At 37.5% G+C, this 71,866-nt stretch overlaps 3 protein-coding genes, 1 non-coding gene and 1 pseudogene across 9 annotated transcripts; 3 read left to right on the top strand and 2 right to left on the bottom strand.

Moving 5' to 3' along the window:
* The first annotated feature begins 5,041 nt into the window (after nt 1-5,041).
* On the top strand, nt 5,042-5,149 carry LOC112766751 (small nucleolar RNA R71). The gene has a single exon (XR_003184537.1). It is a non-coding gene; the product is annotated as a small nucleolar RNA R71 (small nucleolar RNA).
* A 20,837-nt stretch (nt 5,150-25,986) lies between these two features.
* Nucleotides 25,987-31,978, top strand: LOC112726057 (dihydrolipoyl dehydrogenase, mitochondrial-like; annotated as a pseudogene).
* Nucleotides 31,979-48,244: 16,266 nt separating this feature from the next.
* On the top strand, nt 48,245-53,007 carry LOC112745544 (small ribosomal subunit protein bS1c). 3 transcript variants are annotated; one of them, XM_025794876.2, is made up of 8 exons: nt 48,245-48,687; nt 49,898-50,226; nt 50,922-51,197; nt 51,355-51,435; nt 51,771-52,052; nt 52,150-52,260; nt 52,462-52,548; nt 52,730-53,007. In XM_025794876.2, the coding sequence occupies exons 2-8, from the start codon at nt 49,936-49,938 to the stop codon at nt 52,835-52,837; spliced, it is 1,236 nt and encodes a 411-aa protein (XP_025650661.1). In that variant the 5' UTR covers nt 48,245-48,687; nt 49,898-49,935; the 3' UTR covers nt 52,838-53,007. The 3 variants fall into 3 exon arrangements, with proteins under 3 accessions (XP_025650661.1, XP_025650662.1, XP_025650660.1); XM_025794877.3 differs by having other exon boundaries at nt 48,263-48,687; nt 49,903-50,226; XM_025794875.3 differs by having other exon boundaries at nt 48,266-48,687; nt 49,842-50,226.
* Nucleotides 53,008-57,847: 4,840 nt separating this feature from the next.
* Nucleotides 57,848-65,097, bottom strand: LOC112745580 (protein DETOXIFICATION 42). Of its 4 annotated transcripts, none has more exons than XR_011872926.1 (13): nt 64,704-65,097; nt 63,916-64,037; nt 63,407-63,612; nt 63,112-63,294; nt 62,538-62,673; nt 62,081-62,177; nt 61,816-61,916; nt 61,017-61,180; nt 60,379-60,450; nt 59,973-60,089; nt 59,753-59,838; nt 58,696-58,817; nt 57,848-58,141 (listed from the first exon to the last, which is right to left on the bottom strand). XR_011872926.1 is itself a non-coding variant. In XM_025794878.3 (13 exons), exons 1-13 carry the CDS (start codon nt 64,733-64,735, stop codon nt 58,081-58,083), a joined length of 1,509 nt encoding a protein of 502 aa, XP_025650663.1. In that variant the 5' UTR covers nt 64,736-65,097; the 3' UTR covers nt 57,848-58,080. The 4 variants fall into 4 exon arrangements, 2 of the variants coding, with proteins under 2 accessions (XP_025650663.1, XP_025650664.1); XR_011872927.1 differs by having other exon boundaries at nt 63,112-63,290; nt 63,403-63,612; XM_025794878.3 differs by having other exon boundaries at nt 59,753-59,848.
* A 4,676-nt stretch (nt 65,098-69,773) lies between these two features.
* LOC140177044 (uncharacterized) lies at nt 69,774-70,245 on the bottom strand. The gene is made up of 2 exons (XM_072209309.1): nt 70,057-70,245; nt 69,774-69,968 (listed from the first exon to the last, which is right to left on the bottom strand). The coding sequence occupies exons 1-2, from the start codon at nt 70,243-70,245 to the stop codon at nt 69,774-69,776; spliced, it is 384 nt and encodes a 127-aa protein (XP_072065410.1).
* Between the last annotated feature and the right edge of the window lie 1,621 nt (nt 70,246-71,866).

Consider the following 71,866-nt stretch of genomic DNA (forward strand, 5'->3'; position numbering starts at 1 on the left):
GCCAGCTTTTATGCCAGTTTGGGCGTTTAACTCCCGTTTGGGTGCCAGTTCCAGCGTTTAACGCTGGGATTTCTGAGGGTGACTTTGAACACCGGTTTGGGCCATCAAATCTTGAGCAAAGTATGGACTATCATATATTTCTGGAAAGCCCAAGATGTCTACTTTCCAACGCCGTTGAGAGCGCGCCAATTGGGCTTCTGTAGCTCCAGAAAATCCACTTCGAGTGCAGGGAGGTCAGAATCCAACAGCATCTGCAGTCCTTTTTAGTCTCTGAATCAGATTTTTGCTCAGGTCCCTCAATTTCAGCCAGAAAATACCTGAAATCACAGAAAAACACACAAACTCATAGTAAAGTCCAGAAAAGTGAATTTTAACTAAAAACTAATAAAAATATACTAAAAACTAACTAGATCATACTAAAAACACACTAAAAACAATGCCAAAAAGCATACAAATTATCCGCTCATCACAACACCAAACTTAAATTGTTGCTTGTCCTCAAGCAACTGAAAATCAAATAAGATAAAAAGAAGAGAATATGCAATGAATTCCAAAAAATCTATGAAGATCAGTATTAATTAGATGAGCGGGGCTTTTAGCTTTTTGCCTCTGAATAGTTTTGGCATCTCACTCTATCCTTTGAAATTCAGAATGATTGGCTTCTTTAGGAACTTAGAATCCAGATAGTGTTAATGATTCTCCTAGTAAGATATGATGATTCTTGAACATAGCTACTTTTTGAGTCTTGGCCGTGGCCCAAAGCACTCTGTCTTCCAGTATTACCACCGGATACATACATGCCACAGACACATAATTGGGTGAACCTTTTCAGATTGTGACTCAGCTTTGCTAAAGTCCCCAACTAGAGGTGTCCAGGGTTCTTAAGCACACTCTTATTGCCTTGGATCACAACTTTATTTCCTTCTTTTCTTTCTTTTCTCTTTCTTTTTCTCTCTTTTTTTTTCGTTTTTTTTTCATTGCTTCAAGAATCATTTTAATGATTTTTCAGATCCTCAGTAACATGTCTCCTTTTTCATCATTCTTTCAAGAGCCAACATTCATGAACCACAAATTCAAGATACATATGCACTGTTTAAGCATACATTCAGAAAACAAAAATATTGCCACCACATCAAAATAATTAAACTGTTATAAAATTCAAAATTCATGCAATTCTTTCCTTTTCAATTAAAGCACGTTTTTATTCAAGAAAGGTGATGGATTCATAGGACATTCATAACTTTAAGGCATAGACACTGAGACACTAATGATCACAAGACACAGACATAGATAAACATAAGCACTAAAATTCGAAAAACAGAAGAATAAAGAACAAGGAAATCAAGGAACGGGTCCACCTTAGTGATGGCGGCTCTTCCTTCCTCTTGAAGATCCTATGGAGTGCTTGAGCTCCTCAATGTCTCTTCCTTGTCTTTGCTGCTCCTCTCTCATGATTCTTTGATCTTCTCTAATTTCATGGAGGATGATGGAGTGTTCTTGATGCTCCATCCTTAGTTGTCCCATGTTGGAACTCAATTCTCCTAGGGAGGTGTTTAATTGCTCCCAATAGTTTTGTGGAGGAAAGTGCATCCCTTGAGGAATCTCAGGGATCTCATGATGAGTGGGGTCTCTTGTGTGCTCCATCCTCTTCTTAGTGATGGGCTTGTCCTCATCAATAGGGATGTCTCCCTCTATGTCAACTCCAACTGAATAACAGAGGTGACAAATGAGATGAGGGAAGGCTAACCTTGCCAAGGTAGAGGACTTGTCCGCCACCTTATAGAGTTCTTGGGCTATAACCTCATGAACTTCTATTTCTTCTCCAATCATGATGCTATGGATCATGATAGCCCGGTCTATGGTAACTTCGGACCGGTTGCTAGTGGGAATGATTGAGCGTTGTATAAACTCCAACCATCCTCTAGCCACGGGTTTGAGGTCATGCCTTCTCAATTGAACCGGCTTTCCTCTTGAATCTCTCTTCCATTGGGCGCCCTCTTCACATATGACTGTGAGGACTTGGTCCAACCTTTGATCAAAGTTGACCCTTCTAGTGTAGGGATGTTCATCTCCTTGCATCATGGGCAAGTTGAACGCCACCCTCACACTTTCCGGACTAAAATCCAAGTATTTCCCCCGAACCATAGTAAGATAATTCTTTGGATCCGGGTTCACACTTTGATCATGGTTCTTGGTGATCCATGCATTGGCATAGAACTCTTGAACCATCAAGATTCCGACTTTGTTGAATGGGGTTGGTAAGAACTTCCCAACCTCTTCTTCGGATCTCATGTCGGATCTCCGGATATTCACCCTTTTTGAGTGAAAAAGGGACCTCGGGGATCACCTTCTTCAAGGCCACAACTTCGTAGAAGTGGTCTTGATGCACCCTTGAGATGAATCTTTCCATCTCCCATGACTCGGAGGTGGAAGCTTTTGCCTTCCCTTTCCTCTTTCTAGAGGTTTCTCCGGCCTTGGATGCCATAAATGGTTATGGAAAAACAAAAAGCAATGCTTTTACCACACCAAACTTAAAAGGTTTGCTCGTCCTCGAGCAAAAGAAGAAAGAAGAGAGTAGAAGAAGAAGAAATGAGGGGAAAGGGAATGGCTTTTATTTTCGGCTAAGAAGGGGAGAAGTGGTGTGTATGTTGTGTGAAAATGAAGGAGTGAAGGAGGGTTTATATAGGAGAAGGAGAAGGGTAGGGTTCGGCCATTTGAGGGTGGGTTTGGGTGGGAAAGTGGTTTGAATTTGAATGGTGAGGTAGGTGGGGTTTTATGAAGGATGGGTGTGAGTGGTGAAGAGAAAGATGGGATTTGATAGGTGAAGGGTTTTTGGGGAAGAGGTGTTGAGGTGATTGGTGAATGGGTGAAGAAGAGAGAGAGAGTGGTAGGGTAGGTGGGGATCTTGTGGGGTCCACAGATCCTGAGGTGTCAAGAAAAAGTCATCCCTGCACCATATGGCATTCAAAATCACGTTTTGAGCTATTTCTGGCGTTAAACGCCAGGCTGGTGCCCATTTCTGTCGTTTAACGCCAGCTTCTTGCCCTTTTCTGGCGTTTAACGCCAGTCTGGTGCCCCTTTCTGGCGTTAAACGCCCAGAATGGTGCCAGACTGGGTGTTAAACGCCCAACAGCTAACCTCACTGGCGTTTAAACGCCAGTGGGTGCGTCCTCCAGGGTGTGCTATTTTTCTTCCTGTTTTTCATTCTGTTTTTGCTTTTTTCATTGATTTTGTGACTTCTTATGATCATCAACCTACAAAAAAGAGAAAATAACTAAAATATAACATTGGGTTGCCTCCCAACAAGCGCTTCTTTAATGTCAGTAGCTTGACAGAGGACTCTCATGGAGCCTCACAGATATTCAGAGCCATGTTGGAACCTCCCAACACCAAACTTAGAGTTTGAATGTGGGGGTTCAACACCAAACTTAGAGTTTGGTTGTGGCTTCCCAACACCAAACTTAGAGTTTGACTGTGGGGGCTCTGTTTGTCTCTGATTTGAGAGAAGCTCTTCATGCTTCCTCTCCATGATGACAGAGGGATATCCTTGAGCCTTAAACATAAGGGATTCTTCATTCACTTGAATGATCAACTCTCCTCTATCAACATCAATCACAGCCTTTGCTGTGGCTAGGAAGGGTCTGCCAAGGATGATGGATTCATCCATGCACTTCCCAGTCTCTAGGAATATGAAATCAGTAAGGATGTAATGGTCTTCAACCTTAACCAGAACATCCTCTACAAGTCCATGGGCTTGTTTTCTTGAATTGTCTGCCATCTCCAGTGAGATTTTTGCAGCTTGCACCTCAGAGATCCCTAACTTCTCCGTTACAGAGAGAGGCATGAGGTTTACACTTGACCCTAAGTCACACAAGGCCTTCTTGAAGGTCATGGTGCCTATGGTACAAGGTATTGAAAACTTCCCAGGATCCTGTCTCTTTTGAGGCAGTTTCTGCCTAGACAAGTCATCCAGTTCTTTGGTGAGCAAAGGGGGTTCATCCTCCCAAGTCTCATTTCCAAATAACTTGTCATTTAGCTTCATGATTGCTCCAAGGTATTTAGCAACTTGCTCTTCAGTGACATACTCATCCTCTTCAGAGGAAGAATACTCATCAGAGCTCATGGATGGTAGAAGTAAGTCCAATGGAATCTCTATGGTCTCAAGTTGAGCCTCAGAGTCCCATGGTTCCTCATTGGGGAACTCATTGGAGGTCAGTGGACGTCCATTGAGGTCTTCCTCAGTGTTGTTCACTGCCTCTCCTTCCTCCCAAAATTCGGCCATGTTGATGGCCTTGGACTCTCCTTTTGGATTTTCTTCTGTATTGCTTAGGAGAGTACTAGGAGGGAGTTCAGTAATTTTCTTGCTCAGCTGACCCACTTGTCCTTCCAAATTTCTAATGGAGGACCTTGTTTCAGTCATGAAACTTTGAGTGGTTTTGATTAGATCAGAGACCATGGTTGCTAAGTCAGAGTTATTCTGCTTAGAACTCTCTGTCTGTTGCTGAGAAGATGATGGAAAAGGTTTGCTATTGCTAAACCTGTTTCTTCCACCATTATTATTATTGAAACCTTGTTGAGGTCTCTGTTGATCCTTCCATGAAAGATTTGGATGATTCCTCCATGAAGGATTGTAGGTGTTTCCATAGGGTTCTCCCATGTAATTCACCTCTTCTATTGAAGGGTTCTCAGGATCATAAGCTTCTTCCTCAGATGAAGCCTCCTTAGTACTGCTTGGTGCATTTTGCATTCCAGACAGACTTTGAGAAATCATATTGACTTGTTGAGTCAATATTTTATTCTGAGCCAATATGGCATTCAGAGTGTCAATCTCAAGAATTCCTTTCTTCTGACTAGTCCCATTGTTCACAGGATTTCTTTCAGAAGTGTACATGAATTGGTTATTTGCAACCATTTCAATCAGTTCTTGAGCTTCAGTAGGCGTCTTCTTCAGATGAAGAGATCCTCCTGCAGAGCTATCCAGAGACATCTTGGATAGTTCAGAGAGACCATCATAGAAAATACCTATGATGCTCCATTCAGAAAGCATATCAGAAGGACACTTTCTGATTAATTGTTTGTATCTTTCCCAAGCTTCATAGAGGGATTCTCCTTCCTTCTGTCTGAAGGTTTGGACTTCCACTCTAAGCTTACTCAATTTTTGAGGTGGAAAGAACTTTGCCAAGAAGGCATTGACTAGCTTTTCCCAAGAGTCCAGGCTTTCTTTAGGTTGAGAATCCAACCATGTCCTAGCTCTGTCTCTTACAGCAAAAGGGAATAGCATAAGTCTGTAGACCTCAGGGTCAACCCCATTAGTCTTGACAGTGTCACAGATTTGCAAGAACTCAGCTAAGAACTGATGAGGATCTTCCAGTGGAAGTCCATGGAACTTGCAATTCTGTTTCATTAGAGAAACTAATTGAGGCTTAAGCTCAAAGTTGTTTGCTCCAATGGCAGGGATAGAGATGCCTCTCCCATAGAAATTGGGAGTAGGTACAGTAAAGTCACCCAGCACCTTCCTTGCATTGTTGGCATTGTTGTTTTCGGCTGCCATGTGTTCTTCTTCTTTGGAGAATTCGGTCAGGTCCTCTAAAGAGAGTTGTGCTTTGGCTTCTCTTAGCTTTCTCTTCAAGGTCCTTTCAGGTTCAGGATCAGCCTCAACAAGAATGCCTTTGTCTTTGCTCCTGCCCATATGAGAGAGAAGAGAACAAGAAATGTGGAATCCTCTATGTCACAGTATAGAGATTCTTTGAAATGTCAGAGGAAAAGAAGAGTAGAAGACAGAAGTAGAAAATTCGAACTTATCAAAGGGGATGGAGTTCGAATTTTGCATTAAGGAATAGTGTTAGTCCATAAATAGAAGGATGTGAGAAGAAGGGAAGTGATTTTCGAAAATTAAGTAAAAATTTTGAAAACATTTTTGAAAAACATTACTTAATTTTCGAAAATGAAAGTGGGAAAGAAACAAAGTGATTTTTGAAAAAGATTTTGAAATTAGAAATCAAAAAGATTTGATTGAAGACTATTTTGAAAAAGATGTGGTTAAGAAAATATGATTGGTTTTAAAAAGATGTGATTGAGAAGATATGATTTGAAAAACATTTTGAAAAAAAAGAATTGATTTTGAAAATTAAAAACTTGACTAACAAGAAAAGATATGATTCAAACATTAAACCTTTCTCAACAGAAAAGGCAACATACTTGAAATGTTGAATCAAATCATTAATTGGTAGCAAGTATCTTTGAAAAAAGAAAGAAATTAAATTTGAAAGAGATTTGATTGAAAAGATATGATTTGAAAAAGTTTTGATTTTGAAAAACTTTGAAAACTGAAAAAAAATTGCATTGAAAAACAGAATCTTCCCCCTTGTGCCATCCTGGCGTTAAACGCCCAGAATGGTGCACATTCTGGCGTTTAACGCCCAAAACTATACCCTTTTGGGCGTTAAACGCCCAACCAGGTACCCTGGCTGGCGTTTAAACGCCAGTCTGTCCTTCTTCACTGGGCGTTTTGAACGCCCAGCTTTTTCTGTGTAATTCCTCTGCTGTATGTTCTGAATCTTCAATTCTCTGTATTATTGACTTGAGAAGACACAAATTAAAAATATTTTTGGGTTTTTAATAATAAGGAAAAGTCAAAATGCAACAAGAATCAAATAACAATGCATGCAAGACACCAAACTTAGCAGTTTGTATACTACTGACACTTACAAAATGAAAATGCATATGAGACACACAAAACACTCAAGTCAATTGAATTCAAAGATCAGAGCACGAAAATTATCAAGAATTACTTGAAGATCCTTAAGACACATGAATGAATGCATGCAGTTGACACCAAACTTAAGATGAGACTAGTGTCTCAACAAGAAACATAGAATATTTTTTTGTTTTTATGATTTTCTTAATTTTTTTTGTGTTTTTCGAAAATTAAGTGGAAAAAGGTATCAAAATTCTCAATGAGAATTCCAGGAATCAGTGCAATGCTAGTCTAAGACTCCGGTCCAGGAATTAGACATGGCTTCACAGCCAGCCAAGCTTTCAAAGAAAGCTTCGGTCCAAAACACTAGACATGGCCAAAGGCCAGCCAAGCCTTAGCAGATCACTGCTCCAAAAGCAAGATTGATAATGATCAACACGCTCTTGTGATGATAAGTTGAAACCTCGGTCCAATGAGATTAGACATGGCTTCTCAGCCAGCCAGACTTCAACAAATCATCATGAAACTCTAGAATTCATTTTCAAGAATTTCGAAAAAAATAAATACCTAATCTAAGCAACAAGATGAACCGTCAGTTGTCCAAACTGAACAATCCTTGGCACTGATGTTACCAAAAGCTTGCTCAAAACTTGAACAATCCCCGGCAACGGCGCCAAAAACTTGGTGCGCGAAATTGTGAACAATACTTTTCACAACTCTCATAATCCCCGGTCATGAACCCCAAAGACTTGGTGTTCAATACCATGGCATTACACAACTTCGCACAACTAACCAGCAAGTGCACTGGGTCGTCCAAGTAATAAACCTTACGCGAGTAAGGGTCGATCCCACGGAGATTGTTAGTATGAAGCAAGCTATGGTCATCTTGTAAATCTTAGTCAGGCAAACTCAAATGGATATGTTGATGAACGAAAATAAACAATAAGATAAAGATAGAGGTACTTATGTAATTCATTGGTAGGAACTTCAGATAAGCGCATGAAGATGCCTTCCCTTCCGTCTCTCTGCTTTCCTATTGTCTTCATCCAATCCTTCTTACTCCTTTCCATGGCAAGCTTGTGTAGGGTTTCACCGTTGTCAATGGCTACCTCCCATCCTCTCAGTGAAAACGATTGCATATGCTCTGTCACAGCACGCGGAATTCATCTGTCGGTTCTCGGTCAGGCCGGAATAGAATCCATCGATTCTTTTGCGTCTGTCACTAACGCCCCGCCTGCTAGGAGTTTGAAGCACGTCACAGTCATTCAATCATTGAATCCTACTCAGAATACCACAGACAAGGTTAGACCTTCCGGATTCTCTTGAATGCCGCCATCAGTTCCAGCCTATACCACGAAGATTCCGATTAAAGAATCCAAGAGATATTCACCCAATCGAAGGTAGAACAGAGGTGGTTGTCAGTCACATGTTCATAAGTGAGAATGATGATGAGTGTCACGGATCATCACATTCATCAAGTTGAAGAACAAGTGATATCTTAGAACAAGAACAAGCGGAATTGAATGGAAGAACAATAGTAGTTGCATTAATACTCGAGGTACAGCAGAGCTCCACACCTTAATCTATGGTGTGTAGAAACTCCACCGTTGAAAATACATAAGAACAAGGTCTAGGCATGGCCGAATGGCCAGCCTCCCAAAGAGGGTTCAATCATAAAAACATGATCAAAAGCTCCCTAATACAATAGTAAAAGGTCCTACTTATAGAAAACTAGTAGCCTAAGGTTTACAGAGATGAGTAAATGACATAAAAATCCACTCCCGGGCCCACTTGGTGTGTGCTTGGGCTGAGCAATGAAGCATTTTCATGCAGAGACTTCTCTTGGAGTTAAACGCCAGCTTTTATGCCAGTTTGGGCGTTTAACTCCCGTTTGGGTGCCAGTTCCAGCGTTTAACGCTGGGATTTCTGAGTGTGACTTTGAACGCCGGTTTGGGCCATCAAATCTTGGGCAAAGTATGGACTATCATATATTGCTGGAAAGCCCAGGATGTCTACTTTCCAACGCCGTTGAGAGCGCGCCAATTGGGCTTCTGTAGCTCCAGAAAATCCACTTCGAGTGCAGGGAGGTCAGAATCCAACAGCATCTGCAGTCCTTTTTAGTCTCTGAATCAGATTTTTGCTCAGGTCCCTCAATTTCAGCCAGAAAATACCTGAAATCACAGAAAAACACACAAACTCATAGTAAAGTCCAGAAAAGTGAATTTTAACTAAAAACTAATAAAAATATACTAAAAACTAACTAGATCATACTAAAAACACACTAAAAACAATGCCAAAAAGCATACAAATTATCCACTCATCAAGAGACGATATTCATGTTAGCTACCGAATGTGTTAGTTTCTAGCAAGATAACCGACGCGTGAGCTCATGGGCAGTAGGATAGGCATGCTTCATACTGCATTTGTTTGCAATTATTTGGGTGTGCATAATTAATTTGGTTTGCCTAATTGATAATCCGTGTAACTGCTAATTGTACTATTTGTCATAATTATTTTCTATGTGTGATTGTTTCTTTGTCTGTTTGATTGTTCATGATTGTGACTCATTGGTTTAGAGTGAGATGGCTTGTAAGTGAATATATATGGGGTCAGAGACAGAGATTTGATATTATTTTGGGCCGAAGGCCGAGATTCGACATTGTTGCGGGTTTTGGGTCAGAGACCATGACTGGTTGGCCGGAGGCCGTAATTTGGTAAGTTGATAAAGGTTGATATGCACATTGACTTGTGATGGTTTGTTTGTTGATTGATTTTGCTTGGGCTGGAGGCCGTGATTGATTATATGATGGGCCAAAGGCCATAATTGATTTATGTTTAAGGTTTAGTAAAGTATGAAAAATTAAACTAGTTCAGCATAGACTTAATATACCTATGCTTGGAACAGGTTGGTCATTCATGCATTTTAAATATCTTTTAAGATTTTATAATGAAAATATGAATTTCAGTTTTGAATAAATAACTATTGGTTTCTGAAAAAATTCATAAGACGAGCGATAATCAATGCGGTTAAAATCCATTCTTTTCCTTATGCATATCTTCTTATGACAATTCTGCAACTCCTCTGATGGGACCATATGGTTAAGTTCTCACCCTTTACAGACTTCTCTTTTCAAGATGGATGAGGTAGCTCATGAAGTTTCCTTCTGTGCATCTGGTTGTATATATAGTTATAGTTTTTCTCTTGCTTCTGTTATTGTTATTTACATCTTTGTAAAGAGGGATAGGAGTTGTGATTCTTGTGAGATAACTTTGAATACATACATATATATATATATATATGCTTGTATAATTAATATGATTTTAGATATAATAGTGTTATGATGATTTGTATGTATGTGCGAGAAAAAGAAAAAGTATTTTCGGATTTCAAATAAAAGTTTATACGGTTTCTAGTAAAGGCTCCTATCTCTCAATAAGAATTACTTTGTTGATAGTATAGTCCCAAACCAACAATTGACCCTAATCAAAGTTGAAATAAAGATTGTCACAAAACAAATCAAATAATCAGGAGTTTTAAATCTCTAGTCGTTCTCCCACAGAATTGTAGTGAGGTGTCTATATCATTGGCTATAAGAAATCGGGGGTGAGTTAGAAATTGACACAAAATTAAATAACAAGATAGTAAATGACAATTAGCTAATAAATGAAAGGAGATTCAAATGCTAAAAAAGATCTTGACAAGGGTTGAGAGTCAAGGTTTTCTATCCTAGTCATTGACCACAAACATGACAATTATGAAGAGTTAATCCCATTTAGTCAACCCTAACATCGAAGGTAAGTCAAATAGGCATAATTGATCTTAATTCACAAATCCTAGCTAACTCACAAATTAGCTTAGTGAAAGACTAGCGTTAGTGGAAACAAAATCAACTAACAACCCTAAATCACCAATCAATATTGGACATCAATGACTTAAGGTCACCTAAATCTTCAATTCCAAGGCAAGAGTGTGAAAAACTATTCAATAACTAAAATAGGCATTTTATCAAACACTTGGAATGCATAAAAAAAGTATGGTAAATTGCATGAATAAAAAAATCTATAACTACCAATTGCAAGAAAACAATAATAAAAACTCAATTAAGCAATAATAAACATGAAAACATCAAATTGCATTAAAGAAAATTGGAAATTAAACAAGAGAGTCATAAACCAAAATTGACAAAATAAAGGAACTAACAATTAAAACTAAACAAATTAAGATGCTACAATAAGAAAATGCCAAGAAAACTAAACTAAAATAAGATTAAAACCTAAATCTAAGGAGAAATTAAACTAAGAAACCCTAAATTTTAGAGAGAAGTTGGAACTTTTCTTCTCTAAAATTGTCCTAAAACATAGTAAAAACCTATACTATGATTACTTGGTTCCCCCTTCAATCCTTGGATCAATAGCATCAGAAATGAGTTGGATTGGACCCAAAAAAACCCTGAAATTGCGACCCATGTATTCACTTAAGTGAAATCACATGCTGACAGTCATGCGTACACGCAAATTTGTGAATTTCCAAAATGATGCGTATGCATGAGGCATGCATCTGCACAACTTGGGATTCATGTGGACGTATAAGGCATGCGTACGCACAACCATGAGGTGCTCCAAACATCATTTTTTCATGAATTCTCCACTTTTGCATGCTTTTTCTTCACTTTTTCAAGTCATCCTTGCCTTCTAAGCCTGAAATTACTTCAACAAATATATCCAGGTATAGAATGGAATTAAAGTTAATTAAATTTAGCAATTTAAGGGCCTAAAAAGCATGTTTTTATTCTTAAGCACAATTTAGGAGCAATTTACAAAATCATGCTATTTCAGTGATAAGTTGATAAAATCTATTCAATTCAATCCAAAATAAACCATAAAATTGTCGTTTATCAAACTCCTCACACTTAAACAATAGCATGTCCTTCTACTAAATATCAAGAAAGATAAGAAAGGGGTATCAACATTTATTCAATGCAAACTATCTATATGCAATCTATCTAATTGCATGCAACTACTCTACCTAATACTATCTAATTATCTATATGTATCTACTTAGTCAAAATAAATCAGTTTCCAAGAAACTATGTAAACAATCAAGGTCTAAAGAAAATAGCAATCGAGTCAAATCCACAATTGAATTGAGTCCTAGAAAAGAATTTACAAACTTGCAAGATAAGAAATAATCATAGATGAAAACAAAGAGTTGAGTAATCAAACCCCTCACCAGATGTATATACGCTCTAATCGCTCAAGTGTATAGGGTTGATTTACTCAATTCTCCTATAGTCATGCTTTCTAAGATTTATTCTTTATCTAACAATCAACAATTATTTAACGTATGCATACAATTATCATGAGGGCTTTCCAAAGGTTGTAACGAGGCTAGGGCAAATGTAACGATGCATATGGCTAAGTGAGCTAGAATTTGAATCTTTGATTAAGCTAAACTCTCACCTAACATATAACAACCTATGCAATTCTAATACAAAACCTAGCTACCCATTATTTCACTTTTCATATACTCATGCATTCTTTCCAATTCACATCCCATATGCATTGTTATTATCACTTTTCTTTAGGGCATTTGTCCCCTTTTATTGCTTTTTTTTTCTTTTTCTCCTCTTTTTATTTTTTTTCAAAGTGAAATATGTACACAAGTGTCAATGCATATGGATTACACAATTAATACATGAGCATGTACCCCATTTCTAAGATTTTCAATAAAAATACAAAACACGCTTTTATCAACCAATGTTCCTAAATTTTTCCACACTTAGATATTACACACTCTCACCAGTCTAAGCTAATCAAAGATCCAAATAAAGAATATTTATTATTTTTTACTTAAGGCTAGTAATGTGCTAAATTTAAGACAAAAGGGGGATTAATAAGGCTCAAAGTTAGCTAACAAAGGTAGATGAAATTGTAAAGCTATATGGGTAAGTGAGCTACAATGACATAATAGCCTCAATCACATAAATGCATGTATACACTAAATAATGGACATAAAGAATAAAACAAATCAAAGATTGTTATCATGGAAAGAGAATAATACACAAGAGTAAAGATAGTAGTTAATATGATGTAACCACACGTTAAGGCTCAAAACTCACAGGATTGTATTCTAGCTCAAAAACCATATTCCACAATGTATAATTCAAGCAAGTTTAAATGAAAAATATTAACTCAAATCAATTGGAATATCAATGCCTTATATAAAAGGAAGTTTTCTTGAAAATTTTATTAGTTTGAATAAGCTTATTTTATATATATATATATATATATATATATATATATATATATATATATATATATATATATATATATAATGTGATTGGATGAAAAATAAAAAATCCGAAGTTCATTTCCTAATTTCAATCAAACTAAATCATCATGTATATAGGAAACTAAACTAGGTGTAATTATCACTTTGTCCGATCACAATCAACAACTAAAAACTAAAAGCATATATACAAGCCAAAATAAAAGTGAATCAAGCTATAAAGATACTAGTTATGTACAAAGCAAACTAATAAAAGTGCCATAAACTAAAAAAAATACTTAAAATAACAAAATAAAGCTAAAAGTGTTTGGAATAGAACATTTTACCCAAAAAGATTCTCGCCAATCGGTCGGACGACCTCTCCACACTTAAGATTTGCACCATCCTTGGTGCTTATGCAATCATGCGGATTAAAAGGAGTCATTATCGTCGTTATCGTCGCTACCGTCAGCTGGTGCGTCCAACTCCTCCTCCTCACTATGCTCTGAGGGGGTGTCCAACTCCTTTATCGCCTTGTCCTAAGTCAGAAAATGGCGCTTAATGCTATCATCCAAGCGACGCTCTAAACGAGCTATATCCTCAGTAAGCCAGTGGACCAGACGGTAGAGCGGCTGTGATGATGATGATGATGATGGTAGCTAAGCTGGTTGCGTTGATGGTCCTGCTGCTGCTGAAGAAGTGGCTGCCTCTGTGGTAGTGGTCCTCCTGCATCCTTGGCGTCTGTTGGATGACTAAGGCTTGAACCAATTGTTATGTGGAATGATCCTCTTACTACCGGCAATCGGCCTCTCATCTGCATCCTCCCAAACTACCTCAACTCTTAGATCCAACTGTGTAATCAGGCACGGGAATGCCAGGTTGCTAATGTGATGCGTCTGACCCTTATATTTTTTGATGAGCCTGGGAAGGTATAACTACTTTCCTTCCAAGACACACCAGATAAGCACAGCCATGTCCAAAGTGATCTCCGTCTCATGAATACTAGGCATCACATAATTTGTCAAGATCTGATGCCAGAGCCTAGCCTCAATGGTAAGATATCTGAGCGTTATGCCTTTCGGACTCGGCTTTGATGGCCATAGATCCAAGGACTGTCAGGGTGATGGCGATTACGCACAACACTATATCCCAATCAAAATTCATTATCTGTATATCCTCCTCCGCCTTTTGGAAATCATCTTTCTCAGTAACCTTAGACGAGAACTGGAGGACCTCTTCAATGGCCTCTTCAATAACTAAAATCTGCTTGCCTCGGAGAAAAACTGCGTCAAGGGTCACTCTATAATAGTTGCAGTAAAACTCGCAGGCCCGTGACGTGTTCACTCTTACTAGGTCCCAATCCAAGAAAACCCATCCCCGCTGAGTGATCTGATGCTCAGTAAACTTTTGGAGCTTAGGGAGAATCTGAAGCTTTTTCTCAACATAGAGGCTCCTCTTCAAAAAATCCTGGAACTTCAACTCTGAGTAAAGGTTCGCAAACTTAGACAGATCAATAGAGGGTGTGTTTTGATTAGCTTTGTCCCTCTTACTAATCTGCCTCTCTGGTGGTGGCTCTTTTGCTATTTCAGTGATCTGTGAAGTTCGCTTCCTTTTACTCGGGCCAGTAGCCTTAGCTTTATCCTTTGCTTTCATGTCAGTCATCCTGAAAAGGATCAAAGGAAATGGGGATATGAAATGCGATCTAAGGCATACAAAGTAGAAATATAAGCAAGCAAGCATAATAAAAACTGAGGCACAACTATAAGTGAAGAGAAATGAGAAAACAGAATTGATTGGAAATGGACGTGAAATTACAATGCAAACTCAAGTAGAAGTTCCAATTAATCAAAGTCAATTAAAGTTTGTTAGCTTTCATGTTTAACAAAAGAAAGCAAGGACACATTGTTGCTATGCACTTAGAGAAAGAAAAGAATTAGTTGAAAAAGAAAAATATTAATTGAAAAAGAAAAGTGAAATATTATGTACATAGCAAACATGATCCTTGACATTGAGAAGTTTTCAAAAATATAAAATAGACAAGCTCACATTCAACTTCATAAGTAAAGCAATATGCTAGGAATGACGAATTCAAGTTATGTGTAGTGCACATATTCAATCAAATAAAGTTCACAAGTCATTGATGAGCGGATAATTTATACGCTTTTTGGCATTGTTTTTAGTATGTTTTTAGTATAATCTAGTTAGTTTTTAGTATATTTTTATTAGTTTTTAGCAAAAATTCACTTTTCTGGACTTTACTATGAGTTTGTGTGTTTTTCTGTGATTTCAGGTATTTTCTGGCTGAAATTGAGGGTCCTGAGCAAAAATCTGATTCCGAGACCAAAAAGGACTGCAGATGCTGTTGGATTCTGACCTCCCTGCACTCGAAGTGGATTTTCTGGAGCTATAGAAGCCTAATTGGCGCGTTCTCAACGGCGTTGGAAAGTAGACATCCTGGGCTTTCCAGCAATATATGATAGTCCATACTTTGCCCAAGATTTGATGGCCCAAACCGGCGTGGCAAATCAGCCTCAGAAATTCCAGCGTTTAACGCTGGAACTGGCATAAAACTTGGAGTTAAACGCCCAAACTGGCATGAAAGCTGGCGTTTAACTCCAGAAAAGGTCTCTACACGAAAATGCTTCATTGCTCAACCCAAGCACACACCAAGTGGGCCTGGAAGTGGATTTTTAAGTCATTTACTCATCTCTGTATACCCTAGGCTACTAGTTTACTATTAATAGGATCTTTTGACATTGTATCAGTACCTCATGACACTTTACACATTTTCTTTGTGTACCTTCCACAGCATGAGTCTCTAAACCCCATGGTTGGGGGTGAGAAGCTCTGCTGTGTCTTGATGGATTAATGCAATTACTACTGTTTCTCATTCAATCATGCTTGCTTCCATTCTAAGATAATACTTGTTCTTAACCCGGATGAATGTGATGATCCGTGACAATCATCATTCTCAACTATGAACGCGTGCCTGACAACCACCTCCGTTCTACCTTAGATTAAGTAGTTATCTCTTAGATTCTTTAATCGGAATCTTCGTGGTATAAGCTAGAACTGATGGCGGCATTCAAGAGAATCCGGAAGGTCTAAACCTTGTCTGTGGTATTCTGAGTAGGATTCAACGATTGGATGACTGTGACGTGCTTCAAACTCCTAGTAGGCGGGGCGTTAGTGACAGACGCAAAAGAATCGCGGGATTCTATTCCGGCCTGACCGAGAACCGACAGATGATTAGCCATGCTGTGACAGAGCATAGGAACATTTTCACTGAGAGGATGGGAGGTAGCCATTGACAACGGTGAAACCCTACATACAGCTTGCCATGGAAGGAGCTTTGCGTGTTTGAAGAAGAAGACAGTAGGAAAGCAGAGATTCAGAAGATGGAGCATCTCCAAAACCTCAACCTATTCTCCATTACTGCAAAACAAGTAATCATTTCATGTTCTTTTGTTCTTTTTCACAATCAATCCTGATAATTTCCAATCTCCTGACTAAGATTTACAAGATAACCATAGCTTGCTTCAAGCCGACAATCTCCGTGGGATCGACCCTTGCTCACGCAAGGTATTACTTGGACGACCCAGTGCACTTGCTGGTTAGTTGTGCGGAGTTGCAAAAGTGTGATTGCAATTTCGTGCACCAAGTTTTTGGCGCCGTTGCCGGGGATTGTTCGAGTTTGGACAACTGACGGTTTATCTTGTTGCTTAGATTAGGACTGTTTTGTTTTTGTTGGTTTAGAGTCTTTTATTTGAGTTTAGTTTTATATTTTAAGTTTGGTGTCTTCTTTGTGTTTTCCTTTAAGTTTTCGAAAGTTTGTGTTTGATTTTCTAAAAATTTTAAGTTTGGTGTCTTTTGTGCTTTTATTCACTTAAAAATTTTTCAAAAATTAGTTCTTGGTGTTCATCTTGATCCTCAAAGTGTTCTTGGTGTTCATCTTGACATTCAAAGTTTTCTTGTTTGTTCTCTTTGTTTTGATCTAAAATTTCTAAGTTTAGTGTCTTTTGTTGTTTTTCTCTTTCCTCATTAAAATTAAAAAAATAAAAAAAAATATCCTTTCCTTGTTTTACTCATAATTTTCGAAATTTTGCATTAAATTAGTCAAAGATTTTCAAAATCATATCTTTTCAATCATTTTTACTTGCAATCATATCTTCTCAATCATATCTTTTTCAAAATAATTCTCAATCATATCTTTTTAATTGCTAATTCCAAAATCTTTTTAATTAATTAATTAATTTAGTTTTCAATTTGCTTTGATTTTATTTTTCGAAATTTTATTTTATTTTCCATTTATTTTATTTTACTATTTTCGGTCACTGTTAATTAAAAAAAAATTTACTTTACTTGTGAATTCATATCATATTCCCTTTCTCCATCATGGACCTAAGTGGAATTGAGCAGTCCAGAAGGACTCTGGGGTCATATGCTAACCCCATTACAGCTGCATATGGGAGTAGCATCTGTATACCTCCCATCAAAGCAAGCAGCTTTGAGCTAAACCCTCAACTCATTATCATAGTGCAGCAAAATTGTCAGTATTCCAGTCTTCCTCAGGAAGAGCCTACTGAGTTTCTGGCACAGTTCTTACAAATTGCTGACACAGTACGTGATAAAGAGGTGGATTAGGATGTCTACAGACTATTACTGTTTCCATTTGCTGTAAAAGATCAAGCTAAGAGGTGGTTGAATAAACAACCTACAGCAAGCATAAAGACATGGAAACAGTTATCAGACAAATTCCTGAATCACTTTTACCCTCCAAAGAGGATGACACAGTTAAGGCTGGACATCCAAGGCTTTAAACAAGAGGATAATGAATCCCTTTATAATGCCTGGGAGAGGTATAGAGGTATGCTAAGAAAATGCCCCTCTGAAATGTTTTCAGAGTGGGTACAATTAGACATCTTCTACTATGGGCTTACAGAAAAAGCTCAGATGTCTTTAGACCACTCAGCTGGTGGATCTATACACATGAGGAAGACAATTGAAGAGGCTCAAGAGCTCATAGACACTGTTGCTAGAAACCAATATTTGTACTCTAGCAATGAGTTCTCTCCAAAAGGGGAAGTCATGGCAGTAGCCACTGATCCTAATCTTCAAGAACAGATGATTGAGCTTAATCAACAAATGCTCCTGATGACAGAACAGTTAGCAGAATTTAAAGAGATGCTCCATGAAACTAAAGTTGCTAACAAGAACATAGAACTGCAGTTGAATCAAGCAAAACAGCAGATATCTAAACAAATAATAGAAGAATGTCAAGCAGTTCAACTGAGGAGTGGGAAGACATTGAATAACACTGCTCAAAGTAGCAGAAATCCAAATAAGGAACAATTGACAGAGGATAACCAAACCACTATCCAAAATCCCTCTGAGGACAGTAAGAGCCCAGAGAGGAATGCTATTGGCGTTCAAACGCCAGAAAAGGAGGGAAAGATGGCGTTAAACGCCCACTCCCTGCCCAGTTCTGGCGTTCAAACGCCAGAAAAGGGGGAAAAGTTGGCGTTAAACGCCCATTTTCCACCCAATCCTGGCGTTCAAACGCAAAAGGGGAATCAGACACCTGAGAGTGCTGATAGTAATCCCTCTAAAAAGGCTTCTTCAACCACTTCTGTAAGGAATAAACCCGCAGCAATTAAGGTTAAAGAATATAAAGCCAAGATGCCTTATCCCCAGAGACTCCGCCAAGCGGAACAGGATAAGCAATTTGCCCGCTTTGCAGACTATCTCAGGACTCTTGAAATAAAGATTCCGTTTGCAGAGCCACTTGAGCAAATACCTTCTTATGCTAAGTTCATGAAAGAAATCTTAAGTCATAAGAAGGATTGGAGAGAAACTGAGAAAGTGTTTCTCACTGAAGAATGCAGTGCAGTCATTCTAAAAAGCTTACCAGAAAAGCTTCAAGATCCAGGAAGCTTTATGATACCATGCACATTAGAAGGTGCCTGCACCAAGACAGCACTATGTGATCTTGGAGCAAGCATCAATCTAATACCTGCATCCACTATCAGAAAGCTTGGGTTGACTGGAGAAGTCAAACCAACCCGGATATGCCTCCAACTTGCTGATGGCTCCATTAAATACCCATCAGGCATAATAGAGGATATGATTGTCAAGGTTGGGCCATTCGCCTTTCCCACTGACTTTGTAGTGCTGGAAATGGAGGAGCACAAGAGTGCAACTCTTATTCTAGGAAGACCTTTCCTAGCAACTGGACGGACCCTCATTGACGTCCAAAAAGGGGAATTAACCCTGAGAGTCAATGAGGATGAGTTCAAGTTGAATGTTGTCAAAGCTATGCAGCATCCAAACACATCAAATGACTGCATGAGCACTGATATTATTGACTCTTTGGTGGAGGAGGTCAATATGACTGAAAGTCTTGAATCAGAGCTAGATGACATCTTTAAAGATGTTCTGCCTGATCTGGAGGAACTAAAGGAAATAAAAATTCTGAAAATTCCTCAAGAAAAAGACAAACCTCCTAAACCAGAGCTCAAGCCACTACCACCATCCCTGAAATATGCATTTCTGGGAGAAGGTGACACTTTTCCAGTGATCATAAGCTCTGCTTTAAATCCACAGGAAGAGGAAGCACTAATTCAAGTGCTAAGGATACACAAGACAGCTCTTGGGTGGTCCATAAGTGATCTTAAGGGCATTAGCCCAGCAAGATGCATGCACAAGATCCTATTGAAGGATCATGCTAAGCCAGTGGTTCAACCACAAAGGCGGCTAAATCCAGCCATGAGGGAGGTGGTGCAGAAAGAGGTCACTAAGTTACTAGAGGCTGGGACTATTTATCCTATTTCTGACAGCCCCTGGGTGAGCCCTGTTCACGTTGTCCCCAAGAAGGGAGGCATAACAGTGGTTCATAATGAAAAGAATGAACTGGTTCCTACAAGAATAGTTACAGGGTGGCGTATGTGTATTGACTACAGAAGGCTCAATACAGTCACCAGAAAGGATCATTTTCCTTTACCATTCATAGACCAGATGCTAGAAAGACTAGCAGGTCATGAATACTACTGATTTTTGGACGGCTACTCAGGTTACAACCAAATTGCAGTAGATCCTCAGGACCAAGAGAAAACAGCATTTACATGTCCTTCTGGAGTATTTGCCTACAGAAGGATGCCTTTTGGTCTGTGCAATGCACCTGCAACCTTTCAGAGGTGCATGCTCTCTATCTTCTCAGATATGGTAGAGAAATTTCTGGAAGTCTTCATGGATGACTTTTCAGTATTTGGAGACTCATTCAGCTCCTGCCTTAACCATCTAGCACTTGTTCTGAAAAGATGCCAAGAGACCAACCTAGTTTTAAACTGGGAAAAATGTCACTTTATGGTGACTGAAGGGATTGTCCTTGGGCATAAAATTTCAAACAAGGGAATAGAGGTGGATCAAGCTAAAGTTGAAGTAATTGAAAAATTACCACCACCTACCAATGTTAAGGCAATCAGAAGCTTTCTGGGGCATGCAGGATTCTACAGCAGGTTTATAAAGGATTTTTCAAAAATTGCCAAACCTCTGAGTAATCTGCTAGCTGCTGACACGCCATTTATCTTTGATAAAGAGTGTCTGCAGGCGTTTGAGACTCTGAAAGCTAAGCTGGTCACAGCACCAGTCATCTCTGCACCAGACTGGACATTACCATTTGAACTAATGTGTGATGCCAGTGACCATGCCATTGGTGCAGTATTGGGACAAAGGCATGGTAAGCTTCTACACGTCATTTATTATGGCAGCCGTATTCTAAATGAGGCACAGAAGAACTACACAACCACAGAAAAGGAGTTACTTGCAGTGGTTTATGCCATTGACAAGTTCAGATCTTATTTAGTAGGATCAAAAGTGATTGTGTACACTGATCATGCTGCTCTTAAATATCTACTCACAAAGCAGGATTCAAAACCCAGGCTCATAAGATGGGTGTTGCTTCTGCAAGAGTTTGATATAGAAATAAGAGACAGAAAAGGGACAGAGAACCAAGTAGCTGATCATCTGTCCCGAATTGAACCAGTAGCTGGGGCGTCCCTCCATCCTACTGAGATCTCTGAAACCTTTCTGGATGAGCAATTGTTTGCTATTCAGGAAGTTCCATGGCTTGCAGACAGTGCAGACTATAAAGGTTCTCCTTCTGTAACCATGGAGGGGAAGCATGAAGAGCTTTTCTCAAAACAAAGTCAAACAGAGCCCCCACAGTCAAACTCTAAGTTTGGTGTTGGGAGGTCACAACCAAACTCTAAGTTTGGTGTTGGGAGGTTCCAACATTGCTATGAGCCTCCGTGAGGCTCCATGAGGGCCCACTGTCAAGCTACTGACATTAAAGAAGCGTTTGTTGGGAGGCAATCCAATGTTATATTTTATCTAATTTCCTTTGTTATTTTATGTTTTCTATAGGTTGATGATCATGAGAAGTCACGAAATCAATTGAAAAAGCAAAAACAGAAAGAAAAATAGAAAGAAAAATAGCACACCCTGGAGGAGAACTTGCTGGCGTTTAAACGCCAGTAAGGCTAGCAGATGGGCGTTTAACGCCCAGTCTGGCACCATTCTGGGCGTTTAACGCCAGAAAGGGGCACCAGACTGGCGTTAAACGCCAGGAATGGGCACCAAGCTGGCGTTAAACGCCAGAAATGGGCACCAGCCCGGTGTTTAACGCCAGAATTGGCATAAGGAACATTTTTGCTTGCCACTTGGTGCAGGGATGACTTTTCCTTGACACCTCAGGATCTGTGGACTCCACAGGATCCCCACCTACCCCACCACTATCTCTCTTCTTTATTCTTTAGCTCGAGGACGAGCAAACCTTCTAAGTTTGGTGTGGTAAAAGCGTTGCTTTTTGGTTTTCCATAACCATTTATGGCACCTAAGGCCGGAGAAACCTCTAAAGAGAGGAAAGGAAAGACAAAAGCTTCCACCTCCGAGCCATGGGAGATGGAGAAGATTCATCTCAAGGGATGCACTTTCCTCCACAAAGCTATTGGGAGCAAATCAACACTTCCCTAGAAGAATTGAGTTCCAACATGGGACAACTAAAGGTGGAGCACCAAAAACATTCCATCCTCCTCCATGAAATTAAAGAAGATCATAAAATCATGAGAGAGGAGCAACAAAGGCAAGGAAGAGACATTGAGGAGCTCAAGCACCCCATAAGATCTTCAAGAGGAAGAACAAGCCGCCATCACTAAGGTGGACCCGTTCTTTAATCTCCTTGTTCTTTATTTCCTATTTTTCGAATTTGTATGCTTATGTTTATCTATGTTTGTGTCCTATTACATGATCATTAGTATCTTAGTGTCTATGCCGTAAAGCTATGAATGTCCTATGAATCCATCACCTCTCTTAAATGAAAAATGCTTTAATCACAAAAGAACAAGAAGTACAGGATTTTGAATTCATCTTTGAAACTAGTTGAATTAGTTTGATGTGGTGACAATACTTTTTGTTTTCTGAATGAATGCTTGAACAGTGCATATGTCTTTTGAATTTGTTGATTTGAGAATGTTAAAATTGTTGGCTCTTGAAAGAATGAGGAAAAAGAGAACTGTTATTGAGGATCTGAAAAATCATCAGATTGATTCTTGAAGCAAGTAAAAGCAGTGATTCAAAAAAAAACAAAAAAAAATGAAAAAAAAAGAGAGACGGAATAGAAGAAAAAGAAAGAAATAAAGTTGTGATCCAAGGCAAAAAGAGTGTGCTTAAGAACCCTGGACACCTCCAATTGGGGACTCTAGCAAAGCTGGGTCACAATCTGAAAAGGTTCACCCAATTATGTGTCTGTGGCATGTATGTATCCGGTGGTAATACTGGAAGACAGAGTGCTTTGGGCCACAGCCAAGACTCATACACTAGCTATGTTCAAGAATCATTATGCTTAACTAGGAGAATCAATAACACTATCTGAGTTCTGAGTTCTTATAGATGCCAATCATTCTGAACCTCAAAGGATAGAGTGAGATGCCAGAACTGTTCGGAGGCAAAAAGCTACTAGTCCCGCTCATCTAATTGGAACTATGTTTCCTTGATATTTTGGAGTCTATAGTATATTCTCTTCTTTTTATCCTATTTTGATTTTCAGTTGCTTGGGGACAAGCAACAATTTAAGTTTGGTGTTGTGATGAGTGGATAATTTATACGCTTTTTGGCATTGTTTTTAGTATGTTTTTAGTATAATCTAGTTAGTTTTTAGTATATTTTTATTAGTTTTTAGCTAAAATTCACTTTTCTGGACTTTACTATGAGTTTGTGTGTTTTTCTGTGATTTCAGGTATTTTCTGGCTGAAATTGAGGGTCCTGAGCAAAAATCTGATTCCGAGACCAAAAAGGACTGCAGATGCTGTTGGATTCTGACCTCCCTGCACTCGAAGTGGATTTTCTGGAGCTACAGAAACCCAATTGGCGCGCTCTCAATGGCGTTGGAAAGTAGACATCCTGGGCTTTCCAGCAATATATGATAGTCCATACTTTGCCCAAGATTTGATGGCCCAAACCGGCGTGGCAAATCAGCCTCAGAAATTCCAGCGTTTAACGCTGGAACTGGCATAAAACTTGGAGTTAAACGCCCAAACTGGCATGAAAGCTAGCGTTTAACTCCAGAAAAGGTCTCTACACGAAAATGCTTCATTGCTCAACCCAAGCACACACCAAGTGGGCCCGGAAGTGGATTTTTAAGTCATTTACTCATCTCTGTATACCCTAGGCTACTAGTTTACTATTAATAGGATCTTTTGACATTGTATCAGTACCTCATGACACTTTACACGTTTTCTTTGTGTACCTTCCACAGCATGAGTCTCTAAACCCCATGGTTGGGGGTGAGGAGCTCTGCTGTGTCTTGATGGATTAATGCAATTACTACTGTTTCTCATTCAATCATGCTTGCTTCCATTCTAAGATAATACTTGTTCTTAACCCGGATGAATGTGATGATCCGTGACAATCATCATTCTCAACTATGAACGCGTGCCTGACAACCACCTCCGTTCTACCTTAGATTAAGTAGTTATCTCTTAGATTCTTTAATCGGAATCTTCGTGGTATAAGCTAGAACTGATGGCGGCATTCAAGAGAATCCGGAAGGTCTAAACCTTGTCTGTGGTATTCTGAGTAGGATTCAATGATTGGATGACTGTGACGTGCTTCAAACTCCTAGCAGGCGGGGCGTTAGTGACAGACGCAAAAGAATCGCGGGATTCTATTCTGGCCTGACCGAGAACCGACAGATGATTAGCCATGCTGTGACAGAGCATAGGAACATTTTCACTGAGAGGATGGGAGGTAGCCATTGACAACGGTGAAACCCTACATACAGCTTGCCATGGAAGGAGCTTTGCGTGTTTGAAGAAGAAGACAGTAGGAAAGCAGAGATTCAGAAGATGGAGCATCTTCAAAACCTCAACCTATTCTCCATTACTGCAAAACAAGTAATCATTTCATGTTCTTTTGTTCTTTTTCACAATCAATCCTGATAATTTCCAATCTCCTGACTAAGATTTACAAGATAACCATAGCTTGCTTCAAGCCGACAATCTCCGTGGGATCGACCCTTGCTCACGCAAGGTATTACTTGGACGACCCAGTGCACTTGCTGGTTAGTTGTGCGGAGTTGCAAAAGTGTGATTGCAATTTCGTGCACCAGTCATTAAAGCATATGCTTGAGCATTTGGTGATGAAAGAAACAAACAAGACAAGTAGAGCAATTCTAACATCAAAATGCTTTGCAATACTAAATTCATAAGCTTGGTGTAAAAAGGGGTGAATTTCATGCCTAAGATAACTCAAATCAAGTGAATGCATAAAGAAGGTAAAGTGGTTGAGTTACAAAGGCATTGGTGTATCAAATTTGCAAAATTGGTAGGGAAAACCTCAATAGATCAAACTTCACAGATTTTGTGTCAATTAGAAACCAATTCAGCTCACTTTTCATGTATAGAATTGAATCAAAATAGAAACAAGCATTAAAGTTAAAGTGTGACCCAAAGTTGTTCATTGAAAAGTTCTTTGAGGTTAATTAAAACCATATGGTATGCAAGGTCTTATTGACACAGAAAACTGTCAATAAGAACGTTGTATCACCAGTTCATAAATCACAGCTTCAAAAATAAATAAAAATTAAAATAATTCAGCAACATAACAACAGTAAAACAAGAATTCAGGCAACTAGATAATTGGTCCATGGAGCTAATCACAGTGTCATAGTATTGTTGGCAATATTGCCAAACAAGTTCATTATAAAACTCATCTCCATCAACAACAATTATCAAGAAAGCACAAGTCAAACAGTCAAACCATTCAGCAGCATAATTTCAGCATAAACAATAAGTAACAGAAAAGCATAAAGTGAATTTAGCAAATTGTCACAAAATTTCAGCAGCAATTCAATTAGCAATCAAAATAATTTACTCAATCAACATTTATCCCTATGAATTCAACAACATCTCAGCAATTAAGTCATAGAAATTCAGACAAACAAATACAACTGAGTAAAGTAATAAAGTTCAGCATATAACAAGAACATTGAACCGTCAATCAATCAACCAAATTCAAAATAATTAAATCCAAACATATTCATAGCAGCAATATGACCAGACCTAAATTCCTCTACAAACTAAGTTCAAACCTACCTAACCACCTAAAAATTCACTAAAACATGAATTTTAACTAATTTTATCTAATAAAAGTAACTAATTAATCGAACTATACTAACAGAAGCTAAGAGGGAAAAGTGCATAGACCTGAAAACAGGGAATAAGAAATAGAGAAAAGGGAAAGGAAGGAAGTGGGAAGGTGCAGTAGCAGAAGAAATAGTGCAGCCACTGGGTGTTGCGCCAGCGGCATTTATGGCAACGCAAAGCTGCGGCAGTGATGGGCAGAGGCGTCGCGAGCAGGGGAAGGAGAAAGGCAACAGGATATAAGAAGAAGAAAGAGAAATAGGGAAAAATGAAGGAGAGGAAGGGGCTGGCGGTGACGACAATGGTGGTCACCGGCGGTGACGACAATGGTGGTCACCGGCGGTGGTGCTGGACTGGAGGTGGGTGACAATGGGGGTTGGGCAATGGAAGTTGGGAGAGAAACGTTGGGGAAGAAGAAGAGTTTTGGGGGTTATTTATGCGAACGCGTATTAGGGCTCGCACAAAAGGGGGGTGAATTTCTGAATTTGCGCGTACGCTTAAGGCATTCGTGCAAGTAAATTGGAAAAATGGGACTGATAGGTACGCACAAATTTGTGCGCACGCATGGACCGAAAGGTTTAAATTTGGGGGTGCGTATGCACAAACGGATTTTTTTTATATCTCATGAATGCGTGCGCATCATTGGGTGCGTATGCACGCACCAAAGCGATTAATTCCAAGGATGCGTACTGGGTCAAGGAAGTTAGGAGAGATGTGCGCACGCACCATAGCGTGCGTACACATGTACCAGAGGATTTGGAATTCATTGTGCGTACGCATAGCAGTGTGTCTACGCATGAAATTCTGTTTTTATAAAATTTTGGGATTCTAAAGTCACCAAACATGATATCCAACATAGTTTTTAACCTTCAAAAGTTATTCTATCATATAAACACTCAATTGAAACTAAAAATCTACCCAAATAAGCTAACCAAGAAGAGCAAAAACCAATAAACAAATGTTAAAAAAGAGGAAGAGTTTAGAAGGATGTCACCATGGTAGAGTGTCTCCCACCTAGCACTTTTAGTTATTGTGCTTGAACTCATCCTTAATCCTCCACCAATGCTTGGACTTCCAATGATCTTCAGAATTTTCCATTAAGTGCACCAAGCTTTGATGAAAGTTGAAACAAGCTCTGAGTTCCCAAAATTCATCCTTATCTTGTAATTCGGGCTCCCAAACCTTCTTTTCACACCCATCTTTCAGCTGATTCTTGTGATTCCACTCGGGTGACATCACTCCAGAATGCTCCTTAAAGCACCAAATCATCCTTCGAGATCCATTCAATTTGGTATTCCGCCAACTACGGAAACCAAACCTTGGGGGTTCAACCTTAATGAGCCTTGCATTATGTTTCCAACCACTACATAACTCTCTCTTATTCTTCAATCCACAAAGAGTCCTAAGTTGACTATCCGTTTCAAGTAAAATATATTCAAGTGGGATAATAAAACTTAGGGACAAGAATTTTACCCGCTTAAATGTTAAGATAGATGATAGTAATCTAGGAAGAGAGGTCTCCAACAACTTTGGCAATGTGATTTTCACTCCCTTTTGTTCCTCTAGAGTAACCTCCACCTCTTGACAAGCTACTTCAAGTTCGAGTCCTTGTTCAACTTCTCCAAACTCTTCAACCACTTCTTCCGATTCCTTGATCTCAACCTCCTCCACTTGTTGCACGTCGTGCTTCAACTTCTCTTCTTTCTCTTGAGGTTCCAAGCCCTCTTCCACTCCACATGCTTCAATTGAATTTGGTTATTAGCTTTTATCCGTGAAAGTGCTTGAATTGTCGAAAGATTGTATTGAGGCTAAGCGAGATATAGCTACGGCTAAGGTAGCCATAATGTTTCCTTGCCTCTCTTGGATCTCTTCTTGCTCTTAGAAAAACACTTGGAGTAGTTCTTCCGTTGAGGGTTGTGGAGAAAATAGGGTTCATCATGTGGGAGAAGGTCTTCATATATGAAAGGTGGTTCATATTGGTAAGAGTATTGAGGTGGTGTGTATGGAAGTAATTGTTCAAGATGGGTTTAAGAGTATTGGTGTTGGAATGGTGATGGTTCTAAGTATGGTTCATAAGATTGTTTGTGAGGCACATAAGGTTGGTGGTATGGTGAATATGAGTTAGGATCATATGGAGGTGTTTAGTCATAGAATGGGGCTTGAGAGTTTTGTGGTTGAAGGTGATGTTGAGGATACGGTTCATAAGCATATGGTGGTGGAGGTTCATTACCGTAGTAAAGTTCACTATAGCTATTGGATTAGTATGCACCATAGGAGGATTGTGCTCATAGTGATCCGGAGAAGGTTGTTTCTATGAATGTTGTCTATATGCATGTGGCTCCTCCCTTAATTGATTTTCTGTCCCATAATGCGAACCGACACTGAAATTGTCATTTCTTACAACATCGTTGCAACCAAAATCCAAGCCAAAAAGGTGAGAATTCATAGAAAGGAGAGAAAATAAAAACAAAAGATATCAAGAAACAAGAAAAACACAATCCCTACTAACAAAAACAAAGAACCAACTAAAAAGCAAGCTATTCACAATATTCACATATTCACAATAGTCAATAACAAGCACACATTGTAACTCTCCGGCAACAGCGCCAAAAACTTGATGAAGGCCAAACATCAGTTTAAAATTCTCTCAATAAGAATTGCTTCGTTGATAGTATAGTCCCAAACCAACAATTGACCCTAATCAAAGTTTAAATAAAGATTGTCACAAAACAAATCAAATAATCGGAAGTTTTAAATCATGAGTCGTTCTCCTACGGAATTGTAGTGAGTTGGGCGTATCATTGGCTATGAGAAATTGGGGGTGAGATAGCAATTGACACAAAATTAAATAGCAAGAAAGTAAATGGCAATTAACTAATAAATGAAAGGAGATTCAAATGCTAAAAAAGATTTTGGCATGGGTTGAGAATCAATATTTTTTATCCTAGTTGTTGACCACAAACATGGCAATTATAAAGAGTTAATTCCATTTATTCAACCCTAACATCGAGGGTAAATCAAATAGGCATAATTGATCTTAATCCACAAATCGTAGCCAACTCACAAATTAGCTTAGTGAAAGACTAGCATTAGTGAAAACAAAATCAACTAACAACCCTAAATCACCAATTAATATTGGACATCAATAACTCAAGGTCATCTAAGTCCTCAATCCCAAGCCAAGAGTGTGAAAAACTACTAAATAACTAAAAAGGCATTTTATCAAACACTTGAAATGCATAAAAGAAAAAATATGGTAAATTATTATAATAAAATCTATGACTACCAATTGCAAGAAAACAATAATAACAACTTAATTAAGCAACAATAAACATGAAAATATCAAATTGTTTTAAAGAAAATTAGAAATTAAACAAGAGAGTTCATAAACCAAAATTGACAAAATAAAGGAACTAACAAGTAAAACTAAATAAATTAAGATGCTAGAACAAAAAAATTCCAAGAAAACTAAACTAAAACAAGATTAAAACCTAAATCTAAGGAGAAATTAAACTAAGAAACCTTAAATTCTAGAGAGAAGTTGAAGCTTCTCTCTCTAAAATTGTCCTAAAACATAATAAAAAATATACTATGACTACTTGGTTCCTCCCCCTTCAATTCTTGGTTCAATAGCATCAGAAATGAAGTTAGATTGGGCTCAAGAAAGCCCTGAAATCGCGACCCACATATTCAGTTAAGTAAAATCACGTGCTGGCAGTCATGCGTACACATGAGGCATGTGTACGCGCAAATTCGCGAATTTCCAAAATGATGCGCACGCATGAGACATGCGTACGCACAACTTGAGATTCATGGGTATTCATAAGGCATGCATACACACAACCATGAGGTGTTCCAAACTTCGTTTATTCATGAATTCTATACTTTTGTATGTTTTTTCTTCACTTCTTCAAGCCATTCTTGCCTTCTAAGCCTGAAATTACTTCAACAAATATATCAAGGCATCAAATAGAATTAAAGTAAATTAAATTTAGCAATTTAAGGGCCTAAAAAGTATGTTTTTAATCTTAAGCACAATTTAGGAGCAATTCACAAAATCATACTATTTCAATGAATAAATATAAGATAAGTTGATAAAATCCACTCAATTCAATCCAAAATAAACCATAAAATTATGGTTTATCAGAGTCATCTTAATATCCACGCTATCAGAGTGGCGCAACCAGAAAGCGTCACATTCTGATAGTAAGGATGTTACATTTTTCACCAATAAAGAAAAAGAATGCGTGAGTTTTTAAAAAGCTTGGTTACACTTGGTTGATAAAATGACTTGGATGTTTAATATTTTTATTGGAATAAGTTTTTTTTTGTTATGTATCAGTGTCTTTACTCATAAAATTATAGGACAATATTCTTTCAAAATGAAAATATTAAGTGAGAAAGAATATGGATAAAAATTATAAATTTTATTGGCGATTAATTTTTTATTTTAATTTTTTTTACAAATAAGATTCTTTTTTAAGTGAGAAAGAATACGGATAAAAATTATAAATATGTTGATGGTAGTTAAGTTTGTTGTCCATAGGCATGAATCCAAGTGGGGGCTTTTGTTTGTTACATTTCGGTTAATGGTAATTTTTGGGTAGTTGTTGGCAAGAAAAGGGAGATTTATTATGAATGTCGGTTTTTTGCTTTCCTTGTCTTTTTGTGTTTACCTATTAAAACAACAATTCGCAGTCTAACCTTTTATGTATGTATGCCTCTATGGTATGAATCCAATATCAAGAGTAGCATTCTAGCCTTAACTGTGTGGCCATGATAAAAAAAAAAAAGAGGGTATTGAGCATAATCATTGCCTTCTTATCTAATTTGAGTTGTCGTTTCTCTGCAAGATTGTTAATTGAATGATAGAGATTAGTTCTTAATTTAGCCCTTTTGTGGTGATTGTTATTATACATACTATATCGATTTTTCTTCTTGTTTCTAAATTTAGTGTGGTAACCTTTGTGATATCTTTCGTTCTATTTTATGTTTTAAACATTTGTGCATTCATATATTGTTCTCTATGGTAAGTGTTTTCATGTGGGTACCTCTGCTTTTTCAATTCAGGCCCTATTGCATTCTTTCCACATGTACCATGAGAAAAAAACATGCATTTGCCAACCACGAAATCAAATTTTCATTTGTTGAGGTTGATTTGTCAGCCATGTTGGCCCAGAAAGATAAGGCTATTTCTAATCTTATTCGGAGTATTGAAGGTTTATTCAAGAAAAATAAGGTAAACTATGTTAAAAGTTATGCTAAATTTGTTTTTCTATCAAAAGTCTCTATGGACACTCTTGAAGGTGGGACTATTGTTGTTAAGGGAAAGATATTATAGTTGCCACAGGTTTAGATATAAAATCTCTTCCTAGTGTCACTATTGATGAAAAAAAAATTGTATCATCAACAGGAGCTCTTGCATTGTCAGAAATCCATAATATACTTGTGGTTTTTGAGGCAGGGTATATTGGGCTAAAAATGAGTTTGGTGTGGGGTCATCTTGGTTTTGAGAAAATTGTTGTTGAGTTTGCACCCGATATTGTTCCAACCATAGATGGAAAAATCCAAAATCAGTTTCAACATACTTTGGAAAAGCAAGGAATGAAATTCATGCTAAAGACTAAGGTGGTAGGAATTGATACATCTAGGGATAGTATGAAACTAACCCTTGAACCTGTAGCTGGTAGTGACTAAACCATATTAGAAACAGATGTCGTTCTTGTATCTGCTGGTAGGACTCCTTTCACAAATGGACTTAGTTTAGATTAGATAGGAGTTGAAACTGACATGGTAGGAAAAATTTTGGTAAATGAAAGATTTGCAACAAATGTCTCTAGTGTTTATGTAATTGGAGATGTAATACAAGGTCCAATGTTGGCGCACAAGGTAGAAGAAGATGGGGTTGCTTGCGTGGAGTACATGGTCGGCAAGGTTGGCCACGTAGACTAGGACAAAGTCCCAGGGGTTGTGTATATAAACCCTAAGGTTGCATCTGTTGGGAAGACGGAAGAGCATGTGAAGGAACTTGGTGTGGAATACCGCGTCAGGAAGTTCCCTTTCCTGGCCAATAGCAGGGCTAAGGCAATAGATAATATTGAAGGATTGGTAAAGATTTTGGCCGAAAAGGAGACAGACTAAATATTGGGAGTGCATATTATGGCACCAAATGCTAGAGAGCTCATTCATGAAGCTATTCTGGCATTACAGTATGGTGTTGCAAGTGAGGACATAGCACGTGTTTGCCATGCGCATTCAACAATGAGCAAAGTGGTGAAAGAAGCTGCAATGGCTATCTTTGACAAGCCCATTATTTGAAGAACTGAAGAAGCAGTTTCTACTCTATTCTTGTCCTCATTTTTGTCCGTAAATTTTATGGTGAGATGATACCATCTTGTATCAAAATAGGTTTAGTTAGGAGCATAAATACAATTTGTTAGTTATTTACCTAGATGCATGGTGAGAGGAATAATTGTGTTGTTGAATAATACTTCTCTCAGAATTGGTGCAAATTTGGAATTTTAAAACTTGAGTTAACTGAAAACCATTGAGTTGGATTGCTTTTACTTACGACTTATGAGTACCGAGTAGTACTGTGGTGAGTAACTAATTATTCACATATGATTTCCACCATCTAGCACTTATAGCACAAAAATATAAGGGGTAATTAATATTTTTCATACATTGCAAGGACCTCTTTAACTTTGCAGATATCATAACACTATTTGCAACTCTTTGGTACTTTGTGAAGAATTTTTACTTTTTTATGAATTTAATTGTAGATCTTAAATGATGTTTTTCTGTTTTTTTTTTCTTTTTGTCTGTTTTTTCGAATAACCTGCTGACGAACAAAACTCTCGCGCGATCTAAAATTTTCACAAATAAATTCCCGTTGTAAGTATAGCTTCTAGACCGAAAAGAATTTCTTTCTTACAAAAGTTTTGGTTGTCACAAGTAACAAACCCATTTGGAATTGATAACCGAAGTATTTAAACCTCGGGTCGTCTTCTCAAAGAATTGCAGGGAAGTATGATTTATTATTGGTTATGCAAAGGTATATTTTGGGGTTTTGAAAAGGTTTGAACAAATAATTTAATTGATAAAAAAAATAAATTAATAATTAGAAAATCTCTTGGCAAGGTATGAAAACTTGGAAGTCCTATCCTAGTTATCCTTATCAATGGTGATGAGAATTATATTTTTGCTCCCACTAAGTCAACCTCTAACTATGAAGGTCAGTCAAGTGGACAAATTGATTCAACTCCTAAAGTCCTAGTCAACTCCTGAGGAAAGACTAGAGTTATAGGAATCTAAATCAATCAGCAAAGATATCAATTATCAATTACGATGAGTTTGACAACTCAAGAGTTACCAATTAATCAACCAAAACCAAGAATATAGAAAGCTAAATAAAAATCATATATCTAAAATACCTCAAATTGCATTAGTTAAGAAAATCCTAACATGAAAGGTTCATAAACCAATTTGGCAAACTAAAATAAAATAATAGAATGAATAAAAGTAGAAGAGAAATTGAAGTAAAGGAACATTGAATCTATGATGAAGAAGAAATAAATTTTAATCCTAATAAAAATCCTAATCCTAAATCCTGAGAGAGAGAGGAGAGAACCTCTCTCTCTCTAAAAAAAACTACATCTAAATTATGAAAAGTGTGACTTATGAATGAATGTATGTTGTATAATGTATGGATGCATTCTCCCACTTTATAGCCTCTAATATGTGTTTTCTGGGCCAAAAACTGGGTCAAAAACAGCCCAAAAATCACTGCTGGTTCGTACAGGTGGCGGCAAAGTGACGCGGAGGCGTCATCCACGCGTTTGCGTGGATTGAAATTCGCAGATGCGACGTGTGCGCGTCATCCACGTGTCTGTGTCGCTTAAATTCAGAGTAGCTATAGCAAATTATATATTGTTGCGAAGCCCCAGATGTTAGCTTTCTAACGCAACTAGAACTGCATCATTTGGACTTCTGTAGCTCAAGTTATGATCGTTTGAGTGCGAAGAGGTCAGGCTGGACAGCTTAGTAATTTCTTCAACTTCTTGTATTCCTTCCACTTTTGCATGTTTCCTTTCTATCCTCTAAGCCATTCTTGCTCTGTAATCCCTGAAATCACTTAACACACATATCAAGGCATCGAATGGTAATAAGAGATGATTAAAATAGACAAATTAAAGACTCTAGGAAGCAAGTTTTCAATCATAGAATAAATTCTGGAAAGGAATTGTAAAACCATGCAAATAGTATGAACAAGTGTGCAAAGGCTTGATAAAAACCACTCAATTGAGTATAAAATAAACCATAAAATAGTAGTTTATCAACCTCCCCACATTTAAACATTAGCATGTCATCATGCTAAGCTCAAGAGAAGCTATAAAGGAGTGAAGAGGAATGATAGAGAGCATGCAATGCAACCTATCTATGTGAATGCAACTACATGCAAAATGTTTCTACCTACTTGGTTAAAAGTAAACAAGTTCTTCAAGAAAAATATGAATCTAATTCCACTAATTCAAATTACACAATAAAAAACAAGTAAACTTGCAAGAAGATAGCTCATGAAAGCAGTGAACATAGAATCAAGCACTAAACCCTCACTGGTAGTATATATCACTCTAATCTCTCAAGTGTATAGGGTAATTCACTCTACTCTTCTCTAATCATGCCTTCTAACTTTGTTCTTCATCTAACCAATCAACAAATATTTAGCATACCAATGCAAACATCGTGAGGTCTTTTCAGGGTTGTAATGGGGATGAGGTAAAGGTAAGGATATATATATGTAAGGCTAAGTGAGCTAACAAAGTGAATCATTGATTAGTCTAAGATCTCACCTAACATATACATACTTTATATAATTTAAAATGCTTTACCTAGCTACCCAAATTTTTTTTCACTTATGTATTACATGCTCATGTATCAAACTTATTTTTGAATTTTGTCCCATGTGCATTGATTCTTTTTATTTTGCATTTGGGGTAATATATATATTTTTCTTTTTTTCTTTTTTTTGCATCCCCTTTTTTAATTACTTAATAATTTTTTTTCAATGCACATGGTAATTTAATTATTTTGATTTCACATGAGCATGCTTCCCAAATTTTCAAATAACAATTTAATTCCCTTACTTTTTTCTATCATCACATGTTCCCATGAAATTCCCCACACTTAAATTATACACAATATCTATCTTAAGCTAACCAAGGATTCAACTTAGAATTTTTATTTTGTTTTTCTTCTTAAGGCTAGTAATGTGGTTATGAAACAGAAGGGGATTAAAAAGTTCAAAGTAGCTAACAAGGGTGACATAAAAGGGTAGGCTTATTTAGGGTAAGTGAGCAAAAATAAGTAATGGCCTCAATCATATGCAAGCATGTAAATATACTAAACAATGGACATATAGACTGGAACAAAATCTAGATTGCAGTTATAGAGAAGGAAAAACACAAGAATAAAAATTTATAGTTAAATAATGTAACCATGTAAATAAGCTCAAAATCTCACAGGTTGTGTGTTCTTTGGCTCAAAAACCATGTTCCAAATACAACTTCCAAACAAGTTTAACACAAATTTTTCAATTTAAATTAGTGAAATACTATAAAAATTTCTTGAAAAAGAAAATATTACTTCAACCAAGTAGTAACTAAATGCATAAAATCAAACAAACATGCAAATGCAACAATTAACAAATTAACATTGGTGTTGAAAAAAAAGAAGTAACTAACCCACGGAGATTGGTATCGACCTCCCCACACGTAAAGATTGCACCGTCCTCGGTGCATGCTAAGATGTACAAGTGGATGGGTGGCTCCGCAGCTAGCGCTCTTTTTGTTCCTTTCCTTGCCGGTGGTTTGGGAGTAGCTTTCTCTTTACCTTTCTTGGTGGCCATCCTGAAAGAAAAAGAGTAAAGACGTTAAAACTTCAAGGGTTAGAGCAAGGAAGAGAGCGGGAAAGGTGGTAATCAATACACAGTAAAGAAGAATGACATTAACACATGGTCATGACTACATGTGAAATGTTCATCAATGGAAATATAGCAAGTGCATGTAATGACAATTAAATGCAAGATGTTTATTGGCATGCTGGCAAAGGCATGAGTAGCATAGATCAAGCATTCAATGTCCAAGTTAGATTACCAAGTCTTTCAAACTAACAACATGTTTGTAATAACAATTATATTTAATTAATAAAATATAAAAAGGGTTTTGTGAAAAGCAAGCATTTAGAGTAGTAGAATGAAAGAAATATAAAAATAGTGCACAATGCCATACGGGCGTTTTGACAAACACATAGCATGCATGGTAAATGAGTTATTGAATGTATTAAATTGAACATGCAAGCAACCCTTTAAAAAGTAATATATAATTATCAAACAATTCCTTTAATAATCCACAAGCAAAATATAGAAAATAATGACCCAAATAAATTTCTAACACCAATGAAAATAATGCAATGAATAAAAGTATGCAAATAAATTGAATGAAATAGAATGGAAGTGAAGAAGGATGAGAAGTTAAAGAGATGAAGAAGAAGAAAGTAAGAAAAGAAAGAAGAAAGAAGAAAAGATAGAAGAAATTAGGATTAGAAAAGAAAAGAAAAGATAAGATAATTGGTGCTGATCTGGATAAGTTGTGCAGCGCAGTCGACGCGAGCGCGTGGGTCACGCGTTCGCGCGGATAGCGCTTCTATAAAGTGACGCGGACGCATGGGTCACGCGTTCGCGTGGAGTGATCTGTGCCATTAGCGCGAGGGCAGCCTCGCAGTCGCGCAACTTTCTGCCATACACCTCTTGACGTCGTTTATACAGGGCCACGCATTCGCGTGGGTGACGCGGATGCGTGGGAGGAATTTTTCCCACATGACGCAGACGCGTCAGCGGCGCGGTCGCGTGGATCAATTTGTGCCAAAGGCATGCCTCCAGCCGCGCTTTCGCGTGACTTTCTGTAGAATTTCTTTTCTTCCTAAGGCACCTATGACACGGACGCGTCGGCGACGCTGTTGCGTCGCGTGCCCCTTTTTTTATTTATTTATTTACAATGCAGTATGCAGAATGCAATGCTTAATATGAATGCTATGCATGATTCCAGGTTCAATCAAAACTCAAAAACAGACTAAAATTAAAACTGAAAAAAAAAGAACGATCATACCATGGTGGGTTGTCTCCCACCTAGCACTTTTAGTTAAAGTCCTTAAGTTGGACATTTGGTGAGCTCTTTGTTATGGTGGCTTGTGCTTGTATTCATCCAAAAATCTCCACAATGTTTGGAATTCCAGTAGCCTCCGGGATCCCAAACTAGGTGCAGAAAGCCTTCAAGTAAGTTAAAGCAAGTGACAAGGCCCCAAGAGTGTTGATTGCCAGAATAAAATCCGGGGTCCCAAACCTTGCTTTTGCACCCGTCTTCTTGTTGAGAAATATTGTTCCATCCGGGTGGCAAGCAGTCTGAATTCTCACTGAAGCGGCCAAGCAACTTCCTAGGCCTATTCAGTTGAGCTCTACACCAACCTTTGCATTTAAACTTAAAGCTTCCAACCATAATGAAACTTGCAGGATAATTCTTACCACTGACCATCTTTCTCTTACTCTTAATGCCACAAAGAGCTCTAAGTTGACCATCTGTCTCCAGTAGCCCATATTCAAGTGGAATTAGAAAGCTAAGGGATATGAATTTTACCCACTTGAATGTTATGAAGGATGATGGCAACTTAGGGGGAGGGGTTTCTAATGAACTTGCAAGCTCCACTCCTTTGTGTTCTTCTTTGACAACTACCACCTCTTTGCAAGCTTCTTCAATATCAACATTTTCCTCTTGGTAGTTTTCTTCCAATTCAATCTCTTCTTCATTGCTCACCAAGGGCATGGAAGGTTGTGCTTCTTCTTCTTTAATCTCCATGTCAAGTCCAATGGAAGAGGATTCAAATGTAGATAAGAATTCATTAATGATTGAATCCATCGCTTGATCATCCCCTTCAAAGTCTTCAACCATGATATGCTTTGGAGGTTGTACACCCTCCTCAACATCAATTGCAAACGTCTTAGAAGGAGGCTCTACGACTTGAGTTTCCCATGGAGGTTCTGCATCTCCTAAGTCTTCAACCACTTCTTCCTTTTCAATGGCAGGCGTAGCTTCTTCCAATTGTTCCAATACAAAGTCGTGCTGCTCACTGTCCACTGGAGTTTCCAATTTCTCCTTCATGCCACGTTCTTTAGTAGATTCTCCACATGAAGCCATGGGGGTTCTTTGAATGTCCGAACGTCGGGAAGGTAATCGAATTATTGCTTGATCCAGTTGGCGAAGGGTTGCATGAAATTTTTCCACTGTTTCTTTGAGACGATCCCTTGATTCTTATTGCTCTCGGCTATCATAAGTAGGATCATAGTGCTCTTGGATTGATGGATATGGAGATGGCGAATATTGAGGTGGTGGTTCTTAGGAGTAATTTGGTTGGAATTGGGGTGGTTTTATATATGGTTCATATGGCTCATAAGGTGGTTGGTATGGTGGTTGAGGGTTAGGATTATATGAGGTTGTTTGGTAGTAAGGGGCTTGCGAGTATGGTGGTCCAAAGTCATGTTGAGGAGGGGATTCATAGGCATATGGTGGTGGTTGTTGATAATCAAAAGAGTGCTCACCATAGCCATTGTCTTGATATGCATCACAGAATGGTTGTTGATAGTCCATTGGAGATGGTTGTTACCATGAGGGTTGATCAAATCTTTGTGGCTCCTCCCATCTTTGATTCTTCCAACCTTAATGCCTGTTCTCATTATAGTTCTCATTCCTAACAACAACATTGGAATCAAACTTGAAGCCAGAGGGGTGAGAGTTCATAATAGTAGGAGAAAATAAAAATAAAAACTAATAAAAAGAAACTATTTTGAAAAAAAATATGATTTTTTTGAAAAAAAGATAAGATAAGATTTTGAAAAAGATATGATTTTTGAAAAAAGATAAGATAAGATAAAAAATTTTAAAATAAAAATTTGAATTTGTTTTGAAAAATATTTATAATAACCAATAATAAGGCACACGTTTGCAATTCCCCGGCAACGGCGCTATTTTGACGAACAAAACTCTCGCGCGATCTAGAATTTTCACGAATAAATTCCCGTTGTAAGTATAGCTTCTAGACCGACAAGAATTCCTTTCTTACAAAAGTTTTGATTGTCACAAGTAACAAACCCCTTTGGAATTGATAACCGAAGTATTTAAACCTCAGGTCGTCTTCTCAAGGAATTGCAGGGAAGTATAATTTATTATTGGTTATGCAAAGGTATATTTCGGGGTTTTGAAAAGGTTTGAACAAATAATTTAATTGATAAGAAAAATAAATTAATAATTAGAAAATCTCTTGGCAAGGTATGAAAACTTGGAAGTCATATCTTAGTTATCCTTATCAATGGTGATGAGAATTATATTTTTGCTCCCACTAAGTCAACCTCTAACTATGAAGGTCAGTCAAGTGGACAAATCGATTCAACTCCTAAAGTCCTAGTCAACTCATGAGGAAAGACTAAAGTTATAGGAATCTAAATCAATCAGCAAAGATATCAATTATCAATTACGATGAGTTTGACAACTCAAAAGTTACCAATTAATCAACCAGAACCAAGAATGTAGAAAGCTAAATAAAAATCATATATCTAAAAATACCTCAAATTGCATTAGTTAAGAAAATCCTAACATGAAAGGTTTCATAAGCCAATTTGGCAAACTAAAATAAAATAATAGAATGAATAAAAGTAGAAGAGAAATTGAAGTAAAGGAACATTGAACCTGTGATGAAGAAGAAATAAATCCTAACCTAATAGAAATCCTAATCCTAAATCTTGAGAGAGAGAGGAGAGAACCTCTCTCTCTAAAAAAACTACATCTAAATTATGAAAAGTGTGACTTATGAATGAATGTATGTTGTATAATGTATGGATGCATTCCACACTTTATACCCTCTAATCTGTGATTTCTGGACCGAGAACTGGGTCAAAAATAGCCCAAAAATCGCTGCTGCTTCGTACAGGTCGCGGCAAAGTGACGCGGAGGCGTCATCCACGCGTTTGCGTGGATTGAGATTCGCAGATGCGACGCATGCGCGTCATCCACGCGTCGGCGTCACCTAACTTTGGGGTAGCTATGGCAAATTATATATCGTTGCGAAGCCCGGGATGTTTGCTTTCCAACGCAACGGAAACCGCATCATTTGAATCACTGTAGCTCATGTTATGACCGTTTGAGTGCGAAGAAGTCAGGCTGGACAGCTTAGCAATTTCTTCAACTTCTTGTATTCCTTCCACTTTTACATGCTTCCTTTCCATCCTCTAAGCCATTCTTGCCCTATAATCCCTGAAATCACTTAACACACATATCAAGGCATCGAATGGTAATAAGAGATGATTAAAATACACAAATTAAAGACTCTAGGAAGTAAGTTTTCAATCATAGAACAAATTCTAGGAAAGAATTGTAAAACCATGCAAATAGTATGAATAAGTGTGCAAAGGCTTGATAAAAACCACTCAATTGAGCGTAAGATAAAGTACAAAATAGTAGTTTATCACCTGCACACTAATTTAGAAGTGCAAAGTGCAACAGTCCCTTATTCTATACACTATTTTTTTTCTAATTTCTTAAAAAAAATAAATATAGTAGCTTTTAAGTGTTAATGTCTTTTTTAGTGCGTAATTATTTGATTAGAGAACAAAGTATCTCTCTATAATTTAAAAATTTTTAATTGGTTTTTAACCATTTAAATAATTAGTCTAAGTGATCTCTATAATAAATTGTCAAATGATAATTTGATGTATCAGAAATGGTAGTATTCTCATAGCAACTATACCTAATATATCAATAGATCACCATCTAACAGTCAGTTACAAAGACTGTTTAAACAAATTAGTTGAGTGATTGGGAATTGATTAAGGATTTTTGAATTATTACGGAGTTTTGTCTTTCAGGCAAATAGCCAAAAACGGAAAAGAGTATTTACCATGGTTTTAAAAACCAGACCAGACTGGACAGACGAATCGGTTTAATTGAGAACCGGCAATAAAAGTGGTCCAGTCCACACCTCATAACCGTTGGTAGGAAAATCGTTTGGGAACTGTCAAATCGGACAAAAATCGGCCAGTTGGACTGGATCGGTAATCGGCCAATTTGATTAAAACGACGCTGTTTTTTTATTTTGTAAAAAGAAAAATAAAGAAAACAAAAGCAAATGCATTCGAGACCTACCCTCCTCCCTTCTTCCCCCAGCATTCGTAACTCCCTGAACTCTGAAGAAAGGAAAAAAAAAACTCTAGCCCTTCATCGCCACCGCCATTCTCGGGTCCTCAGCGCCGCCGCCGCTTCTTCCTCTTCCCTGTGTCTGTAACCCAGTAGCTCGGCACGTCGTCTTCAACTTCGCTGGCTTCTCGACACGGAAGCCATGTTAGTGGCTTCTTGTCTTCATCTTCACTGAATGTTCGATCATTTTCTTGGTTTGAAGATCTGAAGTTGTTGTTCTTCGGTCTTCTCTTTCAATTTTTGTTCCATTTTTCTTCAATTCTTCTTCTTCGGTCTTGGTTTGAAATTTGGTTCTGAATGTATTTGTTAATGGATCTGTAATTACCCAGGTTAGTGTTTTAGTGTTTTTTCTGTTTTAGTGGTTTCTCTGTTTTCAAATTTATTGTTACTTTATTTTAGTGTTTTCTAATTGCTCATTGGTAGAGGCGTTTTACTGGTTTACTAGTTGTTGATGGCTCCTAATTTTTTTGTTCAAATTTGCTAATGGGTTTGATTTGTAGTTGCTGGTTTTGCTTTGATTTGTAGTTGCTGGTTGTGCTAGTTTTGCTGGCTTTGTTTGTAATTACTGGATGAAGGTTTAGTGTTTTGTAATTGTTGGCTTTGTTTTCTAATTGCTAGTTTTGCTTATGGCTTCTAATTTTTTTGTTCAAATTTGATAATGGCTTTGATTTGTACTTGTTGGTTTTGCTTTGATTTGTAGTTGCTGGTAGTGCTGGTTTTGCTGGCTTTGCTTGTAATTGCTGGGTGAAGGTTTAATTTCATATCTATTTTATTAATTTCAGTTATGGATAATAGTATTAATCAAGAAGCAATTGCTGATAACAATGCATCTATGAATAATAACTTGCTTGTCAATCCTCCTACTTCGAATGATGCTGCTATTCCTAATCTCCCTAGTACTAATGATAGTCAGTCACAAAGTTCTTCTAAGATACGGGAAAAAATGGATTTGGCTTGGAAATATGTTGCTCTACATATGGATTTGGTTGATAATATTTTATGTAATGTTTTAAATTTCGAAGATATTTTAAGATTTATATTAGACTATAATTATATTTTAGAATATTTATTTATAATTTATTTATTATTTTATTCTAAAACGATTTTTTTAATTAAATTACTAGTTAGACCAATAAACTAATAAATTAATGACTAAAACGGTTTAATGATCGATTTGGTTATCAGAATCTTGATATTTACTATTTTTTGATACATTTAAAAAATAAAAAGACACTTATTAAAAAATAAATAAAATAGACCATTTCTGTAAAAACGTAGACGTAATATAATGTGTACCACGTGTCATGGGTTAAAAAAGTACACCAGCAAAATGTGACCAATGATGACGTAGTCCACGATGCACCATAAGAGTTTTTTATTTTTAATATTGGGAGAGAAGTGGGGTATTACCAAGATATGGGGGTTCACGGTGCATGACCAGAGTGTGACGGCTAGGATAGTAGAAATCGGACGGTCCGTTTTGAGTTGCTGTAATCGGACGGTCCGATTTTTGGCTGGGAAGGTACGCAAATCGGATGGTCCGATTTGCGCCCCCAAGCCACGTGTCGCGCATGCACTTGGTCCGAAGGTGGAGACCAAATCCGGAGGAGCCTTACCTTAAGCCAGTTTGAGTTTCCCTTTCCCTTTCTCATATCACTTTCATTCATTCATTTCTCCCATATACCCCACCCCCAGCCACTGTAAAAACCCATATACCCCAACCTCCATTGTTGAAGACCCTCAAGCTCCAAAAATGCCTAAAAGAAGAAAAATAAAAGATGTGAATCGTCCAGAACTCCATATTGCTAATTATCTTGATCATCCTAATTATGTAAGTTTTCAATCCAAAATTTTTTATTTTAGTTAAAATAATATTTATAATGTTAGAGATTAGTAATACTTTATTGTAATGATAATGTTAGTTAGGAATTAGTGGAGTAATAATATTTAGATATTTGAGTTCAATCAAAATAATATTAGAGATTATTGGATATTAATGTTGTTCAGATATTACATTATAATAATAAATTAATTATTGTTATTAATAGAATAATTGCAATAATAATATTATTAATAATAATACGGTTATTGTAAAATTTTTTGGATGTCTGATAAATAAATAAATGGAATAAGCAATATTAATATTAATAATTGTTATTACTACAACGCTTAATGTAATAATAATAATAATAATAATTATTATTATTATGGCTAGTAGTGTTTAATTTGATTTAACTATCAGTAGAATAGAATACATATAGTAGTGCAATGTGTGTGCTGTTAAGTGTGAATATAGATATGTGAAGTAGTTTTAATTGTTAGTAACAAATAATTTTTTTGTAGTTACTTAATATTGTATTAGTAGTAGTCGATATTTGAATAGAATAGAATACATATAGTAGAATAGAATAGTTTTAATTAGTTTTAATGGTTAGTGATTGATTTATTATTGTATGTTTGCTTGCTCTTAGAATAGAATAAATTAGAGTAGTTAGTTATTTGGATATTAGTAGATAATATAATAGTTATTTGTGTAATTGTGTTGTATTGTTGTTATTAATATATTTATTGATTGTTATGTGTGGCTGATTATTTGATAATGAGAATTCGATTCTTTTAAGTTTAATTTGTTAATTTATTAATATTATTGTTTTTGTTTAGGGATCTAGAATGTTGGAATGTGACCACTACATGCCGCCGGATCGGTACAATTCAATAGCGGAGGGGTTTTTACGGGACACCGGTTTTTATTATGTTTCACAGATTGGAGTTGTCCAATGTCAGGCGGCATTGGTTAATGCTCTGATTGAGAGATGGCGCCCCGAGACTCACAGCTTCCATTTTCCGGTTGGTGAGTGTGCTGTGACACTAGAGGATGTGGCGTTAATTTATGGTCTTCCGACGAATGGTTTGCCAGTTACGGGACCGACACTGAGTAGTTATGAGGCGTTAGAGGCTGAATGCTTGGATCAGTTTGGTGTTGCACCTAGGCAGGCAGACTGTAGGGGAAGTTTCATCAAGTTGACGTGGTTTCGAGCATTGAAGGATCGGTTAGTGTTGGTTGATGATATCCAGATTCAGAGGTACGTGAAGTGCCACATAATGTTGTTGTTTGGAACCGTTATGTTTGGAGATAAGTCTGGAGCAGGGGTGCACTGGAAGTTTCTCCCATTACTCCGTAACTTTGCCGGGATAATACAGTACAGTTGGGGTTCGGCATGCTTGGCACACCTGTACAGAGCTTTGTGTAGGGCAACTCGTGTCGACTGTAAGGAGGTTGATGGTCCGTTGACACTATTGCTTGCCTGGGCTTGGATCCGCCTACCGTTCCTTGCGCCGATTCCTAGCAATCCTCGAGTCTTTCCGATTGCAAAAAGGTAAACTTAATTAGTAAACACTTTATAATAATGTATCTTAAATTTAGTTGATAAATGTATATTAACGAATTGCATGATGTTAGGTGGCATAACTGGGAACGTGTGAATTGGCCTTACAGATTGAGGAAACTTGAGTTTTTTAGGGGCTACCTGGATGCTCTGCAAGAAGGACAGGTCTGTTGTAATAAATACGTAGTTGTTTTGAATTAGTCGTGTTATTATTAATTGTGTAATCCTCGGTTACTTTCATAATGTGTGCAGTTTGATTATTTGAGTTGTGTATTGATTATTTGAGTTGATTAGTTGACTTGGTTATTCGTTTAGCCGTATTATTATTCTGTGTGTAATGGTATGATTACTTGCATAATGTGTGCAGTTTGTTTGGGAGCCTTATGCAATTGGAAGGACCGATCCGGAAGTGATTCCTCCTGACATCCGTCAGCATTCTGCTATTTGGAGTGCGACAGTTCCACTTATATCTTTTGAATGTGTTGAGTGGCATGCATCTGATAGAATGCGGAGGCAGTTTGGCTTGACTCAGGGTATTCCTGATCAGGAGCGAGACCTAGGTGAAGCACACGGCGAAGTTTTGACAGGTCCGAAGAATCAGGATTGGTCTGGAACCCGCTCATCCTGGGTTATGCAGTGGACGAACCGGTATAGTCTAGTTCTTGTTGATGACACGGTGCCCTCAGAGCATCAGGCAAATATCTACTTGCATTGGTACCGAGGTGCATATGGTGACCACTTGCAGCTGTCACAGATGGAACCGCAAGATAATCAGCCTGGTGATCCTATTCATAACCAGGAGAACCAAGACACACAATCACCGCAACCACCTTCGCCACGGCCAACAGCACCGCCCCCCTCACAAAGACAGGCACAACAAGAGCCTGAGCAGTACACTCCATACATTCCTGACACGCATTCTGCGGATTACCTGACTCCACCAGTATATCAGCAGTACTGGAGTGTTCCGCACCAAGAATCTATTGAACAAGGTTCTTTTAGCCAGCTACTTGGGTTCATGGCTCCTGGTCCAGCTTACTCATATCCCACTTATAGAGACATTCCCACCGGTCAGATGGCCCAACCGAGTGGGATAGCTCCAGGTAGATTGTCATTGGATACTAGACCACGACAGCACACTTCATCTGGTACATCCGGAGGGAGATTTTCTGTTGACTCTGGTATGAGTGATGATGCCACGAGGGGTATCATACAGAGCGGCGTTGACCGTCCTGTTCCAATGAGTCTCATTCTAGAGAGCTACCAGCCAGTTGATGAGGACAATGATGACTTCCTGGTTGACCATCCAGATGGGGATGAGGTTGAAGACGAGGATGATGCCGCGGATGCCAATGAGGACGACGACGAGGATGAGGCGGATGCTGAGGATGATGATGATGGGGGTGATGGTCCGGTTCATGATTCAGCGCCTACTGCAGGTAAAACAAGTAGTAGTAAATTGATTATTTTACTTGATTGTTGATTTTGGAAGTATTTGTTTGTTGAAGTACCTGGTTATTGATTATTAGGAACCAAGTCATCTCCCTGGTACGCAGGCATTGTTTCAAAATGAACAACTGCGTGTGGCTCCTTGTGACACATTGCCTCAAACCATATCGGCAAGGCTTCGTACGAAGCTTCCCACCCTCCAAAAATTGATTCCACTGCCTTCTGTTTAGCCAACCATGCTTTGCGATAACTAATGGTGTAGTTAAACTTTGACTGTACATCCGCAATCACTGATTTCAACCAACGGCTTTATTGCTTCTGCAACTGTGTTGGAATCTAGCTTCGAATGATCTTGAGAAATGGTGGCCCTAGTACAGGTGTGGCTACCGTTGTACCTCCTAATCTCCCAGCAGAACTTCCTGGACATTTTGCTCACCCTTATCAGCCAATCACATCCTGCACCATACTGGGTGCATTTAGCATAGAATGTCGTCGGTTCTGACTCATGCACCCGATAATCCACACCTCTGCGGATTGTATAATCTTTCATCGCCTTAATTACTGCCTCCCTAGAACTGAATTCCATCCCCACAGTAAATTCACCATCCAGCATAAGGGGAAGCTCTGCTGCAATAACATCACAAATTTTAGAGTAGTCAGAACTAATAACGTAACAAACTAATAAGCGCAGAACAATGGGAAACGTACTTTTCCAAACCGAACCGGTTATCGAACCGGCCGGTCGTCATCGAACCGGCCGGTTCGATCCAACGGGTCGGTTCGGTCCAACAAAACCGGCCCGGTGCAACCTTTAACTCATACGCTAACATTCTGCTATTTGAACCGGCCGATTCGATCTAGATGGCCGGTCCTGTCAAATCGGTCAATTTGGTAGACCGAACTGGTGCGGTTAGACCGGCAGCTCCGGTCTGGTCGAACCGGCCGGTCCGGTCTGGGCAACCAGTCGGGTCCGGTCGAACCAACCACCCCTGTTTTAAACAATTACTAATTACATGCTATATTTTGCCTATTTACCATTCTCTTAAGTATTTTTCCTAAATAAATAACCCATGCACAAATCATACTATCACAAATCTTAACTTAAATTAACGACGCACCTGCATTTAAATATTGAGGATACTCCGGTGCATGCATGGCATCCAAATCCAACGACCGCATGAAACTTGGCTCCACAAACGGCTGCTGATTTGCTAGTGCATTTGCCACGTCCGCCACATCTGCCACCATAGCCTCGTCAGCTTCATCTTCGTTTCCACCTGGATCAACGACCTCATAGTTACTTTCGAAGTCTTCTTCACTATCACTGTTGTACTCCTCCAATTCAATTTCTCGGTCCGCTGCAGATTGCTCGAACTCGATATACATTTCGATAAACGTCACTCGCGACCGACTTTCAAGATACACTGAAAACATTTCTTGCATGCTCGCCTCGTCGGTCACGTATTTCGTTTGAAATTGCACGAACCCACCAAAGACATATATAGGATATCTGTACAGAATACACGACACTCTCCTAGATATTTCAAAATCCATTTTCTCACATATGATCCCTTTTAATTCTTCAAATGACAGTGTGAATGGAATAACAATATCTAACGGATTATCACACACAAATTTCACTCCTTCTGATGTTTGTAATAAAATATGGCCATCATAATATACTTTTAACCTTACTCTATCATCCATGATAATAGAGAAGAAGAGATCTACAAATAGAGAAGAAAAGATATGCAAAGAGGAGATGTAGAGAGTTGTAGCTACGAAGGAGAAGAATGATATGACCTGCTTAAATTCAGTGGGTGCATCTATATATATATACCACACCCAAATCGGACCATCCGACCGGATGTATGCCCATTCGAATTTTTAAGAACAAAAAAATCGGACGGTCCGATTACCAGAAAGCCCGCCCAGAAAATTATCCTTACCCAAAATCGGTGGGTCCGATTTGGTCATTAAAAATTTTGAAATCTGCCCTCAAATCGGTTGGTCCGATTTCCTTGGGCAAAAAATCATCTTCAGCTCCCACAAATCGGACGGTCCGATTTGTGACTGCTAGAAATCGGACCGTCCGATTTCTATCCCTCTGCTGAACGTCGTCACAGCCTGGTTAATCACCACCAACCTCCATAACGGGGTATTACACCACACCTTGCATCATATCCGAAAAAATTAGCCTGCACCATAAATAACATGATGTATGAAAAAAATCTCCGTAATGTATTATTAAATATTAATTTTGGAACGACCTTATCTGAGATTAGAATTATAACTTCAAAAATCGAATCAGACTGGCAGTTCAATTAGATTAATCAAGAACCAATTACTTGGTTGATTCAATTGATTTCGTAAATTGTTTAGCAAAAAATTAATCAAAAAACCAATCGAACCGACAGTTAATCGGTAAACTGTCTAAAACCCACATATTTATTGAAGGGTTTCGGTTCAATATCACCCCTCAAAAAAAAAAAAAAGAAAAAAAGAAAGAGCCCTAGCCGGCTAACGCTAACCCAGTCATCCCCCAAACCCAGCCCCAGTCCCAGTCCCAATCCTCCATTTCTCTCTGAAAATTGAAAGAACCCTAGTCCCCAAACGCAGCCCCGCAGCCACCGTCCCTCTTCTTAGCATCGCCGAACTCTTCTCCGCTGGGGACAGGCGTCGCGTGTGGAAACTCTGCCGCCGTCGTAGGAAGCTATGTCGCGTGTGGAAGCTCCGTCGCCGTCCTAGGAAGCTGTGTCGCCCTCGTAGGAATCTTTTGTCCGTCGTGTGGAAGCTCTGTCGCCGTCGTCGTCTCCTCTGTTCGAGCTCTCTCTGTCTTTGCCGGTAGTTCCGACTCCTCTGTCATCGCCGTCACTCCCCTTCCTCCCTCGATCCGGTAAGCACCGTTACTTGGAATTAATTTTTGCTTTTTTTGTAATTTGTACTGTTGTTAATAATATTGAAAAAACAAAATCTGGATTACCATTATGCTATGGTTCAGTGAAAAAATGCACTTAATGATGTCAAAAGAAAGCTGCTTTAAAAAGCTATTAGAAACTCTAGAGGTTAATCATAATTCCCGCAATTAGAACACTCAGCTGATTGCCCTGTAACTCTGTTGGATTTATGTAGTTTTTCAATCAAAAGGGTGTTTGAGAAAACTTAAAAGAATGAAAATTATAATTGCTTGCTGATAAATATCTGTAATTTCAATTTTCTAAAGAATCAGCTTATGAATGTGCAACCTTCTTTTATCATAGCTTACTGTTACACAAAGAAAAGCAACTTTACTATCAAGCTTTTTCTATAATAGAAGATTTTTAGATCTGTTTATGTACGAGGAAAGAAAGAGGGGACGAGGATGGCAACAAAACAAGAACTTAGGAACATTTTATAGATAACGAAAGAAATTAGGACAGTACCTGTAGGCAAAGTCTTCCGAGTGGGATATGAAGAAGTAAGATCAATAAGAAAGAGCAATATAAGGAGAAAATCCAAGTTCTCTAACACCCATTTTGTTTGTTGTTCTCTGTGTGGTGTGTTTTCCCTTCCCTTTTTTTCGTGTTTGTGTGTGGTGGCGGTGGTTGGTGGGGTTGGGATACTTGGTGTCAATGACAAGATTAGTAGGTTATGAATAGGTTCTAGTTAAGTTGGAAACTTATTTTTTCTTTACTCTTGTTGAATTCATACTTGTGATTTTATTGAAGGTCAGTCACTAGCTATGCATATCTGTATAATAGGATTTTGTGAAATTTGGCCTAATTCTTCATCTTTAGTTGAAAACTTGTTTGTTAATGTTTCTTTTGATAGTAGAGCATTATGTGTTTGTCACTATGTGCGTTTTGATTGTTTTTAGTTATGAACTTTGATGTTTGAAGTTGTTTGTGAACTTCTAATATTAAATTATGGATAATTTATCATGTGAAATTGTGAAATTTTGAATTTTATTAAGTTAGAAAGTATTGAATTTATATATTTGAAATTATATATTGAATTTTTAATAATTTTATTTAATATTTAATTAAACCGGTCGAACCTCGGTCGAACCAGTGAACCGGTGACCTTACTGATTTATTGACCGGTCCGGTTCTCGCAACCTTGGTTAGAATAGAAAATCCCAGAGAGTGTAGTGAAGAAGGAAATCATGGTGTCTCTGGCTCAGCAGCTGAGCGTCCTGAGATGGTCTCCACTGCCGTCCACGTCTTCGTCAAGACCAACCACCACCCACAACCGCCGTACCCGCACGCTCCTTCCGGTGGTGTGTTCAGTGGCCTTATCGAATGCGCAGAACCGAGAGAGAGTGAAGCTGAAAGAGCTCTTCGAGCAAGCCTATGAGAGGTGCCGCACTGCTCCCATGGAAGGTGTTTCCTTCACCGTTGATCAGTTCACTGAAGCTCTTGAAAAGTATGATTTTGATTCTGAGGTTGGCACCAAGGTCAGCTCGCTTCGCTTTGGGGTTTTTTTCTTTAATTTTTTTAACTGCAATGGAGTTTGTTCTGTCACTGGTTGCATAAAGTTTTGAACTTGATAAATGTAGTTTGTGGTTTCGGTGGAAGATGACTTTGAATTGAGTTTGTTGAAATGGTGTGTATTGATGAGTAATGAGAATGTTTAGTTAATGTGTCTGTGGAAATTGATGGTTGGTTGTGTATGAAGAAAAACAAAAACAGGTAATTGGATCCAGAGCCAACATCTTTTGCAAATATAGTTGTTTTAGTTTAGGTTGAATTTCGTCCTAGGTGGTTTGCATTTGTTCGAGAGAAGATCAGAGCATCTACTTAGGTGTGTGAATCGGATAGAAGATAGACAAGTGGCGAAAGGTAGGTAGAGGACAACCAAAAAATTCATACACAAGGTGTAAAGGACCTAACTGTAAACATGATATATGAATAATATGATAGGGTACAGTTGATCCTATCCAATTCCACCCAGTGGGATAAGGTTTTGTTATTGTTGTTGCAATTGTTTGATTAAGATGGTCTGTTTTTCACGTAAGGTTTTATGATAGGACACAATGGCATTGACATAGTTTGATACTTTGATTCATTTAGTGGAAAAGGAGTTCTGTGTTGTGTTGTTTTGTTCCTTGAGGAAATAAGTTGGTTAATGGTGGTGGGTTTTTGTTTTCAGATTAAGGGCACGGTATTTGCTGTAGATGCAAGTGGAGCTTATGTTGACGTTACTGCAAAGTCTACTGCATATTTGCCTCTGCAAGAGGCATGCATCCACCGAATTAAGCATGTGCAAGAAGCAGGCATAGTTCCTGGCTTGAGAGAGGAGTTTGTAGTAATTGGGGAAAATGAAGTTGATGATGGCCTGATCTTGAGTTTAAAGGCTATTGAGTTCGACCTTGCATGGGAACGCTGTAGGCAACTTCAAGCAGAAGATGCAGTTGTCAAGGGTAAGGTGGGTGAAGTGAAACCAAGAAACTCAATTTTAGTCAATGTTTAGTTCAAGTATTGTTTCTGCCGTTGTGAGTTGTTTAATTTTCTCTATGTTTACATTAACTTGTTTAATTTTCTCTATGTTTACATTAACTGGTTGCATACACTTCGTCTTGCAGATTGTCAATGGAAACAAGGGTGGATTGGTGGCCGAGGTGGAAGGCCTTAAGGGATTTGTTCCATTCTCACAGATTTCAACGGTTAGCTCTTGACCTACTTTGATGTTAGTAGCGTTGCTCTGATTTTGACCGCACTAATAGTCAATACTCAATATAGGCCATTTAGTTGAGGCTTTTTGTTGTAACCATCATCAGACTGGGATGCTTCATGCCAAAGACTGAAAATCTGGAATTCGCATGAGAATATGAGGCATTCTCCCTCTATTGTTGTCAATGTTGAAATAAAGTAATTCAAGTTTAGTAACCCCACTTGTATTCCTCGAGTTCCCATAGATTATTATGTTTAACTAAGAAGTTTCTTTAAATGTTCATTTCCATATTTCATTGCTTAGCCTTCTGTTTACTTTTCTTGTTAGAAATTATCTGGAGAAGAGCTACTTGAGAAGGAACTCCCTCTAAAGTTCATGGAGGTGGATGAGGAACAGTCCAGACTTATCCTCAGTCACCGTAAAGCCGCTGCTGACAGCCAGGGACAGCTGGGAATTGGATCCGTAGTAACTGGCACTGTTCAAAGCCTAAAGCCATATGGTGCCTTCGTTGACATTGGTGGAATCAGTGGTCTCCTTCACGTCAGTCAGATCAGTCACGATCGTATAACTGATATTGCAACTGTTCTTCAACCTGGTGATATTCTGAAGGTATTCTTATGATATTGTTAGTTTGTTACATTTACATGGACATTTTGCTTACAATTGCAGTTGTCTTGTAGATGAAAATTCTCACCTGTTTGTTTAGGTGATGATACTAAGTCATGATCGGGAGAGAGGCCGAGTAAGCCTTTCCACAAAGAAGTTGGAACCCACACCTGGTGATATGATTCGCAATCCAAAGCTTGTCTTTGAGAAGGTATAACTCAGAAAGGATGTCACATGTTTTGCTTATTTCAACTTCGTCGTTTTTTCTACCATCTTTTTTGACATCCTTGAAGAAGCTGAAACCCCCCTTTTTCCTTTACCTTGATAAATCATATATACCTCATCACTTTCCATCAGCATTTTTAATTTTCGATGAGAATGATCACATTTAACTCTGATTCTGTTCTTATAGGCGGAAGAGATGGCTCAGACATTCAGACAGAGAATAGCCCAAGCAGAAGCCATGGCTCGTGCTGATATGCTTCGGTTCCAGCCAGAGGTATCTAGCTATTGATTATTTATTTCATTATTTGTACAAAATTCTATGTGCATTTGCATGTCAAAGGAATTCTTACTTTCAGTTATTACATTTCATCTTTGAGTTGAATATCTTCTTTGATCCCTTTATGGCATCCTTGCACAATTTGATGATGAATATATAAAAATTATATGAATTGCAGAGTGGATTAACTCTTAGCAATGAAGGGATATTAGGACCACTTTCTTCAGAGTTGCCTGCAGAGGGTGTGGATTTCAATGAGGTACCCTCAGCTGAAGAACATTCATGATTCAGAATTTTGAGGGTCCTATTTTGCACCTAGCTCTAGATTTTTGCTTGTAACTTAAACAATATTGCTGTATAACAATAAGCTTATTGTTTTGTTTTGTTTGGATGAGTTAATTTTTTCCTGCTGCTTAGAGAATACATTACTTAATATTCACCAATTTGAGCCAACAATCCCGCCTTTTCTACAAATTTGAATTCTGTTGAGTGTGTATTTAGCCAGATGAACTAAAATATTGATTTTCAAGAAAGGAAAAGTCAATTAATCTTTTTATTTTCTGATTATATGAAAGCTTTCATGTTACGAACACAAAGGAGCAATACAATATTAGTTTTTTGGATTTGGTTAACAATACTTTTTAAGTTGTTAAATGCGAAAAGTATGTGTTGAAGAATTAAAAATTTCAAGTTTTTAAAAGTATATTTTGTATAAAGAATATGGAAAAATTGGACATTAGGATAAGTAATTTTAACTAATACCTTTAGAAAGACACCCCAAAAAAAGAAAAAAGAACTAATACCTTTAGAGTTTAGAATGTGTTAGATGGACCAAACCAATCATTTACTGGTCTGTGCTCAATGATTATATATCTTATTTGAAAATAAAAAGGGAAAAAGCAATATAGGCTGTTCTATCGGAAATTTTTTTGAAATAAATTAAAAATTTTAAGATTTTAAAAGTATATTTTGTTTTTGTATAAAGAATATAGAAAAATTAGACATTAGGATGAGTAATTTTAACTAATACCTTTAGAAAGACACCTAAGAAAAAGAAAAAAGAAGGACAAATGATGCATATAAATCAAGTAGAGGGTGGTTTTACACAATTCTATCAAAGATAAAAACGTTACAAGGTTCTACTAAGAGCACTTTTCTATATAGTTTGAATTATAACCACTCGATTTACACATACATAGTAATTCGGATCATACTGATTCGAATTACACAAACTAACACACACTAATTCGAATGAGCATAATTCGAACTACTCCAGAATTTTGTGCCCATAGTAATTGTTTCGAATTACCCCCTATTTCCCCTATATAAAGAGTTTGAAGTAATCTCATTTGAACCACTATTTTAAATCTATGCTCCAATAAATCCTAGAGAAAATGACCCAGGCTTGAGCAGAATATCTAGCCAATGGGGGATAATCCGGACCGATTTTATCGTTTGTATGGAGTAACCCATATAGCTGATGTTATCAATGAAGAGGTTAGTGCGAACTTGTTCTTTTAAAATATGAGTGAATAAGTTTTTTTATTTTATATATTTTTACTTTTGGTGTGTTAGAATGGTAGTCATTATGTACCGATGCTAAGTTAGATAGGATTGCCATACAAGTGGTTTTATTAGTGGTTTTGTTAGTGGTTTTGTTAATGATTTTGTTAGTGAATGATGTCGCAATGAATTTTGTATAATCAGTGGGGAAATCAGACTCAATTCAGAATTCCAAGACCATTCCCTTGAGTTTTTCTCAATGAAAACAGTCTTTGAGTCGCATACTTTTTGGAGGTGAAGGAGTTATGGAGCATTTCATTTCACATTGTCCTCTGATTGAACATTTAATTCTTGACTTTTGTAATGTAGATCACCCTCTAAGCATAACACCCGGTTCTAGGAGCTATCGGGGGAAATCGCTAAGCTTGCGTGGTCTACAAAAGCTGAAGGGAGCTGATCTTAAAGGAATACAGGAGGTATATATTGATGTTCCGAATCTTGAGAACTTATATTATCGTGCTCTTGATATGGATATGGACGTGCCTTTCAAGCTGAATTTAGATATAGTTGCACAAATTTGAGTGCTTGAGCTTGAGCTTGTGGTATTTGGGGAGCCCAGACAATGGTTACTTGAACATTTTAATAGGATTCCTTTCCTTGAGAGTTTGATGTTGCATAATTGCTCTATGTTTGAGTATGAGAGGATTAATATTTCAGGTCCTCAAGTTCTTCAGGTTATCACATTGCTCTAACTTGAAGGAGGTAAACATCGATGCTCCAAATTTATTATCTTGCAAGTATATCGGAGAATTTCTAGAATTTCCAATCAACAGGAAGTCCACGCTCATTTCGGATGTAATTATCAAGTTAAGTTGTATATATTACATTCTTTGGATGTGGCTTTTTCCCAAATTCCTACGTTAATGCGGGATACTTGTGCATCGAGCTGCCATTTCTTTTTATTCCCTGAATTTTGCAGATTAGAGAAAGCCTGGGCGTATTGCAATTTTCATCACCTCCTCCAAGTATTAAACACGTTCAATTACGATGTTGTATGGATAGTGACGCTCACTATTTTCCCTTTATGAATTGGTTAGCTTGGACTCATTGTGTCATTGACTTGTTGTGTCCCAATTTTCTGTTTTATTACCAAATACTTATCAACATAAATAAGATGTTATGTGGAGATTGGAGCCTCTAACTTTATTCGTTACTTCACAAAAACAACAATTTTTCTATGAGATGCTGATGGACAGAAAGAAGTGGGGGTGCTATCTCCGTTCAAGGCGCAACAAGTGTTGTTGGAATGGCTTGAAGATTGTGAAGGTCACACATTCAAAATGGCCTGATGAAAATGTTGAAGATCTTAAGGCCATGTTAGATTCATTGCCAGAATCTGGTGTTGCTGAATATATTACTTTGAGTAATACCCCAAATAGGTCCCCAAGAAATTTTCCATCCGACAGTTTTGTCCCCCACAAAATTTAACTAAGATTTTGACCCTGAGGTTCTCAGATATCCCCCAAATACGTCCCCAAAACCGTTTGATCCGGTTAAAGTGGTGACGTGTCAGGTCAATTGTGACATGTCACCTTTAGGACATTTTGGTCCCCATCCACGGTGGACAAAACGACGTCGTATTGGAACCAGTGGCAAAACGACGTCGTTTCGGGGAGGACAAATTCGTCCCCACTTAGACAGAGAATGCAAACGGCGTCGTTTTCATGTTGGGGACCTATTTGTCTTATAATAGTATCTTAGGGGACCTATTTGACCTATAATTTGTGATGTTAAAAGAAGCTATATTTACTTCAACGCAAACTTTAAAAACACATTGACATTAGTCTGTTCATTTATCAAAATGGTAACATAAACCTGAGAACTCAAACATGTTAACTACACAAATATTTGGCTTCAATAGCAACACAAACCAAATCAAGTCAAAGAAGGTTTATTTTCTTTAACACAAACTAAACGAAACCATTCTAAATAACATAACGTCTTCTTCCTCCAACATAACAAAAGGTGGTAACATAACTAAGACAACAACTTTCACACTAATTCTTAGAAGTATCATTTCTTGAAAGACTGGTTCAACCCTCGTGTGCAACAAGTGGCACAGTATCTAAGTTGTTCAAATTCATTCCAATATGAGGGTTGAACCAGTCTTTCAAGAAATGATGCTTGTAACAGCCCAGACCACCCGCTAGCACGATATTGTCCGCTTTGGCACACAAGGCCTCACGATTTTACCTTTGACAATAGGGATGCTAGTCGAAACCCCCCACACTCACTCGTCAAAACGCGTCATGCTAGGGAAAGGTATCCGCATCCTTATAAGGCATGCTTCATTCCCCTCCCCAACCGATGTGGGACCTTACAACCACCCCCCTAAGGGAGCCCAGCGCCCTCGCTGGCACATCGATTCGGGCTCTGGCTCTGATACCATCTGTAACAGCCCAAACCACTCGCTAGCACGATATTGTCCGCTTTGGCACACAAGGCCTCACGGTTTTGCTTTTGACGATAGGGATGCTAGCCGAAGGCCCCCACACTCACTCGTCAAAACGCGTCATGCGAGGGAGAGGTATCCACACCCTTATAAGGCATGCTTCGTTCCCCTCCCCAACCGATATGGGACCTTACAATGCTTCTAAGAATTAGTGTGAAAGTTGTTGTCTTAGTTATGTTACCACCTTTTGTTATGCTGGAGGAAAAAGACGTTATGTTGTCTTAGTTTAAACCTTCTTTTAACTTGATTTGGTTTGTGTTGCTATTGAAGCCAAATATTTGTGTGGTTAACATGTTTGAGTTCTCAGGTTGTTACTATTTTGATAAATGAACAGACCAATGTCAATGTGTTTTTAAGGGGTTTGCGTTGAAGTAAATATAACTTTTTTTAACATCACGAATTATAGGTCAAATAGGTCCCCTAAGATACTATTATAAGACAAATAGGTCCCCAACATGAAAACGACGCCGTTTGCATCCTCTGTCTAAGTGGGGACGAATTTGTCCTCCCCGAAACGACGTCGTTTTGCCACTGGTTCCAATACGACGTCGTTTTGTCCACCGTGGATGGGGACCAAAATGTCCTAAAGGTGACATGTCATAATTGACCTGACACGTCACCACTTTAACCGGATCAAACGGTTTTGGGGACGTATTTGGGGGATATCTGAGAACCTCAGGGTCAAAATCTTAGTTAAATTGTGGGGGACAAAATTGTCGGATGGCAAATTTCTTGGGGACCTATTTGGGGTATTACTCTATTACTTTTGGCTTAGAGTTGTAATCTTGCAAGACATGCATTCTCTATTTGAATTAAAACTTAGGTGTTGCTGCTTTCTTATATGTTCGTGCGTATGCATTTACTTTGGTGCTCATGTATGTACAAAGTTAAATATATGCTGAATTACAATTAATATAATCTACTAGTTACAAAGTCTATTTGGATGTTTTTCATTAGAATCTTCTAGATTCTGGTATTATTATTATTAATAATATTATTATTGTTAAAGTACTGTTTTAATTTTTAAACATTTAGATTAAATCTTAATTTAATTCTAACATTTAAAATGTCCTGTTTTTATTTCAAATGTTTTATTTCATCTTATTTTAGTTATTTGGTTAAAATTACAATTTGTTCTTCCAAAATTACACTTTTGTTCTTTTGTTGTTATTTTTTTTATTCTATTATTTTTACTCTTAAATTATTACAACAGCTATTGTGAACACTATAATTATGAATTTTGTCGTTACCTAAAAGAAAACCATAATAAAAGAAAGAATATTTTTGGAAGAATTTTTTTTTTAATTTCGACTAGAAAATTAAAATAATTTCATAATATACATACATACATACATTAAAAGTAAAGAATACATTTCAAAATTAAGATAAGTCCTACCAAAATGGGATCACTCCATGAATGGGGAGTATTCTATTCTCTTCAATATGGATTGTACTATACTCTGTGCATGTGAGAGACTGAACTATAAATTTATACTGATAGAAATATCTTGGAACTATTGCAGTAGTGCATAGTTTTCCTTCAGGAAATGCCAAGGTCCTGATCTAGTACCTATCCTGCAATTCAAAATAAAATATGATACATCTTTCGACCGAACAAATGCAATAAATAATAATGCATTAATTTGTTATGGTTTCTTTCCTGTGCATTTATTCCAGCTTAATTTGTGAGAAAAACTACTTTCAAAAGAAAAATCAGTTTTCACAAATTTGAAGGAGCAAAAGATTATACTTTTTGCTGCCCAAAATTGATTTTATTATACACTTATTCGTTAAAATTAAATCAGTTATGAAATATTGGAAGTAAAATTGAAATATTTCAACTTTGATAAGTTTTAAGGGTAAAAAAGTATGGTATTCCCTTAAATGAATGGTAAAAAAAATTATGATTTGAAAAATCAGTTTATATATATATTTTTCTTCTGTTAGTTGAAAAATAGTAGCTTTTCAGCAAAATTAGTTTTTTTGGTTTTTCGATTTTACAGAAGACTTTGGTATTAAAATTTCCAGATAGACCCAGTTTACTTCTAATTTGGAATGAAATATGAGTTGCATGGGAGTGAAAGAAGAATATTCTGGTAGTCTTTTAAGTGCATAGAAAAAGAAGTTACCTCCAAAAGCCAGCAAATGTCCTGAGGCTCATGTAAATAGACAAAGCAATCCAGATACCACTAAAGCCATAGCTTGAGGATAACATATATAAGCTAAATATGCTCACCAATGCCACCAAAATCTAGGAGAAATAAGCGAATGCGTAAACTATAAGAGGGGCATAAACCTTACAATCAATTTCTAAAGTGGGAAAAATTGAAAGGCAATTATTTGTATACCCTTTCGAAATTAGATTATCCTTTTTTTATATATTTTTTTACAATAAGTTTAATCGTATACTAACATATGAAATAAGTATTTTTGTAATTTTGTTTGAATATAAAATACCATGTTTGAATTAAACTCTAGATAATTAACTTGTTACATCATTTCTACACTTTGGAACCATAAAACTTAAGAAATACTTGTGTGATTCTAAAGTACATTTAATGCATGTTCTAAAAGCCTATTTTTATCCAAACTTCAACTACATGCTGTATTCATTTAGAAATGTTTGGTAACAAAAATATTAACTAAAAATAGTCAAAATCTATCTTATTTAGTAGTTAAGTTATGACTATTTTTTTTTTTTTTTGTCACCTTAGCATTAATACTACACATCCAAGTCTTTTTGTTAACCAAGTCTAACCAAATTAATCTAACATAATAAAAGTTAGTTATGACTAACATTATTCCAAATCTTATTGTTTAACTTGGTTGGATTTGGTTCATAAAAAGACTTGGATGTAGCATTACTCATCGGTTAAATACATAATTATTTCATGTGTTGTCAATATACATAACAGACTTATGATGCAATAATACATGAGAATGTAATTTACCCTCTTGTTTCAGAAGGCAAGGAAACAATTGCCATTAGTAAGAAGTTATATCACCACTATAAGGACTTAATGATTGTAAATCATAGATTCTGAATCTTTGAACAGTGAATTTCATGAACTTTTTGTAGAGGAATTAGCAACTAACTCAAAAAGGTTGTAACATTAATGCTAAAAGTAAATTTGACAAACATACATGATCTGCTTCATGCTTAAAAACCAAATTTCTAGACTTTACCATTGAGTAAGCAGAGTATATGAAATCCGAAGCTCCGTAGTTTACTCCGTCAAAAACAAATGCTAGTGAATTGAGGGGTTGAGTGGCTGCAACATACTGGCGAAGTAGAAATTAAAATAAACAGATAAATAAGATAGATAAACTTTTCTTGTTAGGTAAGCAACTTATTACTAAGAAGGGAGAGTGCTCTTATTTTATAAGCAACAGAAATAAAACTCACCGGAATACCAATACCAATAAGATGCAGAACAGCGACGTCGTTTGTAAATAACTTAGAAGCAAAAGGGAGCAGACTAAAGAGAAGGAATGAGAGAACCAGCCCCAGAATCAGCCCAAGCTGCATGAAAAAGAAAAAGGATTTCAAAAATTATTGAAGTAAGCGTGTTCGAGATATAATCATTCATGCACATCCTCCTATCAGCTTAAACTTTTGGGAAAAGTGGTTTTATAACATGGTACTACGCAAACCCAAAAGAGACTCTTGCGTGAGTGGATGTGTCAAAGATATAACCATTTATGTGTCTCCTCCTATCAGCTTAAACTTTTGGGAGAAGTGGTTTCATAATAGTAACAAATGAATAACTAACAAAAAATTTAGATGAAAGGTAAGTGACAAGTTGAAATACCTGAAGAACACGCGAAGCCGATGTGATCACTTTATGGTAATCCCTTTGCGCAAATGCACTTGCAAGAATAGCCTGAAAAGTTAAAACTGGCATCCATTGGTTTGCATTGGCTTAATTGTAGTATAACAAACTAGCAACATACTTTTTTGGAAAATAGAATGATTAAGAGGGAAGAGTGAAAAGTGAATGATGACAATATTGCAGAGAGCCCAAGATGTTGCATGCAACTAAGAACAATTCTGATTAAAATGAAACTAAGAAGCATACAGAAAATCACCAAATGAATTCATATTGGTAATTTGCATATGCTTTAAACAACAAAGACTTGGCAATTAATGGTGGAAGTTCTCAGAGATGCTAATTTCTGAATGTAGTTACTTTGCTAGTTCCTTGCAACTATAATATACGTTTTCGTTTACTTGGTTGTGTGTGGCACCGTTAAAATTCATGATAATAACTCAAGAATAAATATCAAATGCTATTGTGATTATGTTATCTCTCATAACAATGAAGAGTACCTATTTATATGCCCAAAAATATTATTTGTGCACTAAAATCAGTCACCATGTATTTATGTATAGGCTCTTAATCCACATAAAATATGTAATAAAAAAATGTTGAGAGGAATAGTTTCTTACTTGAGCAGAAACAGCTAATCCATCAGCAAGCAAAGAGGTCGCCATCCAAATCTGTAAGCAGATTTGGAAGGCGGCCATGGTTATTGATCCTTGTCTTGCTGCAAGGGATGCTGACAGTGTCACACAGAATGTCACTGCTGTAACTTTCAACAATAGCAGAAACCCTACAACAAAGATGAAACAAACAACGTTAGATATTTGTACAAATGTGAAGTGACAATTTAGTAATTGGTCAGATTTAAGACCATGTGAAGTTAAAAATCAAAGAATGTGTTTTGACATCAAATTAATTGTGATATCAGGTGAAACAATATCTCATTTAGTTTGCAAACTCACCTGAGTTAGTTTTTTCTTCTTCCAGAAGAAAAAGAACATTCAATTTCAAGGTATTTAGATCATTCAACTTCAACCAAAATTTTAGTTTCACACATAATAAACAAATGTCACAGCTGAATTTTCAGACTAGAACTGTAAAATATGTTTCTGAATTAAGGATAGGCTCTAGGATCATTAATACACTCCAAATATATTCATGAACTTTACCAAGATAAATTGTAACTGGTATTTTGTAAAGTGTTTCTAGATCATATGTGCAAGTGTTTCAGTTGGCAATGACATGCAAGCTGTTTCATTCATTAATAGATTTTGAAGTTCAGATAAGAACTATATTTTGTCTATGTATATATTTTCGAAGCCTCTCTAGACCGAAAAAGTGCGACAAATTTGTAGACTTGTCTGCTGAATTCCTAATTGTGAAACCAAGAATCTGAAAAATGCAAAAGTAGATAGAAATTAGTACCATTTTTTAGAATCTTCCCAAATTGAAAATCTTGGATACTTGGAGGCATTAGATCAACTTGCTTCATTAAACTCCACAACAACACCAAGGAAATCAAGTACCTGTCAAATCACATGCCAAATTAATAAAACGAGAAACAGAAAAGAAACATAACTTTCTCAAGTAAAACAATATAAAAAAACAAAAATTGAAGTCTTTGATGAGTGATCAACAAAAGATGCTTATAGCATCAGAAAGAATACCGGAGATGAACGTATGAACATACTGGGAGATAATGTGTGCGATTGCTGCACCGCTGACTCCCAACCGGAGTACGAAGATAAGCAATGGATCTAAAATGATATTTGTTACATCTCCCACAACTGTAATCAAACTTCACAAATTACTGAATGATCATAGTGTGCAATTCATTTTGTTTAAAGAAGTAGAGTCTAACTGATTTCCATTAATTCACTAAACTGTATCTAAATCTGATTTTAGAAGTTACAGAAGAAAAAACTAATATTGAATTCTCCAGTAACATTCCTCTATGAATGTTTTAGGTGACCTTTTAATTCATAAAATGGGCAAAATATTTTGATATTAAGAGGGAAAAAAATTTAAAATTGAAACACTGAAGGAAATGATTGAACTAAATAGGATGAAAATTAATTTAACAAAAACCGAACTCTAGACTAGTATCATCATAAGAACTTGATACTTGATAGAGATCAATGGCGTACTTGTAGCATATAAAGGTGTTTTCGTATCTTTGATTCCTCGAAAAACTCCTTGCATGGCCATAGAAAGTATCACAGCTGGTGCACCAAATGACCTCAGAGTCAAGTATTGCTGTGCCGGCTTCAACATCGGAGAATTCTGCATGAAGAAAAAACACTCAGTCATTTAACAAATTACATCAATGTAGCTAAAAGGAACTGTAAAAGTCTTCAAAGATGGAACATAGCCAGAAAACTCTAAATTCGAAACAATTATAATATGATTTCTGAAGTAAGAGAAACTATGAAGCAATTGAAGCAGAATTACATGAAGCAACATAGTAACTACTAAATCAGCCCATATTAACAACTATGCTACGTGTACACAAAAAATCAGCTATCAAATCAGGTACAGAATATACATTAAAAATAAGTTAAAAAACATATGTATTTATACGCAAATATATGGTGCTGATTTTTGGCGTGCACTTAGCATTTTTGTCTAGCTAATCTTGTCTTATACTGAAAAATTGAAGTTAATATCATCAATTTCATAGAGGATTATTGTGGCAGTTGCAACTTGCAAGAAAGGACTCACATAATCAACTCCCATGTAATTCAAGATTGGTCTGGCTGTAAAAATGAGAGAGAGAGCTTGTAAGACGCCGAGAATGGCACCGATAACTATTGCTGATGAAGCTGATGGAATATAGCTTTTGTCATGGCCAAGTTTAGCTACTCTATTAACACTTCTTGATGATGTACTGCATTCAGGATCTATCTTGAAAAAAAGAAAAATCAATAATGATAAATTAATCCAGAGAAGTATACAGATTCAATTAAAAATGTGTAGCAGGCTTTTTATTCTTTTGAAAAATGAAATAAATACCAACTTGTTCCACTTCCAATTTTGTTTCCTCGGTCACAGAAGAGGTATGGATCAGCATTTCTGTTTCTGATGGTTGATTTTGTAATTTATCGACGGCATCTTCCTCGGCAACCAACGAGGTTGTAACACTGACCAGAGGAATTATTGCTATTTTTGAGATTTGATTAAAAATTGCAATTGATACCCCCACTGCAGCAAGCTCCACAGGGCCTACAAAACAATAGCAATAATGAAAAATGTTAGAGGAGTAACATCAAACATTTTCTAAATAGAATCCTAAGGTTACATTTAGATTCTGTATCCGAGACATGGGTACATAGACATAGACAAAGACACAGAAACTCCTTTGGTTATAGAAACAAGGATAGAGGTACAACATTTTCAATCTTAGAAATTATATAACTAAGCTTTGGACACAGCTTAATAAGCTTATGAATAAATCATGCAGGATTTGTTGTATCAGTCAGTCAAACTTTCTAGATAAATACATAGAATTAAAAAGGTGAAGCAAACCTATGTGTCCGATGAATGCAGTATCAATCAGAGAAGCAATAGGATCTGCAGCCAAAGCAAGAGTGGTAGGCAGTGATATATGCATTATTTCCAGGCCTAGTTCATCCTTCCTAAAGGCGTTCCTGTAACCATTAATAACACAAAGTGTTTAGTTTTGATGCAAGTTCACACAGTCATCTAATCAAATTCAACCTTTTTCCATGCAATACACAATTGGATATATACGACAACAACAAAATCTTATTTCACTAAGTGAAGTCGACTAAACCATTGAGTCACACCATGTATCATGTCTAAAGTGAGAATGTCTACACATAAATCTAAGATAAATGCCAAAATTTATTGTTTTTGACCATCACTTAAGTCATCAATTCAATTCTTTTAGTATAATAATCCAATAACATATTTTATCTCATACTCTGATGACACTCGGATATTTTTTATTGACTGCCTCATGTATGGTCTTCTTGAATCTTCTCCTATCTTTGGCTCTGTGTATCTTCCATCCCATCCACCTTTTTAACTGGATATTCGGCTGATTATATATATTTATATATTGTGTGTGAAAATATCTTAATAGTTTCATCCAAATTACACCTAATTTAAGAAACTAAAACTCCTAAAGTCAAGAAACACAGTTCAACAGTATTTCTCACAATCCTTTTTTCTTGGGTCTATAATAAACATTAATCATGATAACTATTCCAAAAATAATATATATGTAAATCAAAGAGAATACTATTGCAATTTTAATATTTCGTCACCTAGCAAAACACAAATAGAAATACCTTATGCCAGAAAATAACATATGAAAGCTCATCTTTCCTTCCGTCGTCCAACAGTTTCAGCTTTCAGCACATATAGAAAATGGAAGTCGTATATGTGACATATAAATATACTAAGTAACCAAACTTGGGTTACACACTTCTATGGCGAAATTTTCAAGAACGTGAAGAATTTGAATGGACAATCACCACCCGTTAGAGTTTGAATCCGAAGGATCCTTCAAGGAACTAAGCAAAACTTAAAATATTCAAATAGATGGAATATGAAAGTTGATGGCAGATGAAGTAAAAGCTACCAAAAAGCCTCCCTTAGTTGTAGAATCCCGGGTTGTATATAGTTTGGTCAATAATAAAATATGATTGTATTCTTTTGCTTTTAGTACAATAGAAAAGTCTTAAATAGTTCCGGTACTGTACAGGTTTTTGTAGGGACGGTGCAGGTAAATTATATGGTACAGTTTTGAAGTGGGTTAGTGGTAAAATTAGTTTATCACAACATGGACAATTCTTTAAATTCTTCTTTTGAAAATTTTTATCAATTAAATTAATTATTCAAAGATTATAAATTAATTAATTTTGTCATTCTATCACTCAATAATTTTTGTAAATAATTAATGATATAAAATATCAATAAAATTCTACATTCAAGTAATTTAACCAACTAAGTTCAACCAAGTCTTTTAGATTCACTCGCTTCTTCTTCTTCTTCTTTTAAATTCACGCACAGACATTTTTCTTCACCCCCGATGCTACGTCGTCTTCTTCCTTCTTTTTCTTATCCTCTTTTTTCATTATTTTTCAATTTCGTTACTATTCCAAGGGTTACCTGAAACTGGATCGAATTTGGGCTTGAACATGAGTTCCAAACTCTTTGGAGAGGTGATTTCCGACTTAGCCTGGGTGGTACAGCCGGCGTCCGAGTTGTTGAGAGGAGACGGAGGGTGGTACCTGCAAGACACTCTAATGCCTAAGTCAGCAAGGGTCTTAGCAGGTTTATAGTGTATTGGAACTTAAGTATATCTTAGAGTGTTAGTGTATTTATAGGTGATGAGCCAATAAGGAGTAGTTCCACCATTGATGGTGGATAACCGTCCCTTTTATGTAGGGGTTGTTGAGATCTCTCTTCCCAAGAGTGGAGAGAGATATTAGGGGTTAGTTATAACTCTTTTAGGGGAGAGTTATTACTGTGGGGCGCGCTGTCCAAACTCTCAGGAGGCCATTTGTATGGTAGCAAATTATTTAGGCTTTCTCTGAACTTGAGCCTGACTTATATTTTGAGTCTAGTATGAACAGTTCCCCTACTTGATTCTGACCTTTTGCTTGAGTCGGATTCAAGTGTGTATGAAGTCGGGCGGATGCCAGGAAGTAGAGCTATCACTTCAGGTTTTCCAAGTCGGTTTCCGTTTTCAAGTCAGAAACCTGACGTGATTTCAAAATGCCAACCGTTGCGTCTGTTGGCTTCCCACTTTGATACGTAGGGTGCAGTTACATTTGTAACTGTGTACAATCTTTAAATGAAGGGAGGGGCTTTTACAATTCTGCCCCTTGGGCTTATAAATACTCCTACCCTTTTCTCTCTCTTTCTTTTTCATCCCTTCTCTCCTTTCGCGCTCTTCCCTCTTTCTCAAGCCCTTTCGTTTCCTTCGTTCCTTCTTGCATTGGAGCTTTATTCTTTCTCTGGAAGACTCTAAAGGATGTGGGACTTTTCTTTGGGGGGGATCATTTATTGTTGTGTCCTGCCATTAGCCTCCTTTGGCTTCTTTGAAGAAAACAGAGGTAAGTTCTTCTTTTCTACTATGTAGTTTTCCTTATATTAGAAACCTATGTGTGAATGTAGGATCGTTGCTAGCGAACTTGCCTTTTTTGATAGTTTCTTGGAGATTAGGTTAGTTTTGTGTTCTTTGCTGTTGCACTACTGCCTTGGCTTTCTATGTGCGTCAGAGTGCCCCTAAATGAAATTGTTGTAGCCTTTCAAGAACAATATCATTTTTCCTTTTTCAAAGTTTTCTCCCTGTTGGTTATTCTTTTTTGTGAAAGAAAGTTCCATCTGTTTCGGACTTGTAGTAATGATTTCTTTTGTGTAATATAGGTATATTCCTCAATATATCTCGTTCAACTGTTTCAAAAATGTCTTCCAAGGTCCCTGAGGATTTGTTGAAATTGGTAGACTCTTCAGTTCTTTCTGCAGTTCCTGTAGTTGATAACGTTTTTGTAGAGGAGTTCTGTAGGCATCATAGGTTTGTAGTTCTAGAGATAATGAAGTAAAATATGAGATAGTAGCCCCTGACCATAAAGACCAAGTTTGCTTTGGCTGAGTTGCTAAGTCGGAACCCCATTTTCTTCTTATGTACGATTGTTTCTTTACCCGACTTGGAGTGTTTTTTCCTTTTTCCGATCTTGAAACCGAAGTTTTATCTTACTGTAAAGTCGCTCCGTCCCAACTACACCTAAACTCTTAGGGGTTTATGAAGATTTACCAGCTCAGAAGTCGTGAGCTTTTCTTCCCAATTTCTTTGAAAATCTTTTTCTTCTTGTTCCATGTTACAAAACCCTTTAGCTCCCTCTCGAATAAACAACAATGGGTTTCCTTCCGAGCTAACCAAAGTTGGAAAGTCTTCTCCATTTTCGATGACTCATTTCACGATTTTAAGAACTTCTTTTTTAAAGTCCATGCTGGTGAGGGTCACACCCCTTCTTCTTAAATGAAAATGATGAACTCCGCTTCCAGTTGTATTGGGTAGAGGTAGCCCCTGTTGAGAAATACAATCTGATAGACTTGGACGAAGTCGAGGAGGCTGTAATTGAGTTCTTTTGAGCGGCTTGGGGACGGGCTCCAAACCTTGACACTAAGAAGTTCCTTCTCAGAACACCGAGTTATCTCCGTACTGAGCTAGGTAGTTTTCATTTTTATTTATAAATAATTGCTCGTTGTCCCGACATACTTCTTGATATTTCTTGCTCTTGTGCAAAAAGAATGAAAAGTGGTTCCAAAGCTTATCAGAAAGTTCAGGAGGCAAAAAGGAACACCCGAGCTCGAGCTACCCAGCTGCAAGAAACTAGGAAGCCAGACACTCCTTCCCTGACAAAGTTTGATTTAGGTACCTCTTCTCATAGTAAATCAGTAAACACTCTTCCTCCTCCTCCTCCTCCTCCTCCTGTTCCTCTCTTCTTGAAGCCGAGTTCTAAGAAGAGAAAGACTTCAGAATCAAGTGGCCCCAACATTTATGACACTGGGTTTGATGGGGTGATATTTTGTAAGAAACATCCATCCTCATAGCTTCATTGCTATGGATGATGTTTCTATCAAGAACCACCTCCAAGTCTTGATCCGAGGTGGGATCCGAATAGCTGGGGTATGCTCCGCCTTGCTGAAAGAGTTAGGGAGGACTCCTTTGAATGCTACTCAGCATTTTTGAAGGCCTTATAAGCCGAGGTGGCTTCTCTTCAGGAGGCAAAAAAGGAATTTGAGGGGGAGAAACTGAAGCTGGAATCCAATCTCCTCAAAATTCGGGAGAAAGAGAAAGAATCTGCGGCCTCTTGTGATATGGCTGAAGGGTTAATGAAGAAAGTCAAAGAAAACTATGTCCGAGTTTATAAGAAGAACTTGAATCTAAAGAACGAGGTAAGACGACTTAAAGATGATTATGCCGACTTTGGAGGAGTTGGTTGCTAAGGGTACAGAGGAGGTGTTTGAAAATTTAAAGAATCAAATTCAGGTTATTGCTCCTAACTTGGACTTATCCCCCCTCAACCCAGACATGATCGTGGTCGATGGGAAGATTGTCCCTCCTCCCTGAGAAGGTCATTTTAGTGTATCCGACCTGAAGACTTTGGGGCAGCATCTGGTGGAGTCTCCTCCACCAGATGTTATTTCTGCCAAGGAGGCAGCACCGAGTTCTTCTCCTCAGCCGGAAGTTGTGCCAACCGAGGAGACTCTTCCAACTTCCTCTACTAAACCTAGATCCTCTATTGCTAACGATTAGAATCCACTTTTTGGTCTATTTAGTGTTTTTATTAAGCCCGGCTTGTGGGACCTTTTATCAATATTTCTTATTTGTATGTTTTTATATGCACCTTTCTTTTGTTGACTCTGATCCTTCTAAAGGGTCTTAACAACTTTTTGGATTTTGTATTTGCTATTATTGCGAGACTTTTGTGAAAGCATTTTATATGCTTTTTAACAAATATCCCTTCTCTTGGGATTCATTTTGAAAAGGTTTTTCCATTGTATAATTCGAACAACCAATTTTTTGTTATTAGGCTGCTTTTATAACTTAGGTTATTTTTGCGATGCATTTTATAATGCTCGAATGCTTTCCGACTTGTAAGTTGTAAGTCGTCTTGACCGAGCTTATATGATCGTCATTTACAACCTCTTTACACTGACTTGTGTCTCGTCACTTTATCTTGCTGACCATATAGGTCGGGCAATAGATTTATGCACTTTTCAAGCTTAAGTCGATGCGTATCGTAGAAACAACAATGGAATTAAAAAAGATTTTTTATTAATGAAGAGTAAAATAAAAAATGCTTTTCTACCAAGGGTGATAACTCTCTTGCCCCTAGTCCCCACTTTGTTGCCTCGTTAAAACCCCCTCCAGGAAAACCCTTCTAAAAAAATCATGAAGTCGAGAAAAAGAGTATATCAGGGAGCGAGGTGCGATTCTAGCTATAATATCTCTTCAAGTTGCATACGTGCCACGACCTTGGGAGCTCGGCTCCATTCAAGTCGGACACCTTGTAATAGCCTTTTTCCAAAACTTCGGTTACCTTGAAAGGTCCCTTCCAGTTAGCAGCGAGCTTCCCTTCGCCCGACTTGTTTACCCCGATGTCATTTCTTATCAAGACCAGGTCGCTTGTTGCGAAGTCTTCCCATATAACCTTTTTATTGTATCTAGTCGACATCCTTTGCTTCAATGCTGCTTCTCTTATCTAGACTTGTTCTCAGATTTCAGGGAGAAGTTCAAGCTCTTTTCTTTGGGCTTGGACATTCCTGACCTCATCATAGAATTTTACTCTTGGATTTTGTTCGCTAACCTCAACAAAGATCATGGCTTCTACCCCGTATGCAAGTCAGAAGGGTGTTTCCCCAGTCGTAGAATGAGAAGTTGTTCGGTAAGCCCAAAGCACTTGCGGGAGTTTCTCTACCCAAGCTCCCTTTACATCTTGCAACCTTTTCTTCAGTCCAGCTAATATAACTTTATCGGCTTCTTCGGCCTTCCCATTAGCTTGGGGATGTTCCACTGATATGAACTGATGCTTAATGTTCTATGATAATGGAGTGAGGAACTCTGAGCCGAGTAATGATATTCTTATACAGGAACTACCGACTTCTTTGAGCTGTGATAGTAGCTACTGGTTCTACTTCTATCCACTTGGTGAAGTAATCCACTCTCACAATGAGATACTTAACCTGTCCAGGGGCTTGGGGAAAAGGTCTGAATAGGTCCAACCCCCATTTTGCAAAAGGCCATGGGGAGGTCACGCTAATGAGCTCTTCAGGGGGAGCAATGTGGAAATTGGCATGCATCTGGCAAGGTGGCATTTTCTGACAAAGTCGATCGCGTCCCTTTGCAAGGTCGGCCAAAAGAATCCGGCTTGGACCACTTTTCTAGCTAAGGACCAGGCTTCGAAATGGTTTCTACAGATTCCATTATGCACTTCTTCCAAGACTTCTTCAGTTCTTCAATTTGGAACACATTTCAACAAGGGTGTGAACACCCCCTATTCTGTAGAGGACATTTTGTACTAGAGTGTAGTTCTGTGCCTCCCTTCGAATTTTCTTGGCCTAATTCTATTCCTTGGGAAGGATGCCAAATTTTAGATATTCGATAAAGAGAGTCATCCATCCGAGGTTTAAGCCAGAGACAGGTAGAACGTTCGACTTGTTATCTGACTTGATAACTAATGGCTCCTTAAGAGTTTTTTGTATCAGACTTCTATTATTTCCTCCTGATTTGGTACTTGCTAATTTAGAAAGGGCATCTGCCCTACTGTTAAATTTTCGAGTTATATGTTGGACGTCGGTCTCGAAAAATTGTTGAAGTTGTTCAAGTATTTTCTCCAAGTATCTCTTCCTGTTAAGGTCTTTTACTTGGTATTCTCCATTGATCTGGAAAGTTATTATTTGAGAATCACTGAAGACCACCACTTTGTTGGCTCTGACTTCTTTGGCCAGTTTCAAGCCTGCAATCATGGCATCATACTCGTCTTGATTGTTAGAAGCAGGAAATTCAAACTTCGGGGAAAGCTCTATTTGAGTCCCCTCGTCATTGACCAAGATAATGTCCACACCACTTTTGACTTTGTTAGAAGATCCATCTACATAGAGATTCCAGGTCGTAGAGGTTTTAGTCTTGTCACCTGTGTATTCTGCTACGAAATCGGTGAGGCATTGAGCCTTAATGGCCGTCTGAGTTTCGTACCTTAAGTCAAACTTAGACAATTTTATAGCCCATTGTACCATCCGTCCTGCTATGTCCATTTTCTGAAGGATCTGCTTCACAGGTTGGTTCGTCTGGAATCCTATGGTGTGCGCCTAGAAGTAAGATCGGAGCCTCCTAGACGCCAGGATTAAAGTGTATGCAAATTTTTATATTTTTTGATACCTTAACTCTGGCCCTTATAAGACTTTACGAGAGAAATAAACAGGATATTGTTCGACCTCATTTTCTCGTACCAGTGTTGAGGCTACTACCTTATCAGCGACAGCTAGGTACAATACAAGCTCTTCTCCCATTTTTGGCTGGGTAAGGATAGGTGGTTGACTTAAGAATTTCTTAAATTATTAAAAGACTTCTTCACATTCAGAAGTCATTCAAATTGGCACTATTTTTTGAGTAATGAGAAAAGTGGCAAGGATCTCAAGGCTGATCCTGCCAAAAATCTGGACAGGCTACAAGTCGGCCATTCAGCTGTTGAATTTCTTTTAGACAAGTCAGACTTTTCATATCTAAAATCGATCTACACTTGTCAGGGTTAGCCTCAATTCCCCTTTGTGTGAGCATGAATCCCAAAAATTTTCTTGCTTCTATCGTGAAGGTACACTTTGTGGGATTCAACCTCATCCCATGCTTTCTTATGGTGCTAAAGACTTGTGAGAGATTGGATAGGAGATTTGTCTCGTCCTTGGTTTTTATCAACATGTAGTCCACATATACCTCCAT

This window comes from Arachis hypogaea, chromosome 2 (assembly GCF_003086295.3).
Source record: "Arachis hypogaea cultivar Tifrunner chromosome 2, arahy.Tifrunner.gnm2.J5K5, whole genome shotgun sequence".
Lineage (NCBI taxonomy): Eukaryota > Viridiplantae > Streptophyta > Magnoliopsida > Fabales > Fabaceae > Arachis > Arachis hypogaea.

Coding starts and splice junctions, on each gene's coding strand:
- LOC112745544 (XM_025794876.2), top strand. CDS start 49,936: ATGGTGTCTCTGGCTCAGCAGCTGAGCGTCCTGAGATGGTCTCCACTG. Junction 51,436..51,770: donor CATTCTCACAGATTTCAACG/GTTAGCTCTTGA, acceptor TTTTCTTGTTAG/AAATTATCTGGAGAAGAGCT. Junction 52,053..52,149: donor AACCTGGTGATATTCTGAAG/GTATTCTTATGA, acceptor CTGTTTGTTTAG/GTGATGATACTAAGTCATGA.
- LOC112745580 (XM_025794878.3), bottom strand. CDS start 64,735: ATGAGCTTTCATATGTTATTTTCTGGCATAAG. Junction 61,917..62,080: donor ATCGCACACATTATCTCCCA/GTATGTTCATAC, acceptor GTGATTTGACAG/GTACTTGATTTCCTTGGTGT. Junction 60,090..60,378: donor CGGCTTCGCGTGTTCTTCAG/GTATTTCAACTT, acceptor TTTTTCATGCAG/CTTGGGCTGATTCTGGGGCT.
- LOC140177044 (XM_072209309.1), bottom strand. CDS start 70,245: ATGCCACCTTGCCAGATGCATGCCAATTTCCACATTGCTCCCCCTGAA. Junction 69,969..70,056: donor AGTGGATAGAAGTAGAACCA/GTAGCTACTATC, acceptor CCATTATCATAG/AACATTAAGCATCAGTTCAT.